This window comes from Alexandromys fortis, unplaced genomic scaffold (genome assembly GCF_014885135.2).
Source record: "Alexandromys fortis isolate MF-2015 unplaced genomic scaffold, M_Fortis_MF-2015_v1.1 scaffold_158, whole genome shotgun sequence".
Taxonomy (NCBI): domain Eukaryota; kingdom Metazoa; phylum Chordata; class Mammalia; order Rodentia; family Cricetidae; genus Alexandromys; species Alexandromys fortis.
Genome location: NW_026068039.1, coordinates 3,083,364 through 3,146,788, shown reverse-complemented (window position 1 = coordinate 3,146,788; position 63,425 = coordinate 3,083,364). Strand labels below are relative to the sequence as shown.

The 63,425-nt window shown below is 44.4% G+C and overlaps 1 protein-coding gene and 1 long non-coding RNA gene across 4 annotated transcripts; one reads left to right on the top strand and one right to left on the bottom strand.

Annotated features, from left to right (window-relative positions):
- Positions 1–3,028: 3,028 nt before the first annotated feature.
- On the top strand, positions 3,029–53,509 carry Rab7a (RAB7A, member RAS oncogene family). Of its 2 annotated transcripts, none has more exons than XM_050165438.1 (6): positions 3,029–3,177; positions 35,752–35,812; positions 37,341–37,467; positions 46,811–47,029; positions 47,697–47,825; positions 52,120–53,509. In XM_050165438.1, the coding sequence occupies exons 2-6, from the start codon at positions 35,760–35,762 to the stop codon at positions 52,213–52,215; spliced, it is 624 nt and encodes a 207-aa protein (XP_050021395.1). In that variant the 5' UTR covers positions 3,029–3,177; positions 35,752–35,759; the 3' UTR covers positions 52,216–53,509. The 2 variants fall into 2 exon arrangements, with proteins under 2 accessions (XP_050021395.1, XP_050021396.1); XM_050165439.1 differs by lacking the exon at positions 3,029–3,177 and adding an exon at positions 3,982–4,001.
- LOC126515621 (uncharacterized) lies at positions 50,604–62,231 on the bottom strand. 2 transcript variants are annotated; one of them, XR_007595885.1, is made up of 3 exons: positions 61,623–62,231; positions 55,556–55,776; positions 50,604–51,861 (listed from the first exon to the last, which is right to left on the bottom strand). It is a non-coding gene; the product is annotated as an uncharacterized lncRNA (long non-coding RNA). The 2 variants fall into 2 exon arrangements; XR_007595886.1 differs by lacking the exon at positions 61,623–62,231 and adding an exon at positions 60,924–61,157.
- Between the last annotated feature and the right edge of the window lie 1,194 nt (positions 62,232–63,425).

Sequence of the window (63,425 nt, the reverse complement as noted above, 5' to 3'; positions counted from 1 at the left end):
AAAAAAAAAAAAAAAAAAAAAAGTCATGTTCTTTTGTTCTTGTTCTTTTTTATAGTTCCAAAGTATTCAGTTGAATGGCCAAGTAACACTTAACTGTTGAGATCTAAGCAAAAATTTTACCATGTGTTTTTAATTAAACACTGTCTATTATATCAAGTGGTGAGGATCTTAGCAGAAAGGTCTTTTTAATTTATTTATTTGGCTTTTCAGGCTGGAGAGTTGGCTCAGCCATTAAAGGCTAGGTTCACAACCAAAAATATAAGAAATGTCTTGTTTTTCCCTATTCCTTAGGATCTACAGATGTCTAGCATGTTCTCAGTCAACAGTTTTTTAAAAAAATGTATTTATTTACTTATTATGTATACAATATTCTGTCTGTATGTCTGAAGGCCAGAAGAGGGCACCAGACCTCATTACAGATGGTTGTGAGCCACCATGTGGTTGCCGGGAATTGAACTCAGGACCTTTGGAAGAGCAGGCAATGTTCTTAACCACTGAGCCATCTCTCCAGCCCCTCAGTCAAGAGTTTGTTGAAATGACACACTTCTATTTATTTTCTATGAGTGATTTTATTGTATGCTCAAATCCTTATTTTCATCAGAGGCACCCCAAGCCTAACTATCCTATCTCTGCCTCAGACCAAACCACCTGCCACTTCCACATCTCATGGCGATGTTCCATCTCAGTGTTTCTATATCTAAACTGTCTCTAATAGTCTATTACTACTTCTGGGCTTCAGTCTCTGTTCCTTTCCGACCCCTCCAGCTCCTTCAGTGGCACTGCAGTGTCCTTAGTCTGGTTTTCCCACTTAACCTTATCCTGTTCAGCTATTGGCCAGTCAGCTTCTTTATTAAACCCATCACCGCGTAATTTACACAGTGTACAGAAGGATTATTCCATAGCATTCTTCCCTCTTTTCCTTTGTTGCAGAGCTGTGGACCTAGGGCTTAGCACACACAAGACGAGTGCACTACCACTGAACCACATTCCATAGCAAACTTCCTTGAAGAGGTCCGTGCATGGATCAATAGTCTCTACTTCTCTCCCTACCCAAACTCCTCACCTGTCTCATTGGGTTTCTGTGTCTTCAGACATCAAGCCACTAGAGATTTTATCTTATTATTTTTACCTATACAGAGTCTCATTAAGGAATTTTGAGTGGCCTGGTATTGAATATCAAGGCTGACCTTAAACTCAGAGAATCACCTGCTCTGCCTCCAAATGTTGGATTTGAAGGAGTGTGCCATGACACCCAGCTTTTTGTTTTTAGACAGGCTCTCAACACAGGCCTTGAACTTAAGGTAATATTCCTGCTTCATCCTCCCAAGGGCTGGATTACAGATTAGAGCCACTGTATCCTATGGAAGTAAGTGCAGGATGCATGTGTGCTGCTAGGGATGGAAACCAGGTGCTCAGCAAGTCCAGGTACGCTGATTCTATCACTGAGCCACATTCAACCTTTATTAGAGAACTTCTCCTCCTCCACCTTTTGGGTTTTCAAGACAGGATTTCTCTATCTAGTTCCAGGCTGCTCTGGAATTTACTCTAGACCAGGTTGGCCTCCAACTCAGAGATCTGCCTGCCTCTGCCTCCTGAGTGCTGGGATTAAAGGTGAGCACCACCACCACCCAGTTTAGAGAATGTGTAAGTTTCTGTGATACTGTCATTCCCTAACAACTGAGAGGTATGGTCCCACCTCTACCTGCTCTAGGACTTTTTAGACAACTCTTCCATTCCAGTACGGTCCTGTCCTGTTTGTCTACTGGTACCCAACCAGGCAGCCATTTGATATGGCTTGGGTATGGCTTGAGTGAATCTCCCTAGAATTCATGTGTTGGGCGCTCTCTCCTCAGCCTGAGATGTTGGGGAATGACAGAACCTTTGAGAGGTTGTCTTAGCACAAAGGGATTCCTTGATAACGGTACTGGAGAATGAGTTTGTAGTCCTTAGAAATCGAATTATTATACAAGGTACTAGAAAATAGAGTGGCTGTAGGGCCCAGGTCTACCCTTGTTCTTGGGGTTCATCTTGAGAACAGTTTCTGGTCAGCCAGCTAAAACATTCTGTTTGTTCCTGAGCTCCCTCTGCCCCACCTGGTGATTAGCTGCAGGGCATTGTTTACTCCATCTTTGGTGTGGTAATTTCCCACTTGCTTGGATGGAAGGTATATAAGGATTTCTCCAAGGCTAAATAAACGCTTTTGGCTGATCTCCTTTCGAAAGACCCAGGTCTCTTTGTGTGTTCTTTCAATCTCTAGGCCCTTGCCCGACTTGTGTACGGTACAGTGGCCTGCAAACTGTACCAAGGGAGTAACACAGAATCGGGTGTTACAAGTGGCAGAGCCTAGAGTTGTTTGGTTTTGTTTTTTTGCGACAGGTAACCCAGAATCCTGAAGGCTTGAGGCTAATCGGAGTTCAGGTCTTTAATTGAATTCCAGGGGTGGGGGGGTTGACGACCACTGGTCCTTTGGGTTTTTGGGAGGGGATTTGGTACTATCGAGAGATCTGTCTGGTCTGTCTTTATTGGACCTCTTTTATGATTTTAGGCCTAGTCTTTTCATTCTCTTGCTTCTACCTCCCTGGGGTGAATTCCATGCCTGTGTCGCCACAATCACCCTTCTGTGTGTCTCTTTTCAGTTCAGCAACCCCTTAGCTCCTTTTCCATTTTCCTGGATCATCTATCTTGCCCAGGTATCTAATGACATCTAGTTCACCCCTGGGTCTCCATCACTGGGGACACTGTAGTCAATCCTTTCCATCCACCTTAGAGGTTGTACCCGGGTGTAATAAGGGGTCGACTGCTTTATCAGTTCTCTGCCCAATATGGCGAGCTCCAGCTTCCGCACCACCCTCAAAGATGGCAGCCCCCATCTGGAGACCGCCATATTTACCCTACGAGACGCCCGGCCAGGGCCTGACGCGACCGGAACGTGACGCAAAGTGGAGTCAGGGCTCCTCCCCCCAAACCCCTGGCGTCGAGTGTCTCGTGACAGGCACTTCCGCTCGGGGCGGCGGCGGTGGCGGAAGTGGGAGCAAGGCCGGAGCTTTGGCCATAAAGCCCGAGGCGGCGGCGTTGGCTACGGTGTTTGGGGCTGGGCAGCTCCGAGGAGCCTGCTGGAGCCGGAGTCGGACTCTCTGTCGCGGCCTGCGTTGTGTCTCTTCCTCGGCGGACCCCGCGGTGAGTGGCGGGCCCGGGCCGCCCTTCCCCCGCCGCGGCCCCGGCCTCCGGGCCTGGCGTCCTAGGCGAGAGCCGGGCCGGGCCAGGCGGGGCGGCGCCCGGCGGGCGGAGGTCGGAGGGCACGGGGTGACCCGGCGGGCGGCGGGTACGGGGACCCTTGGGCTCCGCTCGTCTTCGGCGGCAGCGCTGCTGGCTGGGAAGAGGTACCGGCCGGCCACCGAGGCAGCGCTGCCAGGCGCGTCACATGCCCCGGCCCGCCGCGGACACCGGGAGACAGGAGCTTTCAGGGTCCTGCACGGTAGATCCTATTTCGAAGTCCCAGGGGGCAGGACCTCCTGAGTGTCTCTGAGATGGCCTGGTGCCCTCCTGGCTGGTAATCGTGCGAATGTGGAGAGTAACGTTGGGAAGATTTCGGATTTCTCTTTTGCCTGGGCTGCGTGGCAAGACCGCACAGGTTGCTCTATTCTCCCAACAGCCCTCCGAAGCACCGAGGCAGTGTCCACTTACAGAGAAATCAAAGAACAGAGAGGTTAAGTCACTCATCCAAGGTCACACCGCTGATAAGTTACACAGAGAGCGACCGAGGCGTCGACACTCGGGCTACTTAGCAATCTACTGGCCTCTGGCCTCTTCTGCTTTAGGTGCTTCCAGAGCTTGCCACCTGTTATCTGTCCATCAGCACCCTCCTCCACCTCCTGTCTAGTGATGTCATTTGAGAGCTTCTTGGTCCTACCTTAAAGCCGGGTTGCATTGGCAGTTGTAACTTACAAGGCGTATCCCGGCAGTGTAGTGTCACCGAATCAGAAGATTTGAGTTCTGGTAAGGTATGTATTGGATTTGAATAGTTTTCGCAGTCAGGTCTGGCATGCCTGTCGAGTGCACCTTCCGTTCTATAAGAGTTGATGGGTGCCTCGCTTGTTGAAAATACTCTTTGCCTTCCCACAGAACAGACTCTTGTCTCTTCCTTGTGACATCAGCTGATGACCCGCATGATTGGGTCAGTAAAACCTCCTGTTAGTATGTTTTTCTTCGAGCTTGGGAGGGTTGGTTCAGAATTGAGTTCAAGAGCTGGCGAGTGAGTTCCAGCTACTTCTGAAGCTGGCCAAGCTAAAGTTTGGTATTCTAGAGTGCCTGGCTTTTACCATTGTTCCCCAGCTTGGTCCACATAAGGAGTGGGAGAGCAGTGGCTGCCACCTTCATTTAGGAAATGTTTTCTTCCATCGTGTATGTGTCAGGCGTTACTGGGTCCTGACTCAGGGAGACAGGCATGGGTCCTGGCCTCCAGGAATGGTGAAACGGTGAGCCTCACAATTCAGGTGTTGGGATGACTGGGTTGTTAGAAAGAATGTGAGGCTTTTGCAGAAATTGGTTGGTTTTTTTAGGTGAATCAGACATCCAAAAGTGTTGTGTTCTAGCTAAGAGCTTGAAATATTTGCCAACTTTGTGTGGTGTGTGCATGTGTGAGGTTGACACTGGGTGTCTTACTTAAATGTCCGACTTTTTTTGAGCAGTGTTTATTTACTAACCTGAAGCTCATCCACTGCTAAGTAGGGTAGGCTTGGCGAACTCAGCCCCCCCTCCCCCCGGGGTTACAGGTGCCTCTGCACCTAGCTTTTTCTTTTTCTTGATTGGAATGTGAGTCCAGGAGATCTGAACTCAAGTCCTTATGCTTGAAAGCGCCTGAGCCATTTTTAGTCCCCATCTTTGTGAGCTTTAGGAACAGTGTTTGTTTGGTTTGCTTCTGAAAGAGGGGATCAAATTACAGCTTATGACTGATCACATCTTATGAAGAGTAACCATCAACACTAAACTTGATTCCTTTTTTGTTGTAAGTGATATTTTTGTCCTCCCTCCCGGGGAAATGATGCCACTTGGTACAGTACACTGTAGTGTGTGAGCAGAGGCACATTTGATATGCTGGGTTTTCCTTGTCAGCTGACAAAAAGCCTAATGTAGCTCCTGCCAGACTTCGTGATGCAGTCTGGATTTAGACAAAGAAACAAACAAACCAGTGCCCTCTGTTTCCTGCAGCTTTCTGGTTCCTTCCTTTAAGGCCTCCATGAGTAAACACAGGAGGGTGGGGCTGAGACACCTCTGAAAATAGTCTTATTAGTGTAGTCTTCCAGGTGATTGTTGGCAGCCCCGTGAGTGACTTTCTTGGTTTTCTTTTTTTGGTGCCGATTGTACCTTACAGTCAGAGGTCCTAGCCCTGTAAGAGGACAGCCCTTGTAGGAAATGGTCTGTGAATCGGTTTCTGGCTCCACCACCAAGTGAGGCAGGAAAGTTTGGTCCTTGGATTTGCTGTTACTCCATCTTCAAAGAGATCTTGCACTAGTAATCCTTTAACCTTACATTTGCCGTCAAGCTTGCTGTGAAAATTTGGTGCAAACTCAGACCCTGAGGTCCACTAGGCATCTTCTGCGTTCAGCCTCCCTGGGTCTGATATGAATCTTTCATTTTTTTTTTTTCTATGATATCCATCCAAGTCAGCAGATATGGCCGAGATACTTGATAGTTTCCCCGGGGAAGTAACAAGGAGGTGGCCTCCTAATCTGGGCTTACCAGCAGCGCCTTTGGGAGCTAGGTCCTCTTTGGAAGGGTCCTGAAGCTCTGCTGTGTTTTGGCTTCTGCTTTCTGCACCACTGGGGTTGCTCTCATTGTGTTCTGGTTCTGTTCTCACTGTGTTCCCAAACCCTTAACCTGTGCTGACCTGTGCTCTTGCTCTGTGGTCTGGGTGCTGTACTACCTGCAGTTTCTGCAGAGACATTTGCAGAGTTCTCTTGAATTACTTGTCCTCACATCTTTCACCTTTTAGACGGCATTAAAGACTGGAGAGCACTTGTATTTATGTTTTAAAGTGCAAATAAAAAACAAAACCAGAGCCAGACTTGAAACTGTGTCTATGAGCAGTGATCTGCAGAGCTGCTGTGATGGGTAGGATTGAAACAGGCTTTAGAAGGCTCCCTGACCAGCTCCACTTTTAATGTTGCACTCTGATTCCAAAACCAAATTTAAGAGGAGCTACTTGCAAAATGTCCCTGTTGGGAAGGAAGAGAACTTGGGATTTGGCTCCAGTGGTGAAGTGACATGCAGTATTGGCTTTGTTCATCTGCTTTAAGATGCAGTAATTAATGCACAGGGTGGGAGTCCAGCCAGAGCTCTGTTTTGGTGATGTCATCACTGCTTTGGAGATGTTTGATTCTGTTGTCCACTTCCTGGTCTCCTAGGATTGCCTGTGTTGGCACAAAGCAGATCTGAGGCAGCCTGAGGACCTGAGCAGTCTGTAGGGATTGCACAGCCAGGTTCTGCTTCTCACTCAACCTTGATTATGATGCTGCCAGGCAGAGTGAAGGAGGTTCTTGACGCTCCCTAGGCGTTAAGTGAAGGAAGCTCACTTGACTTCAGGAGCCCTATAACAGTTACTGCACATGAGTGAAGTGCACTATATACATGTATGAAAATGACATAAAAATACATGATAATAATTATTAAAATGGTTAACACTATGTGTTCGAGTCTGTGTATCAGTGTAATTTTTAAAAGGTTGACTTCAATTTCGTAAACTTTAGTTTGAGTTGAGCACACAATGACAAAGCTACTATGAATTCAAAGCTACTTAAAAAAATAGTGGACTGGTGCTCATACACACACAAGCCAGGTACATCTTTTGAATAGGAACTTCTGTAGTCCAAGTTAGCCTTAAATCCTTAAATTGCTAAAGGTGACTAAACTGATCCTTTTTTCTCTTTCTAAGTGCTGCAACTGTAGACTTCCATCACTGTGTCTCTTAGATATAATGATTGGTCAGCCGGCCAACAATTCTCCATGCGCTTACCAGATCTGGGGACCTTGAAGTAGCTCTAAATCATCTTTGCAGTTCCTTGTAGAACTGTTTCTGGGGTGTGGTGGCATACACCTTTTGGGAGGCAGACAGGTGAAACTTTGAGTTTGAGGCCAGCCTGGTCTACATAGTGAGTTATAGATCAGCCAAGGCAACACAGTGAGGGCACCCCCTGTTTTCTTTTTAAAGCAGCCTGGGTGTGTTGGCACACACCTTTAATCACAGTAGGTGAATCTCTGAGTGAGGTCAGTCTGGTCTACATAGTTCCAGGACAATCAAAGTTACATAGACCCTGTCTGGAGGAAAAGTGCTTTAGCCTGTGTTATTTTCTCACTCACTGCTGGAAGAACATTGTTGACTTGTAGAAACCCTCCTACCCAGCATCTTCTGTAAATACCGTCTAATATTTTTGTGTTACTTATCGGTTCCAGGGAATGTAATTTTATGCTCACAGCCTGGTGTTTCTTGTTGAGATGGTCGTGAGTGGTTGGGTGGCCCAGCTAGAGTGGAATGCCATCCTGCCTTCTCCATCACACGTGTTCCCTGAAGACCTTAGTAGTTGACCTCTTATGCAGATGTGCCTTTCTTCTACTAATTTACTTAAAGCCACATCTTTTTTGCTAATTATTAAACTACTCAGATATTTTTTTAAGGTAGGAACTAGAAAGAAGAAACGTTTGTAATTTTCTACCTACTAGTTTCTTTCTGCAAATATATACTTTAATTTTATTTATTTATTTAATTCCAGACAGGGTTTCTCTGTGTAGCCCTGACTGTTCTGGAACTCATCCAAAGCCAGGCTGGCCTTAAACTCAGAGATCTACCTGCCTCTGCCTCTCAAGTGCTGGAATTAAAGGTGTGCACTACCATGTGTGGCCCACTTTTTAAATAGGCAAATATCTATATGGAAATAAACGTAGATGAGCAGTTTAAAGACTTTTCACAAACTTTAAAGATTGCTTGTGCCTCTTTCAAGCCATTATCTCCTTTCTGTTCTTAACTCCGCTGAGGGTTTTCTTTCTTTTTTCATCTTGTAAAGCTATTTATTGAACATCTCCTCCAGCCCCAGTCCTATCCCACTCCCACGCTCAGAACATGAAGCCAGCTGCAGCTGATTTTTAACACAGTGACTAATTTTGCTTGGTTTGGATTCTTTTGTGTAAATGGAATTATCCACTGTGCAGTCTTTCCTCTTTATCTGGTTTCCTTGACTTTTCTGAAACCTTGAGTAATGTGTAGTTTTAATTCCATTTTCATTGCACAGTAATAGTCTATTATGTGATTAAAATGTTTAAATTGAGTAGAGTTGGTGGTGTAGTGTGCACCTCCATTTACTCTGGAGGCTGATACAGAGCAATCTCTTGAGCCCAGGAGTTTAAGTTCAGCCTGGATAACGCAAGAACACCTCTATTCAAAATGTAAATGAATAAATAAAAGTAGAAAGGCTGAGTTTTAGGCAATGTGTCTGCTGGTATGCCGTGAATCCAGTAGTTTAAATAGCAGCGGTGTATTCCCTTATGGCTCTGGAGGTTATGCACGGCTCTGGAGGTTATGCACCTGAGCTGCAGACGGGCAGAAGGGGCTTCTGAAGCCTCTTCCCCGCCCTTTACATCATTGTCCTCTTTTGTGTGGTGTCCTGACCTCCTCCTTAGTCAAGCTGAATAAGGGCCAACTCTAATGATCTCTTTAACCTGTAACCCCTTTAAAGTCCCTACCCTGCAGTAAGTCCCATTTTGAATTGGAGCTGGGCTTGCAGTGCATGAATGGGTATGGAGGGTTGGGGCAGGTCACAGTTTAGCTGTTTCACTGTAATAGACAAGGGCCCTTGCTCACAGAATCTGACCCTTTGTGGGCCCCCCTTTCCCCTTTTTCTTAATGTAGGGAGACCTGGAGTGGGCAAGAGAGATAGTTCTAGTTTGAGACTGCTAACAGCGTTCCTTACCTGTTAGAGGTGAAGGCTGAGGAATGCTTGATTAGCGTGTGTAGGGACCTAGGCTTGATCCCATAGCACCTCAGAAAGAAAATAAGTAATGAAATGATGAATGTTCTGAGGTTAGAAAACCTGAATGACTTCAGTGTGGTGAGTGGAGAGAAGCCTTCCATGGCTACTCATGTGATCTCTTTGCTTTTATGATCTTTGATCTTGACCCAGCTATCTCTGAGCTTGGCCCAAAGAGTATAGCTCATCATAGCAGAGGGTGCTGGCATCACTCAGGCTGCCAGTTTCTTTAGCTGAATGATCTTGAGCTTTGAACATCATATCTTAGTTTGAAATATTATGTCTTTGCTTCTTCCCAAATCTTAGCCCCCTTTAAAGCTTTTTAATTCTGCACCTAGAACTCTTCAGAGTAATTTACTTTTGGTAGTATGTGAGTAGTTTCTGGACTGGTAGTTAATTTGCTAGATTTTTATTGTCTTCTATAAGAAAAGGCTGCCAGCAGCTGTGAGTAATGTAAAATTAGGAGCCCTGTAGATTCAGGTGTAATTGTTGAACCAGGAAGGTGAGAGTCCTAGAAATAGCTTAAAGAAAATGTTAAAGTCACGTGGGAGACCGGGGAACCAAAAAAAAAAAAAAAAAGAAAGAAAATGTTAAAGTTCTTTGACTAACGTAGGGAGAGAGGACCTCAGTGAATTTTTGGATAGTTTTGGCATGGAAGTGTAACTTAGTGGGAAGGCCGGTATTGTGGCTAAGAGGTGCCACTGATGTTAATGTTATTATGTAGACATTCTCTGTTGAAGCTCATGACTGTATTGAAGAGTCCGGATAGCTGGGCTGTTAGAACTCATGCTTTTAATCCCAGCACTTCGAAGCAGAGTCAGCCAGATCTCTGAGTTTGAGGCTGGCCTGAACTTGTAAAGCAAGTTTCAGGACAGCTGGGACTGTTAGAGAAGCCTTGTCTTGGAAAAAAAGAAGCAGCTGGATATGCCCTAGTTCTGGGAGAGAAATGCCTTTCTTGTGATAACTTATTATCACAGTCGAACCAGGGGCCTCATAGGAGCTAGGCAAGTACTCTACCACTGACCTGTAATCCCACCTCAGATGCCTTTCGCAGTAGGTTGAAAACGGGAAGAATAGAGGTGGAAGAAGAGTCTTAATTTGATTTTCCTCTTCAACCAGCCAGCTGTTTGAGTTCCTTTTAGGAACTTAGGGCTGAGCTGTCATTGTTTGCAGAGTCTATGATACCTGAAACTGTTGAAAACAGTTCTTATAGGACTGCCTGTGTTAGTAGCTATCTGCTTTATAGCCTGCCTGTCTAGCCAAAAAACCACTATCACCCTTGGCACTTATTTAGTTCTAGGTTTAAAATTTTAACTTCGGACAGCTTTGGAGATACAGCTATATATATGGTAGAGACCAGCAAATGCAAGCTGCAAGCGCCTCCCTTCCCTGCTCACCCCCACCCACCAAAAAAGTAAACACGATAAAGCTAGAAGAAGGGCAAACCCTCTTAGCAAGAAATACATTCCAAGGAACTTGCCTTTTTTTTTTTTTAAATTCCCCCAGTGGTTTTTTGAGGCAGGGTTTCTCTGTAGCTTTGGAGCCTGTCCTGGAACTCACTCTGTAGACTAGGCTGGCCTCGAATTTACAGAGATCCACCTGCCTCTGCATCCTGAATGCTGGGATTAAAAGTGTGTGCCACCACTGCCCAGCTCAAGGAACTTGCTTTTTGAAAGTTGCCTTTGTTTGTTCTTCCCTGTAGGAATATGATACCTGGAACAGAGTGTGAATGGTCTGTACATTGCATCATTTAAGCTTCACAAATTAAATTTCTTGACATGTCACTTTTCTTCTTCCAATGAGATCTTCAGTATTGTGAAACTACTACGTAGAGGGTCTGGGTCTAGCACCAAGTAGAAGGCACTGTGACCCTAATGTGAGAACAGCATCTTCAGTGAAGATCTGCCTTCCTTAATTTCGTGGTTTGTGTTTTACCAATTCAAAGTCAGCTCTACAAGCCAGGTGTGTGGTGGTACACACCTTTAGTCCCAGCACTCAGGAGGCAGAAGCAGGTGATCTGTGTGAGATTGAGGCCAGCCTGGTCTGCAGAGTGAGTTCCAAGATAGCCAGGGCTACACAGAGAAGCCCTGTCTCAAAAAATAAAACCAGTTGGTTATACTTGCTGTTCTGTTTCTATGATGTGTAAATTCCTAGGTAGTGACTTTTGAAGCATTATCAGACATAACAGGTGAGGCTGTGCTTTGTAACAGCCTCTGAATGTACAGTAAATAGCACATGGTTCTTAGCTTGCTGCTAGGATTTTATTTTGTTTTGAGAGGAGCCTCACCCAGAATGGCCTTGTACTTGAGATAATAGGTCAGCTTCCCTTCCCCTTTTGTTCTTAGGTAGAACCCAGGGCCTTGTGCATACTCCGCAAGTGTTCTACACTGAACTAAATGCCAGCCTTGCATCCTCCTTACTCCTGAAGGAGTATTTATGATAGGACAAAGGAAGAACAAACTGCTAAAGGCTCTTGGACCTAGAGGGAATTGTTTCAGGCCAAAAATGACTCATCACTTATGCTTATGGCTCATTGGCTAGGAAGTCACAACATAGAAGGCATCCTGGAAGCACTAGTATCTGTTGAAGTGACTGAGAGAAACAAGTCTTTTTAGAGATTTCTGCTCCAGGCTGGTGGTTAACTTAAAAGCTGAGAGGAGCTTAGTTCTGTAGTATATATTTGGGTATTATTTGAACCTGGGTCTCCCTCTGTGTTCCAGGCTTGGCAGTCCTCATAATTCAGCCTCCTCGTTGCTGGGATTGTAGGTGCCACCAGGCCTGGTTTGGTTTAGCTCTGTTTATGAAGTGACCCTGCCACTTTGATTCAAGACTCGCCTTCCAAACTAAATTTATTCTAGTGATAAGTGTAACAGTCTTCAAATATTCCTCAGGTCTTTTTCCTTCCTTGTCTATAGAACCCTCCTTTTCCATTGCCTGTGGTTTAAGACCTTCACGTTTTGGTAGTGTTGGCCTTCCTGGCTTTGTCCCCCTGGCCGGTAAGGCAGTCCCAATGCTACCTTTCCTCTGTAGCGATATGACATCTAGTCTGCCATCCTACCTTGATCTTCCTGAGTTCTGGGATGACAGGTGTGTTTCACCAGGACTGCCTCCAACTCTGTTTTTGTTTGTTTGCTTGAGGTGGTTTTATCTATTCTTTGAGTGCTGGGTTTAAAGGTGTGGTCTGTCATATCTGGCCATCCCTAACTAGCTTTTGATAAATAATCTACACGTATATTTGATGTGGGATGTCCTTCTGTATATGTGTTGCTTTTATTGGTTGATGAATAAAGCTGATTTGGCCTATAGCAGTGCAGAATATAGCCATGCTGATGAAAGAGATATTTAGAGAGAGTGGGCGGAGTTAGAGTCACCATCTTTCTGAAGGAGAAAGATGCCTGCAGGACCCTTACCACCAGTAAGCCACAGCCTTGTGCCAATACACAGATTAATAGAAATGGGTTATTTTAAGATGTAAGAATTAATTAAGAAGCCTGAGCTAATAGGTCAAACAGTGTCGTAATTAATACAGTTTCTGTGTGATTAATCTGGTCTGAGTAGTCGAGAAATGAACGAGCAGTCTCCACCTACATATATTTGCTATGATTGGTGGTTGAAGAAATACGTGTAAGTGTGTAGAGTGAGTAGATCAGAAGCTGTAGGATTGCAGATGCTTCCCTCAGCAGGACTTCCAAGTGTAATACAAGATTACCTGTTCTTAGCTGGGTTTGGTAGGGCACGCCTTTAATTTCAGCACTTGGGAGGCAAAGGCAGGCAGATCTCTGTGAGTCCGGGGCCAACCTGGTCTAAAGCATCAAAAAATAGCCAAGATTACACAGAGAACCCCCCCCCCCCATTTACCTGTTCTTAAAACCTTCTAGTATTTTCAGTACTTTCTCTGAGTCATAGAACTTTATTGATCTTTTTGATTTTTTTTTTGAGATAGAGTTTCTTGCAACCCAGGTTGTCCTTGAATCTCTTATTAGGATTATAGGAGTATATAATATACAACTGGGTTTCCTTCCTGTTAACCATTTTCAAACGACTGGCCTGAAGCTTTACCTTACTTCTTTGTGAGAGGAAAGCATAACCTTATGACCTGATAGTCGCCCTTTCAAATTGTTTATAAATTACAAAAGCAGTATAGAAGTCTTTTTCAGAGATAAGATCTCATTGTGCAGACTAGGCTGATCTTAAATTGTAATTCCAACTCTGCTACCCAAGTGCTAGGGTTACAGGCCTGCACCACTCTGCCTTGCTAGTATAAAAGTCCATTTGGACAATGTGAGGATTATTCAGAAATCCTTTTTAAAAGATTTGTTTATTATATATACAGTGTTCTGTCTGCATGTATGTCTGCAGGCCAGATCAGAAGAGAGTACTAGATTGGTTGTGAGCCACTATATGGTTGCTGGGAATTGAACTCAGGATCTCTGGAAGAACAGCCAGTGCTCCTAACCACTGAACCATCTCTCCAGCCCCCTCAGAACTGTTTTAAAGCAGAATCACATAGTACATACTCTGTAGCTTTGTAAAAATTCACCATGCATAGAAATCCTTCCTTGTAAAGTATGCTGGCTTTTGTTTTTGATGTGCTGGGAGCAAACCCAGGATCTCATGCATGCTAGAGGTAGGTGGTGAATCTCTGAACCACATCCCTCATCTATGACATGCTGTTTCTAATGACTCTGATAAGTAAGTGCACTTGCCATCCTCGAAAGAACATTTTAGTTCTAACCCTACAAGGAAAGAATTCAGGGGGCTAGAGAGATGGTAACGGGATTAAAGACCACTCGGTGCTCTTCTAGAGGTCCCATGTTTAATTTCCAGCACCCATATAACTAGTAACTCTAGTTCCAGGAATCTGATGCCCTCTTCTGACCTCTTCAGGTACCAGGTATGCATATGGTGCACAGACATCCATATGTACAAAACACCCATATACATAAATAAATTAAAAGAATTCAGTGTTTATCTTTTGCCACTTATCCAATCATTTCCTTAAGATATAGCGTTTACACAATCTTAAAATTGTTTTCATTGCCAAGAGGCCTCAGGAAGGTTTGTACTTAACAGTTATAGTTTGGAAATTGTGCTCATATAGGTGTCAGTTGTCAGTTTCCTTAATTTTGTCCACTTAACAAATGAGAAAAATGTTAAATACTTTAAGCTTTGAATTTTGTTAGATTCAGTGTAGTAGTTTGATTGTTCCCCAAAGTCTCAGGCATTGAATGGGTGATCCCAGTTGGTGCTGTTGGAGGAGGCCTAAGAGGTGTGGCTTTGCTGGAGGAAGTACTGTCTCTAGGTTCTGGCTTTGAAAAGCTAAAGCCATTTTAAGTTCATTCTCTTTCCTGCTTGTGAGATCTGTTTGCTGACATGACACCAAGCTTCCCTGCCTTGATGGTGATGGGCTTTTATCCTTCTGGAACTATACCCTTCCTTGTGTTGGTCGCCATGGTTCATGACATTTTATCATAGCAGTCAGAAAGTAACTGTTAGTTTTAAAAATACATTCATTAGTTATTTGTGTTCTGTGAATTTGCTTGTGTGCCAAAATTCAAGTGAGTCCCTCCTTTCCTCCATCTATAAATGGCTCAGATAACAGTTTTTGATTCTTTTTCTTGGTGAAATTTGGTGGATGGTGTGTTTTTGTAGAAACAAACCTTTTTGTGTCAGATCTGCCTCCTGGATTTTATGTCATACTTAGCCCTTTTTTTTTTTTTCTTGGTTTTTCGAGACAGGGTTTCTCTGTGGCTTTGGAGCCTGTCCTGGAACTTGCTCTTGTAGACCAGGCTGGTCTCAAACTCACAGAGATCCGCCTGCCTCTGCCTCCCAAGTGCTGGGATTAAAGGCCTGTGCCACTACCGCCCAGCTTTAGCCCTTTTCTATACAGGACAAAAACAGCTGTTCATCTAGCCCTTGGTCCGTGTGTGACTTTTGAGGGGGGGGGATCTTTCTCCAGATGCCTGTTTAGTGCTTAGTTGTAATGTCTGTTCCTCATTCACAAGATAGTACTTTATCACGTGAATTCCCACCTACGTGAATTTCTCCCCTTCCTCCTCCCCTTCAACTCCCCTCCCCTCCTATCCCATCCCACATTTTCCTCTCTGTCTTTGGGGCAGTTCCTGCTGGGTTTTGTAAGCCAGACAATTTTCTGTCCCTCTAAGAACTCCATTAAAGTTGCTTCAAATATTTCTCCTTTGATCAGTTTGACTAGCAGAATCACTCATGTAGATATTGAGAGGAATCTTTTCCTAAGGTGCCTTCAAAGAGTGAAGAAGCTAAATACTTTCCCTGTTAATGTATCTGGGACAAGTGCTGTATAGTTATCTATTTTTACAGATGCACAATGGTAGAAGATCTGTTTTCTTTTTTTATTATTTCTTTTATTATTCCTGTAGGGAGTTGTTAATAGTGGATTTTCTGTTTTACTAATTTAAAAAGCTTGATTTTTATATGTATGGATAGTTTATTTGTATGTCTTTGCAGCACTTCTGTGCCTGGTTCCTCGAGGAATCTTGAAGGTGTCTGATCCACTAGAATTGGGTTTGCAGATGGTTGTGGGTGCTGGGATTCAAACTCAGGTCCCACTTCAGCTGGGATTCTCTTAGGAAATAATGTTGCGCCAACTGTACTGGTCCATGCCTTTAATCCTGGCACTCCAGAGGGCAGGACTGCAGGGGCAAAACAAACAACAAAAACAAAACCAAAAAACAAAAAGAGAGAGAGAGAGAGAGAGAGAAGAAGGAAGAAAGGAAGGAAAGCAAGAAAGCAAGCAAGCAAGTAGTGTTGTAGCAGACTTTGACCTCTAGCCCCCAAATCATAACATCTGTCAAACAGATGGCAGGATCCTGGTGACCATGATGTGGAGCGTGGAGCATTCCTTGTTCCCACATGGTCATTCATCATGGGGCTGTCCCTCTTTGAGGTTATTTCTGCTAAGTGCAGAAATCAAAGAATTTGTAAGGGAGTACTGTGAACAATTACATACCTGTTAATTAGATAACCTAGATGACTGGACAGATCCCTAGCAGTACCAAACCTAAGGTTGAATTACAAAGAGATAAGAAATCTGAGTAGGCTCGTAACCAGTAAAGAAATTGAATCGTTTGTCTCTAGACTGTTTACAGAAAAAGCCCTGGGTCTGGTAACTTGATTGGTGAATTCTACTGAAGTAAAGAACTTAGACCAGCTCTTCTAACAGCCATGGTGTCTTCACAGCAATAGAGCAGTGACTGAGACACTATGTGGCTACCACTTTTACTTCATTTAGCTGTCTCCCTGACACTTCAGTTTTTTTCATCAATAGGTTGTGGTTTTGTTTAACCTCTTTGAATCAATTTAATTCTTTTCCATACTTTTATAAATAACTTGTTTTATTAACTTCCTGTGATTTTAGTTTGTAGATTTAGTTTCTACAGTTTTGTTGAGTTACTTTATCAGATCTAAGCTTTCTTGTTATTGAAGTCCTTAGATTCCAGCCTGGCACACAAATAAGTTAATAAGTTAATAATTCCATGACCACAACAACTTTTTTTACTCTTTTTGTTTTGTTTTGTTCTTTTATTTCGAGACAGGGTTTCTCTGTAGCTTTGGAGCCTGTCCTGGAACTAGCTCTTGTAGAACAGACTGGCCTTGAACTTTTGAAGGTCCTCCTGCCTCTGCCTCCCTAGTGCTGGGATTAAAGGTGTATGCTACCACCACCTGGCACCACAGCGGAAGCATTTAATTGGGAGCTTATTTACAATTTCAGTGGCTTAGTCCATTATCAATGCAGGGATCATGGTAGTTAGGCATGGTGGTGGAGTAGTTGAGAGCTACATGCTGATCCACAGGTAGAGGGGTGGGGGTGGTGGTAAGGCAGGCAGACAGAGAGATCAAAACCCTAAGATGGACTAGTCCTAGGTGCTTTGAAACCGCAAAGCCCACCCCTAATGACACATTTCCTCCACCTAGGCCGCACCTTCTGGGAACATTTTAATTCTATCAAAGAGTTTCATTCCCTGCATTCAACTATATGAGCCCATGATGGTGGGGTCTTTCTTATTTAAACCACAAGTCTGATGACCCAACTCAATCATTAAAAAATCAGATGCAGTGGTTTGCATCTATAATCTATCACTTACTAGGGTGAGAAGGGAAACAAATTTGCTCAGAAGCTTGTGGGATAGCTAGTCTGCATTATGTAGTGTGGTGCAACACACAACATATTTTTTTTTCTTCAAGACAGGGTTTCTCTGTGGCTTTGGAGCCTGTCCTGGAACTAGCTCTGTAGACCAGGCTGGTCTCGAACTCACAGAGATCCTCCTGCCTCTGCCTCCCGAGTGCTGGGATTAAAGGCCTGCACCACCATCACCCGGCCACACAACATATTTTTAAAGATTTTTATTTATTGTGTATGAGTGTTTGATATATATATATATACACACACACACACACACATACATTGATTGATTGATTTGATTGTGCCATGTGTGTGCCTTGTGCCTGAGAAAGGCATTGGATCACCCAGAACTGCCCTCTACAAAAGCCACAAGTGCTGTTAACCTCTGAGCCATAGATCTAGCCCCTCTTAAGAAAAAAGAAAGAAATTGAAGAGGGCTGTGATGAAACGGCTGAGAAGCAGCACTTAAAGGAAAGAGTGTTTATTTTGGTCTGACTTTGAGAATATCCAGCCTGTCCTAGTGGGAGTATGGCAGCAGGAGTGTGAAATAGTGCTCACACTGGTGGTCAACTTCTGTTGTAGTTATTCAGACCCTGACTCCAGCCTGTGGGCTCTCATGAAGCTGTGTCTTCCCTGTTCAGTTAAAAAGTAACAAACGCTAGTCAAAACACAAGCCTGACCAAGGAAATCTAATTTTTAATCTCGCACTGTTTCATTTTTTGATACAGTGTCTCAGTGTTAGCCCTGGATAGTTTGGAACTTGCTAATAGACTGGACTGGCCTTGCACTAACAAAGATTTGACTCCCCCTGCCTTCTGGTGCTCTGTTGGTTTGTTGTTGTTTTGTTTCCAACAATCTGACAGTGTAGCCCTACTCACTATGTAGACCAAGCTGGCTTGGATCTCAGAGACCTATCTGCCTCTGCTGCCAGGAGCTCAAATTAAAGACATGTACCACTATACCCAGCTCTGGTTATTCTAGATTTTATTTTTTTTTTGTTTGTTTGTTTTTTAAGACAGGGTTTTTCTGTGTATCTCTGTCTGTCCTGGAACTCACTCTGTAGACCAGGTTATCTATAAATCTTAATCAAATTGATAAGCTTAACTGTGCAGCTTGACTATAACTCACATTGATAAGATTAACTACTGCAGCTGGAATGTAACTCACTGGAGAGGATATGTGACCCATCCTTAGCATTGCAAAGAGGGAAGGAAGGCTAAATGAATGAAAAGAAAGATAGCTTGTGTTCATTGATTAGAAAATTTACTGTTTTAGGGAATCACAGAGCATCCCCAAATTTAAATACCTACCTTTGTATTTTGACATACACCTCTAACTTCTACATTAAACAGGCCAAGAGAGGAGGGGTATCTAGAATTCAAAGCCATCTTGACGTTACAACATAGTACGATTCTGTTTCAAAAAGAAAAAAAAAAATGGTGGGCTGTGGTGGTACAGGCAGATCACTGATTTCTAGTTCCAGAACAGCCAGGACTACAACAAGAAACCCTGTCTTAACAAACAAACAAAGGGAAAGAAAATAACCAACCCAATTTTATGTGGGAATTCATGTAATTCTGAATACCCACATTGTCTTAACTACCCAGAACTTGGTTGTTGGGATGGGGGGGGATCGTAATCCCTAATTTCAGATTTTACATCAGAGCAAGTCAGGCATCACAGAAAACCATAGCTGAAATCCCACCACTCTAGAGACTGAAACAGGCAGATGACAAATTCCAGACCAGCTCTACTTCCCCTAAACACAGTGAAACTTCCTCTAAACAAAGCTGCTCCAATCACACAGCAGCTTGGTACTGGCACAAGTCCAGATTCTGACTTGAGGTCATTTTTCCCTCCTTAGATAGTAACAACATAGTAACAAGCATAACTGACTTTTTCCCCAATTTTTATTATGATACAGTATACATGTGGTATAAAACTTGCCATTTTATCTTTCTTCTTTTTTGTGCTATTGAAGGCACATTTTTGGCAGGTGTGTGTGCGCGCTCAGTTGGGGATGTGCTGAAGGCCAGAGGCTTATATTGGGTGTCTTCTATTACTCTCCACCTCGTATATTGAGAGGCTATTACTCTCCACCTCGTATATTGAGAGGCTACGTCTCAGTATATAAACATAGAGCTTGCTGGTTCAGCTAGTCCAGATTGCTAGCTTGCTCCAGGGATCTCTTGTTTCTGTTCCTGCCTGCTGGAATTACTACTGGCAGACCACCCTGCCCAGATGTTATTTATGTGAGTACTGGGACCCAAACTTCAGTCCTCATGCTTGCTTGGCAAGCGCTTACCTACTTAGTCAACTCCCTATCTGAGAATACCTTCATTTTTATTTATTTTTGAGTTAGCTTTGGCTAACTTTGAACTTAAGCTCTTCCTGCCTCAGGTTCCCTGCCTTGACCTACGTGACTTTGGGGTTGATGTGACAGGATGAGGGAATGAAGAAAGGACAGATACACAAAGGCTGGGATCAGGTGGGGTTGAACCATGCACTCTGATGGAGCCATACCAAAAACAGTCCGGAAAACTCAGTATTTAGTCTTTTGAATGAGGACACAGGTTTTGCTAATTTTGATAGGTGGCCCCTATAGGGGTGCAATTTTAGACTGTAAAACATGTGGAGGTGTGCCGGGCTTTTTCTTTTTTTGCGGGGGCCACCAACCAGCTCCCAAATTATGACACATGGACTTATTAGTTATGAATGCTTGGCCTTAGCTTAGGCTCGTTTCTGGCTACCTCTTTTAACTTAAATTAAGCTTCTTTGTATCTACCTTTTGTATATCTTACTTTCTGTATATCTTACTTTCACTGCTTCTCATGTCTGTTTGGCTGGTGGCTGCCTGGCATCTCCCTCCCTTCTCCCCTCCTCCCCCCTCCCTCTCCCTTCTAGATTTCTCTTATTTATTCTTGCTCCCTGTTAGCACCGCCTATCCTTTCTTTGCCTACCTATTGGTCTTTCAGCTCTTTATTAGACCAATCAGGTGCCTTAGGCAGGTTAGGTGAAACAAATGGAACACATCTTTACATAATTAAACAAATGCAGCAGAACAAAAGTAACACACCTTTACATAGTTAAATTAATACTGTGTAGCATAAACAAATATAGCCTGTTGTTATCTAGTTAAAATAATATTCCACAACAGAGAGGAGGAAACTTTGCTCTATCCTTTTTACACATACTGTCAACATTCACACATGGCCCAGGGGAAGATGTTGCTATTTTCATGATTCTGAGGCAGTGTGGTCTTTGATATGGCTATGCTTACGTCAATAGTACATTTATTCAGGACTTCATCCACTCCTTACAAAGGGCATCCTTTGATCCCCACAGTTCTCCCCTAAGTACCACATAAACTGGGCATGGTGGTGCATATATCTGTAATCCCAGCACTGTGGAGGTTGAGACAGAAGGATCAGAAATTTAGCGTTAAAAGTGACTGCCTTCCAAATTCAACCTATTGAGATATACTTAGCTTGATTTCCACATCTTGGGTATTGCTGGAATAACAAGACATACAGATGCCACTACCTGCTAGCTATTTTATATCTTCTTTTTAAGAATGTTCATTAATAGTATTAGTTGTATTAATAAATTTAGTGGGATTTTTATTTTTAGTTATTCAAGACAGGGTTTCTCTGTGTAGTCCTGGCTCTCCTGGAACTCAGATCCATCTGCCTCTGCTTCCCAAGTGCTGAATTTAAAGGCATGCACCACCACTTCCCTGGTTAGTGGGATATTTTTGGTGTGATAAGATGTACTGATGAGTACATCTCTTTTCCACTCTCCACCCACATTTTTCCAGCTCCTAGTGATCATCATTCTACTTTGTAAATAATTTAATCTCTCGTATACATGGTATATACGTTTGTCTGTGTCTAACTTACTGCACTTAATGTGCTGCCCTACAGTTCTACTCACTTTGCAGCAAATGACAGCGTTCGTCCTTCTTTATGGTTAAATCATACTCTGATGTATATGTATTATTTCTCCTCCTTTTCCTTTTTCTGGATTAAAAAAAAATCACTGTTTGCATGGCATGCTCACTGTTGGAGATCAAAGGACTTCTTGTGGAGCCTGTTCTTTCTACCTTTTATGGGTTTAAGAGTTGAACTTAGGTCATCAGGCTTGCTCTGCAATTTCTTTTACACACTGAGCCATCTCACAGGCTCCTCTTCTGCTGTGTTTGCTTTGTGGGGTCTTTTGGTTTGTTTGTTTTAATTTTTCAGTCAGTCTCATGTCAAACTCACTGTGTAGCTGAGGATGACCTTAAGCTTAAGACCTTAAGTGTCTAAATCCCAGGTGCTGGGATTACAGGTGTTCTGTACCTCCCTCCCCCTCCCCGAGCTTTTTTTTTTTTTTTTTTTTTTTTTTTTTTTTTTTTTGGTTTGGTTTTTCAAGGCAGGATTTCATTGTAGCTTTGGAGCCTGTCCTGGAAGTAGCTTTATAGACCAGGCTGGCTTTAAACTCTCAGACATCCACCTGCCTCTGCCTCCCCAGTGTTGCTATTAAAGGTGTGTGCCACCACCGCCTGGCTTTTATCTGTTGGTTTTAACACTGGCTGATTTCATGTCCTAGCTTTAGTGCCATAGTGAATGTGGGTGTGCTGATATGACATGTATCTTCTTTTGAGAAAAGTTTCTTAGATTCTTTGCTCACTTTTACTGTAGCGCCTGTACTACAGGATGGTATGGGACGGTATGCAAGCCGGGAACTAGGCTGGAGATTTAAAAACATACACACACGGAGACATGTGGACACAGGTCATTCTTGAAACAAGAATGCCAACTTTATTGTGCTCCAGGGAAGCTTATATAGGGATCCTTAACTGATAACCACACCCCAGTTCTTGGGATTTCCAGCTCTAAAACCCATCAGAATTCACTCCTGATAGAACTCATGAGGTTCTCATGCTCAGAGCCACTGTAGGCACAGGAAAATATGTTGTTTTGCTCAGAGCAGCTGCAAGCTTTTACAGGAAATTCGGGGTCTAGGGGTTCACAGCCCCCAACATTTCACAAAAATGTATTTTTATTATTTCTAAGTATGTGCGTGCGCACACACACATGTATAGGTGAGTGCAGGTACTTGCAGAGGCAAAAGGTATCAGATCCCACTGGATGGTGATTACAGGTCATCGTGGACTACCTGATGTGAGTGCTGGGAATTGAACCTGGGTCCTGGAAGAGAAGTGCTCTTAACTGGGGAGCCATCTTTCCAGCCTATCTTTACCTACTTTTGATTGGATTGTTCTCATCCTATGAGTTGTTGCTAATATGTTTTGCCTCTTAATTCCTTATTGAGGTATGTGGTTTGCATATCTATATTTTCTCATTCTGTAGGTTGTTTCTTTTTTCTGTTAATAGTTTCCAATCCTGAATTTTGTACTTGATATTAACTCTTTGTGAGCAATGTGATGGCCTTTAAAAAATGGCATAAAATCCTTTGAGAGGCCTTTTTCTTATCTGTCCAGACTGTGTAGACTTTCACACCCAAACAGGGCGAAACTGCCCGTGCAGGTTGTAAAGATGCATTGAAGCTTTAGTCTGGCACGTAGTACTGCCCAGGTGATTGTCCCTCTGGTGCTGTGGTTGCTTTTCCCCTTTACTCTGGTGTTATGATGGTTAGACTCCTTAGCTGAAGCTTAGTCCCAGTGGATTCCAGAGACTTTCGCAAAGGGTTTGGGCGCCTATGGTCTGCTGAGACAATGGTCACAGATATTTTGAAATGTACAGTGTACCATTCTCATGAAGCATTCACATATCAGATTTTACCCAGTGCTTGCCCTTGAAAAAACAAGATTTACACTGTTCCTTCAGGAGCAGGAGAGATGGGTTAGATACTGGGTAATGAAACAAGAAGTGATTACATGTTGAGATTTGAGATGGTGGCAGACTATTAATCCTAGTAAAATACCCTCAAATGTTTAGATCCACACTGTGCAGTAGAAGTTTCTGTCATGGTGGAAGTGTTCGTATCTGCCTTTAATTCCTGGTGATTATTGAGCACTTAAAATGGGGCTAATGTTGCTGGAGAGTGTTTGATTTATTGAATTGATTTCCTTAAGTATAGCCAGCTGTGGCTAGTAATGACTATAGATGTAGATTCAGATCTTAACCAGCATTTCTCAAGCTTTTTCCATTACTGTTTTCCCCTCCTACTTGTGCCTCTAGACATTTCCCTACAGTGTCTCCCCAGGTCTAGCACTCTGCCACCCAGCAACATTCCTCAGCAACCAGTGAAGGTGTTAATTCCATAGATATACTAATGTGTGTGCTGTGCCTATTAGATTTAAGGCCTCTGATCATTGGTTAGCATCTTTTTGGGGAATGCATGGTCAAGACTAATGGAAGGTGACAGTATTATGAAGCTAACTAATTATCATAGTAGTTGTTTCTGTGACAGTTAAGGCTAATCATATTTGTGACTTGTATAGTTGAGGACTTGAAAGCTGAGGAAGGTTTTGGAGGAGCTATAAAGTTCTCATTCATCCTTTGTCTTTAGGGAATATTCTTATACTATCAATCTGTATTTGTTTGTTTGATTTTTGAGGAAAGGTCTCATTATGTAGGCCTGGCAGGCTTGAAACTCTGTATGCTGACTAGACTGTCCTCAAACTCAAAGAGATCCACCAGCTTCTGCCTCCATAGTGCTGGGATTAAAGACATGTGCCACTACGTTGTAATAGTGGATAGTACTTGCATATATAACTCTGAAGAGACATACTATTCTTATCTGATCAAAGGTAGGCACCTTGGACACTAGGAGTCTAGACTACCTTTCATGAAGAGTTGGAAGTACCAAGAGTGTTCCAGTTGGTTCTGGAGAGACTGTCTCTCAAAGGATGTCTTATGGTAAAGGATGATCCTAGTACCAAGTACTTCTCACAGAAGAAGTAGAAGAATAATAGGTGGTTTCATTAGAAACTGCACAGGAGATGGTGAGATATTGTGGATCTTAACTGGTAAAGAATGTAAATAAAATGTGTGTGTGTGGGTGGGAGTGGGGACATGTGAGGACACACAGGAGCCAGAGAAGGTCATTAGATGTCCTGCTCTGTCACTCTCTACCTTCCATGACACAGGGTCTCTCACTCCTGAGCTAGGCTAATGTACCCCACAGCACTGAGGTTATAGCATGTGATTTTTATGTGGGTGTTGGGATGAGGTTCTCATGCTTGCACAAGTGCTCTTCCCATCTAACCATTCCTCCAGTCACGATAGAATGATGTCTAAGACTCCTTTATGGCTAAGTTTAAGGTACTTTGGTTTTTGTTTTATAATTGGCCTGTTCTCTTATGAAATTGTTTAGATTTCCTGATCCAGTAAGGAGCTGTTCAGTAACCCCTGAATTGGTCATTGAGGTTTCTAATTTGACTTTTGCAGAAGCCACAGAGCTTGGTGCTGTGCTTACCATCTGGTAGGAAACTCAGATGGCCCCTTTTGATGCCTGACAGGACAGGATGTACAGATTGGTCTAAACTGAACTAGATGTTTACTACTACTACTAGATTATGATCAGTGACTACTTCTCCAGAGTTTATAACTAGGGCTTGGGATTGGGCATCTGGAAGTTTAATTAATTGGGACTAGAGGAAGTTAGTCAGAGGGTAGGATATTTTAGCCTGGAGTGAGTAGGATCATGAGAATTCAGATTGGTCTGTGGGAGCAAGTCACTTGGAGACAAGGGTCCATGATTTCAGTGCTGCTTTCTTTTTCTCTTGTTGGTGTTAGCCATTTAGGTTCATAAAGATCTCTAGCTTCTTTGATAGACAAGAACCATGTGCTGAACATGAGTTTCCACTGAAGTGTTAGTTAAAAGCATATTGAAACATTGGGGGGAAGTACACAGGTGAATGAATGTATACTACATTTTAGAATAAAGATGCTGGTCAGAAGACACATGTAGTGAATGCACACATGGATAGAACAAAGTTGGTGTGGGATGTAGAGATGGAGTAATAACACTTGCTGATTAATAAATGCTTTTTGTCCAAATTACTAAAGCTCTCTTGTGATAAGGCCATTCATGAGATATAGTTCTATTTTTTGTTTTGTTTTGTTTTTTGGTCCCCCCCCCCCCCCCACAGGGTTTCTCTGTGTAGCTCTGGCTGTCCTGGAACTCGCTCTGTAGACCAGGCTGGCTTCAAATTTACAGAGATCTACCTCACTCTGCCTCCTGAATGCTGGGATCAAAGGCATGTGTCACCACCGCATGGCTGAGATGTATTTCTTTTATTTATTTATTGATTGATTGATTGATTGATTATGTATACAATATTCTGTCTGTATGCCTGAAGGCCAGAAGAGGGTGCCAGACCTCTTTACAGATGGTTGTGAGCCACCATGTGGTTGCTGGGAATTGAACTCAGGACCTTTGGAAGAGCAGGCAATGCTCTTAACCACTGAGCCATCTCTCCAGCCCCTGAGATGTATTTCTTATGTCAGTTGACATACTGTCATTTTTTTTCTGTATTATTTTACTTAGGATTTTTGTTTTTCAGATGAAAATAAAGACACGTTTAAGTTCATGCAGTGGAATGTGTTGAAGTGGGTAGGATTTAAACGGGTTTTTCCTCAAGGCTGAAATTGAAATGGCCTTGCCTTGGTACTGCCTCACCCTGCTTCTGTCTGTCTGTCCTCCCTTCCTCTCTCCTTCCTTCCATAAATGTTATTTGTATGTATCTGCACACAGGGCAGGGGTGTGTCCATGCATATGCTTGCCATGGTATGCATGTAGAAGTCAGGGGAACTATGTGGAATAGATTCTCTTTCCATCTGTTTGACTTGTACAGTAAATACTTTATCTGCTCAGTGTAGCAGAACTTTTTCGTAAGAACCACCAGCCCACAAATAGTGACATGGAGACTTAATAATTTTGAGAGCTTGGCTTTAGCATAGGTTTTTTTTTGTTTGTTTGTTTGTTTTTTCTGATTAGCGCTTACAACTTTATTAACCTGTTTCTATTAATCTATGTTCTATCACGTGGCTCAGTTACCTTTCCTCTGTCCCATATGTCCAACTTGGTTTGTGTCCCCTTGGCATCTCCTGTGTGCCTTGATTCATCCTCCTCTTCCTCTTTCTCCCCTGAAATCCCGCCCATCCTCCCTGCCTAGGTATTGGCCATTCAGCTTTTTATTAAACCAATCAGAAAGTACCTTTAGGCAGAGACACAGCTTTACAGCATACACAAATAATTCTACAATTTTTAAGTGTTTTCACAGCTCCTAGCCATGGTTCTTTCTCCAGTGATCAATCTAAACATTTAGCCGTCTCCTGAGAGTTTGGGAGTCTCTGCTTTTTGTCTGTGGTGTGTGATATGATCTCAAGTTCTTTAAGAAGTTTCTCTGAGCAGAGCAGTCTAAGAAGACTGTAAAGTCTCCTATCACTTGGCAGGTGGAGTCAAAAAAGGAATTCCAGACCTCCAACCTCAATTCCTTAAAGAGTTTAAGGTCAGCTTGGGATACACAAATATCCCCAATCAAAAATAAAAATACAGTCATAAAGTAGAACTGTAATATAGAACTAGCCTGGTATAGGGCACTTTCATGCCCATGACAAATGACTGTTTGGGTGCCAGAGGATGATTCTTGTAGAGAGATATCACTGAAGAGTGGGAACTCAAACTATGCTGTCTGAGGTCTCATACTGGCTTCATAGTCTGTAGCTGTGACCATTTAATCTTACTGTTCTCTGTAGGCCTTAAGTTCTAAGCAGCAAATTGCCACTTATGCAATAGCTGAGAGAATCTGTACCTTGTGTAGGTCAGAGCAGTTCTCCCTGATTGAGTGGGCTGATTCCACACGGCTTGGGAAGCTGCTTTCTGCCTTCCTGCTCCCTTTCTATTACCTTACAAGCAGTAATGCCACAGGTCACACAGGCCACACAGCCATACAGGCTCCTTATGGCAACACAAAGGGATAGTGTTTAAGGGCACCAAGGCTGGCTTGTGGAAATTAACAACAAAAGCCTTCTAACAGTTAGCTCCCTATCTAGTAAATGCACACCAGCTTGCCTCTGCTGTCTACCATGGCAATAAGATAGAGAACCATGGACAGAATTTATTGAAGTTTGATAGGGAGGGGAGTTGCCAGATAGGTTTTAGATCTGTAATCTTCCTAGATTTTTGCTTTCTTACTCAGTCAACCCTTTAAGGATCACAGGCCACCAAATAAAAAGTAGTATTTCCAGCTGAGGGATTTAGTCACCAATGGAGCAGTTGCTTAGCATGTGGGAGATCCTGTTAGCATATTTATAGCACTAGCAATAAATCTGGCTCTACTTTCTAAGGGTGAGCACAGGGAACACTTATTATCTTGTTGCTTCAGTTTTTTTTTTCTTGTCCAGACTTAGCCAGCCTTTTCTCATGATGACTAATAGGCCTAAAATCTTCCTTTGAATAAGAGTAAACAGCATCACAGACCCTAGTAGAGTTGGAAACACTCAGGGCAGCCACCTAAGAATGGGTGTCTAAAGAAAGTTCTGGGCAGGACTGTACACTCCCCACAGTATTTACCAAACTTTCTTCTCCCAGTATTGCTGGACGTGGAAAGTTAGCATGAAAAAAAGAATTACTTTAGGATAGTGTGTAACACCCCCCCCCCCCCGCAGGACAAGTGGTCATAATAATAATAAACATAATAAAGGGTGGAATGGCCTGGTGTCCAGAGCATCACTGCTCTCAGGAGAGCAAGCCTGCTGTAGGGCACATAGTGAGTAAGGGCTAGGGAGTTGTGTTGAGCTTACTTGACAGTAGGTCCTGGGGGTTGAGAATGAGGCTTAGTTGAGAAGGTAGTTGTAAGGTTTAACTATTTCTCTCAACTCTATATGTTTGGTTTCCTTTGCCATGGTTAGCTACTACCTTCGATGAACCTTCTCTGCCTCCCAGCTGTCTCCTTTAACCTCTTGAACATCAGCTCTCAGGATCTGGCCCTTGCTTGTTTTCCAGACTCCTGTTCCTTTTTTTCTTTTTCTTTTTCCTTTACATTTTCTGTCCTGTTTTCTGGATTAGTAACAAGTAAGATGTCTTACCCCTTATCCACGGGCCCCCATCCCCCGTAAACTAAGAGGTGAGAGGATAGCCTGGGCTGTTGATCATAGTCTCTGTTTGCATAGGTCAAGGTAGCCTGCCTAATAGCGTTCAGAGACTCCTGTCTCTGCCTCCTATCTCACCCTGGGACAGTGGGTCAGTCACAGATGTGTACTAGCTACCACATTTAGCTTTATGGGGCTTCTGAGGTTTTGTGCTCAGGTCCCCATAGCCACACAGCATTTACCCTCTGAGCCTCTCGAACTCCTTTCTGACAGTGCCAAGGAAGGAATACATCTTTCCAAGAAATGCATATTCATTATTGAGTTTGTCTCTCTCTGCTGGCATGTCCCTGCCTTTACCATGTTCTGCTTGTACGGCCTGGTGTCGCAATGGTATCATTTGACTTCCCAGATAACAAGCCTCTAGAAAGGTAGCTCTTTCCATCAGTTTTCTTTTATATAGCATTGTGTGTTTGAGGAATGCTGGTGTTTGCAGCTTAGCGTGAGGGGGTAAAATCCCAATAGAAACCAGCATTCCTTCGGGTGAAATTTAAATCCCAAATAATCACATTATCCTTCTTTGGAGATAGGTTCTCCAAAGCACCCTTGACCTCACCATGTACCCAGACTAGCTTCAAACTCATGATCATTCTGTTTTGCCTTCTTGTGTGTTTTTAACAAGTCACCTTGCTAGCAGAGCCCTACACTTCTTGTGCTCTTTCTGTCAATCAGGGTTACTGCCCAGATCTCTTGTTCCTCGATGCTGTTTCCTCCAAGCCTCACCTTCATTCTAATGCCATCAGCTCTTGTGTTGATAGCCACATCAGGCCTTCATGAGCTTCTCTAGACTGTGGTTTCAGGACTTTCTCATGGCCTGCAAGGCCCCATATGATGTGGTGAGTGGACTGTCTGATTCTTATTTCTTTCTCTGATGAGACCTATGAACATGCTGTTCTCTCTGCCTGAAAGACTCATTGCTATCTTTCTACTTTAGACCCACGCTCAGCTGGATCTTCTACAGGAATCTGTTCCCCGTTCTTGAAGCTGTCATAATTGCCTTCAGCATAGCTTGATTTTAGTATTTACCACATGAACACACAGTTAGCATACAGGGTAACAGGTTTCATTATGACACTGATTTGTTTGGTGTCTCACATACACAGTATTTTATGTCTTTGATTGATATGATTTTTGCCTGTATTCTAGTGCTGCATTTTTGATTGATATTCGTTTGGCGAATGTAGTAAGATCATTTTAGTGCTGATTGATGGTCTTGGGGCTGCAGTGTTCTGTCAGTAGCATAAATTCAGAAATCATGTATTAGAGCTTCTATATGGTGCACATATACACATGCAGGCAAAAACAATCACACACATAAAAAATCCACAAGAGAGAGAACAGAACTAAAAATCTTAAGACACGAGGCTGAAGAGATGGCTCAGAAATTAAGAGTACTTGGTGCTCTTGGAGAGGACTCAGGTTTGATTCCCAGCTCTAACATGGTAGCTTGCAAGTGTCTATAACTTCAGTTCCAGGAGATCCAACAGCTTCTTACCTCTGCAGACATTTGGCACACATTTGGTACACAGACATTCATGTGATCAAAACATTTGTATATATGAATATATCCAAGGAAAAAAGCAAGACATTTGAGGGACTCTTTATTTTCATCCTAGATGTTTTGTCTATCATTTCCTGCTAGACCTATTTGAGTTTCTTTTGAGGATTTTTTTTTTTTCCGAGACAGGGTTTCTCTGTAGCTTTTGGTTCCTGTCCTGGAACTAGCTCTTGTAGACCAGGCTGGCCTCGAACTCACAGGGATCCACCTGCCTCTGCCTCTGCCTCCCGAGTGCCCTTTTGAGGATTTCTAATAGCATTTTCCTTTTGAATTTCTTCGGAGATGGTAGTTCTAAATTAAACTACAGATCAGCAACTACTTACCAAGAGGATTGACATAAAATTCTTGGAACATGAAAGTTAGGCATGACCATTATGCTATGTATTTCAAGTCTTAGTACATTTTAGCATCTCAAAAGCAAATGAAAACCATACAAAATCATGTAGGTGGAGACAATAGACTGTGATTTGGTAACTATTCCCATCAAAAGTGGCAACATGGCTGTCTTTCAGACGCACTCTTGTTTTGTGCTGTTCAAACTCCCTTCTCAAGTTAGCAGAATGGCTTGGATCATATGTGGAACCCCAGTTGCTCAGGTAGTGCAGGAAGAGCAATGGCCACTGGAAGGATGGAGGTTGAATGCTAGCTTGGACTTTGTAGACATCTCATGATTGTCAGTGAAGATACGAAGATACATTTTGACCTTAAGGAAAATTACAGACAGGCCCTTGTGCCCTGGGAGGCAGGAGACTAGATTTGGAGTTCAGTAGCTAAATTGCCAGTGGCACTGCTGTACCGTCAGAGAGGTACACAGACTCAGTGTGACCAGTTACTGAATTCTGCCTTCCAGGCTGTCCTCGCAAAATGACTTCGTTATTTTACAACAGTGAGCTGGCCAGAGCACCCACTCATACCCTTCTTTCTCGTCTGACTGGTGAGATTTTATTCTTGCACTCTGAGAACCAGCTATCAATCTCTCTCAACTTTTCTGGGTGCTCCAGAAAGTATAGCTGAGCCATTACTTCTTTCCTTCTCCCTCCACTGTGCTAGCAGACACCAGCCGTTTGTTCTGTCTAACCTGGGAATTTTCCAGCACTTCCAGATGGTTTTTTATTCTGTTAGTTTTAACCAGTGAGACATTTTTGCTATTTGTAGTTCTGGTCAGTTTCAGCCCCTTAGCTTCCTGTTGTTTAAGGTAATGTTACTGTATTTCTGGGCTCTCTTTATTTCATTTCTATTTATTGTCTGGAGTGTATGTTTGGGGCTAGGAGGCATTCATGTGACTAGAGGTACTTGTGGAGGTCATTGGACAGCTTGGGGGGCAGGGTCAGTTCACTTCACCTTGTGGGTCTCGAGCATTGAGTTCAGGTGGTCACACTTGACAGCAAGAGCTTTTACCCACTGAGCTGGCTTGCCAGCCTATTCTGCCATCCTGACCCCTTTCCTCCTCCTCTGTGTACAGTTTTCCTGTGTGCAGGTTTATTTTATAGAACTTTTTGAAAAGTACATTCAGGAAAGTAAACAAAAGTTAATGTGGTCTCATCTGCCCTAAAGAGGTGATGTTTGATCTGGAAGGGTGATCGTAAGTCCAAATAATCACCTATTCGGGACCCTTTCTTCATACATGATCTACTTAACAGGCGGATCCAGTGAGTTTAGCCTGGTCTATATAGGGAATTCCAGGACAGCTATGGCTGCTATACAGAGAAATCCTGCCTGGGAAAAAAAAAGTTTGTAAAAACAATTGCAAAATTAAAGTGTGTGTCCTTCAACTTGTGGGTAGACTTCTTTCCCTACTTCATGGCAGATCCACAAATGTAGATCTGCAGCTCTCTCAGACAGAACTCCACATTTGGTGAAGACTGCAGTAGAGTGGGCATGTCTTTTGCAAACTGAACAGCTTCTTGGTCTCCTTACTTCTGTGTATCACACCACATTCTCTTCTTTGCCTCCTCTTCCCCCATCCAGCAAGCACGAGGAAGTGGCCTTACCTGGATTTTCTTAACTATTATTCAAAGTGGCCATTCTTCTCCCTACCCTCAAAGGACCAGATAACTCAGTCCCCAAGTTGTTCTAACCATCATACTTCCCACACCAGGGAATAAACACAAATTCTTTTTTTATTTTAAAAATTATGTATGTATTTTATATATGAGTGTTCTGTCTGCAAGTATGCCTGCACACCAGATGAGGATGTACTGTTTAGGTTACCCTTTATCTACTTGTTTGTTTGTTTTTTGAGGATTGAGACAGGGTCACACTATGTAGCCCTGGCTGTCCATGAACTCATTATGTAGACCAGGCTGATCTCAAACTCACAGAGATGTGCCCACCTTTGCCTCCCCAGTGCTGGGATTAAAGGCATGTGCCACTATGCCCTGCTCTACTTAGCTTCTTAATGGTGTTCTGTCCGGGGAACCTGGGCCCAGTTGCTTCTGCTACTGCACAACTTTATCAGTGCTTTACCATGGATGCCATTAGCTGATGCTGCCGTTAAAGTCTTTCATCTTAAGCTTCTCAGAATTAAAAGCCCAAATTCTTTTTTTTTTTTTTTTTTTTTTTTTTTTTTTTTTTTTGGTTTTTCAAGACAAGGTTTCTCTGTAGCTTTGGTGCCTGTCCCAGAACTAGCTCTTGTAGACCAGGTTGGCCTCGAACTCCCAGAGATCAGCCTGCCTCTGCCTCCTGAGTGCTGGGATTAAAAGCGTGCGCCACCACCGCCCGGTCCAAATTCATATTTATATTTTATTTTCTCTTTACCCTGTTTGTTCACAAACTGATCCTAGAGACTGCCTAATTTTTTTTTTTATCAAAATTGTAAGTTTTCACTTAGACATCTTTTTAGATAGTATATACTCAATGCTTTGCTGGGAGCCAGTAAAGGCTGGTTTCACCTGTGCCCCCTGAGCTTTGGTAAAAGCAAAATATACCTTGGTTAGTAAGTTATGTGGGATGTTGAAGCTCGCTATGGGCCCTCTGGGCACAGCATCTTGTGCTGTATGTGTCCTTCATGGGGAGCCTGAGCAGCTGGAAGGGAACGTTTTCCTTTAAAGAATAAGTGTGCTCTGCCAAAGGTGACACTGATGTCTTTTGATCCTAAACCGTATGCTGAATGGACTCTCGCAAGAACTCCCATTGTTGATGCCCACTGCTGCCTACTGACCACGTGTAGAAGCTGTGTGAGTCTGAGTGGAAGATCTCCATCCCTGAATTCTCCTCTAGCTCTTACGACCTCCCAAAGAAATTTATCCCACAGACAGAAAGAATTCAGAAATATTTTCTCTCCTCTCCTTCATTTCCCTTCTCCCTCTCTTTTTGGTGTATGGACTAAACAGGTCCTTTTTACCACAAAACAACATCCTTAGCCCCAGAGACATTCCTTACAACATTCATCCTTCCACATTTTTCATGTATTAACAGCATAGGAGAATCAAAATAAGTCAATTGTATGCTGCTTGTTGTGGTGGTAACTTGATGGCCTTGGGGCAGCAGCCCTGTGTGGTTCCCAGATGAAGAAAGTGACTCACTTTACTGTTGCAGAGTAAGCATGTTAGGTGCTCTGTGGCACTGCCTGTGGGCAGACACAGTGGGAAGGAAACAGATGGCTCAGTATGCATGAGCAGAACCTGAGTGTATTCTTCCTTTCCGATACTCAGAGATGCTACTAAGAAATCAAGCTATGACCAGGACATGTCGCACATGCCTTTAATTTCAACAATCAGGTGGCAGAGGCGGGTCATGGGTCTCTCATGAGTTCGAGGTCAGCTTGGTCTACATAGTGAGTTCCAGGACAGCCAGAGCTACATACATGGTAAGACCCTTTCTAAACCGCCCCCGCCCTGAAAAAAGAAAGGAAAGGAAATCTTTGCAAAACCTTTCCTTTTATCTCTTAACTCTGTCCCTTGGATTTGTAACCTGTCCAATGGCATAAATGTAATCTCCATCTCAAAAAGTGATTCTAGACCTTAGGTGAGACTGAACCCTTGCTTAGTCAAGACAGCCCTTGGGAGGTGGGGGGAAGTTAGGCTCCATATATAATGCATGGTTTAGGGTATGAGAAAAATGTAGGTGTGGCAGGAAGCTAAAGGAAAGTCTCTGAGGATTCAGCTCTCTTACACAGCCTGTACTCAGCACTGGCTGCTGTTTTTCTGACCAGTGCAACTAGTGAGAGTAGCCAGACCTTCTCTGTGGTTGATCTATTTGCTTGTTTTTTTGAGACAGCATTTGTGTGTAGCCTTGGCTTCCCAAGAACTCACTCTGTAGACCAGGGTGGTCTCCACCTCATGGGGTTGCGCCTGCCTCTTCTTTCCTAGTGCTGGAAGTAAAGGTGTGTGCCACCACCACCTGATCTTGATTGCCAGTTTCATTTGATTGAGAGACACTTAGGAGATGTATAAAGCTCGTTTTGGGGGTGTCTGTGGTGGCATTATTGCATTGATTTTATTGTGTGTATATGTGTGTGCATGTCTCAGCATCCATGTAGAGGTCATAGGACAACTTTCAGGAGTTGGTTCTCTCTTTCCAATCTGTCATACTGGGGATTGAACTCTGGTTATTAGGCTGGGAGGCACTGACCCCAGAGACAATTAAGTCAGGAGACATTCTTTGAATGTGGGTGGTACTATCCCATATGTTGTTATGTGGTGGGGGAAGTGGCTGATGAAATAAGGAGCAAGGAGGAAGCCTAGTGGTACAGAGTTTCTTGGACCCCCCCCCCCCATCATGACATAGAGACTAGACTTAGTTCTAGCTATCTTTTTTTTTTTTTAATTTAAAGTAACCGGTTTCTATTAATCGATATTTACCTCATCTGCATACTGTCCATCTTGCTTTTCTACTTCCTCTGATTCTGGCTGGACACCCCCTCGGCCCCCCCCCCCGCGAGTCCCACCTTTCCGTCCTCTGCCTAGCTAGTGGCCATTCAGCTTTTTATTAGCTCAGACACAGTAAAACAGCAGCACATCTTTACAGTCAAGCATTCTATCTACAATGGTGGTGTGTCTTTGGTTACAATTCCTGTGATGAAATGGCATGACTGAAAGCACCTTGGGGAAGAAAGGGTTTATTTGGCCTACATATCCCAAGTCACAATTCATCGAGGGACGCCAATGTAGGAATGGAAACCAGATAGAACTTGGAGGCAGGAGCAGACACAAAAGCCATAGAAGATTGCTATTTACTGGATTGCTCCTCGCAGCCTACTCAGTTTGCTTTCTTATAGAGCTCAGGATCACCAGCCCCAGGGTTGGTGCCACACACAATGGGCGGGATCTCCCACATCAATCACTAATGAAGAAAATGACCTGCAGACCTGCCTGATCCTATGGAGGCATTTTCTCAATTGAGATTCCCTCCTTTCTGACTCCAGCTTGTGTCAGGTTGACATAAAACTAGCACCCATGATGCTTAAATAAAGTGGTTCCTAGCCAGCTGTGGTGGTGCAGGCTTTTAATTCCAGCACCTAGGAGGCAGAGGCAGACAGATCTCTGAGTTGGAGGCCAGCCTGATCTACGGAGCGAGTTCCAAGAAAGCCAGAGAAACCCTGTCTTGAAAAGCCAGAAAGGAAAAATAAATAAGTAAAGTGATTCCTTTGCTGAGAAAGTAGTGCTTAAGTAATGAGGCCTATCTTTACTGTGGACTCGTGATGACTCTGTTTGGACCATTAATCCCAACTGATGACACCAGGAATGGATCCAGCATTTGAGAAAGAAGGCAACATCTTCATCCTTGCAGCTCCTCCCTTGTTGTCTAGACTAGCTCAAGGGTTCACATTTCTGCTAAGGATGCTGTTCTCTTCATCAGAACCCCAGGGTAATCTGAGTGAAGCCTGGGGCTCTGTTCCTGATTGGGTAGAGTGGCAGCACAGGAGACAAGGTCTTTTTCCTCAGCTCACCTCTGCTTTTCTTCTTCCTACAGCTTAAAGGATGACCTCTAGGAAGAAAGTGTTGCTGAAGGTCATCATCCTGGGAGATTCTGGGTAAGTATTTCTCATGAATTTGAGCTCACAGACGGATTTGAAGCCTCATCTTCACTGATCCCATCTCTCACAGCTCCACATTCTGCTCTGGGCCTGTCTTCTAGCCTTACTTTTGGGATATAGTAGAAATTTGAATGTTCCTTTGGTGTATATTTTTGTTCCTTGGTTTTTTTGCATGGGTTTGTGTGCGTGCCCCTGTATGGATGTGTTTTCCTTGGAATATTCCAGGGTGTTGAACATGTTAGGCATGCACTCTACCACAGCTGCATCACTGTCTCTTTTAACATGTTTGGATTTGGGATTTTTTTTGGGGGGTAGTGAGGAGGGGGTAGGTCTGAATCCAGTAAATGATTGTCATTTTTATGGATCCTCTGCTATACCATGTGGCCAAACTAGAAAGTGCTAGCTAGTCTCATGATCAAGGTACTGTCAGTACCTTGCCTATGCAGATGTGGGTCTGCTTGCATGTACATTGCCTTTCCCTTCTGTGCCTGACCCAGGCTTGTATGTGGAAGAGCCAGGACCAGAAGAAGACTGGATTTTGTTTCTAGATTGTCCACTCACCAACTAATGAACTCTTCAATGGCCAATAAGATTACTTGTTGGAATACAAAAGAGTTCCACAATCATCTAGTAGGCTTTTCTTTTCTTCTTTTCGGGGGGTGTTGAAACAGATTCTCATCCTGTAGCTCTGACTATTCTGGAACTCATTGTATAGACCAGGCTGACCCCAGACTCACAGAAGAGCCACCTGCCTCTGCCTCCCAGTTGGCTTTTTTCAGACTTGGTTTCTTATGTGACTCATGACAGCCTTGCTTCACTGAGGGTTTGTGTATAAATAGTAAGTTGGCGCAGTGCACATGCCTGTCATCCCAGCTACCTGGAAGGCTGACATGGGAAGGTCACTTAAGCCTGAAGCAAGCCTGAGCAGCACAGACTCTGTCTCTGAAAAAAGAAGGCAATATGAACATATAAAAAACAGGTGTGCCCCTCTATTCCAAATTTCCTTCCTTTCCGTAAGAAAACCAGCCCCTCCCCCAGCATTATCTACAAACCTTCTAGTATGTGATGGTAGGGTGATTGTTGTCCTACCCTTGGTTGAGAGGGAGATACCTGTTCTCAATGATGACAGGTGGGTTACTTTGATAAAATGTTTTGTTGTTGTTATTGTTTTCATTTTTCAAGATGTTTTGTTTTTTAAATTGCTGTAGTACTGTGGAGGTTAAAACCAGGGCCTGTGTGTGTCATGCAAGCACTTACCAGCTGAACTATCTCTCTAGCCCAACAGGTTGCTTGTTTTTTTTTTAATTTATTTATTATGTATATAGTGTTCTGGGTACCAGATCGCATTATAGATGAGTGTGAGCCTTCATGTGGTTGCTGGGAATTGAACTCAGGACCTCCAGAACAGCAATCAGTTCTCAATCTCTGAGCCATCTCTCCAGCCCAACAGGTGGTTTTTTAAATTGTGAGCATGTTAGTTTCAGTCCCTTATTTGTCTGAAACTTGTGGTTTTCTCCAATTTCAGTGTTGGAAAGACATCGCTCATGAACCAGTATGTAAATAAGAAGTTCAGTAACCAGTACAAAGCCACAATAGGAGCAGACTTTCTGACCAAGGAGGTGATGGTGGATGACAGACTTGTCACCATGCAGGTAAGCCACTCCAGAGCTGCTAGCCTGTTAGCTTACTGAATCTTTTAAGAAATGTATTCCTTATATGTGGGTGTCACAGGACAATTTGGGGGAGCTGGTTCTCTTTCTACCTGTATATGTGTTCTAGGGATTGACTGAAAACACTTTATCAGCTGAGCCCTCTTGCAGGCCCAGCTTATTGAATCTAAATTGTTTTTCACATCTACCTCTTGTAGGTGGACTTTTCTTGTCTACCTGTCAGTTCCCAAATAACTGACATGGAGACTCAAAATTTAATGAAAATTATGAATGCTCGGGCTTATTACTAACTAGTTCTTAAAACTTAAATTAACCCATATATATTAACCTACATTCTACCACATGACATTACCTCTTTTACCTCACACCTCTTGTTTCTTCTCTGTCTCACTGGACTCCTGACTCCTCCCTCCTTCTTCCCAGTGTCCTTAGTCTGGTTTTCCCACTTAATCTTATCCTGTCCAGCTGTTGGCCAGTCAGCTTCTTTATTAAACCAATCACAGTGTAATTTACACAGTGTACAGAAAGTTTATTCTACAGCAACCTGTTTTCTTCTCTGTTTCTTAAACCTACCATTATATTCATAGAATTGTTATATAAAACAACCAGTTTAAATTTGATTGGAGGCATGGTAGGACTGGATCAGGGCCTTGTGCATGCTGAGTGCACATGTTCCCCCCACTAAGCTAGACCCTAGCCCCTAAATTTGAATTTTAGATTGCAAGACAACTAAGAATTTTTGTAAAATTTAATTTAGCTAGGTTTGTTGTGTGGTTTTTGTTGTTATTGTTTTCCTAAATTTAACAACCTATAGGTCCTTACTATGTTCCAAAATATCATCTTTCTGGTTTTTTGTTTTGTTTTCTTTTTTTTTTTTTTAAGATTGGGGGCTGTAGGATCTTTCTGTGTAGCCATGATTATCCTGGAACTTAAAGTGCTAGACTAGGCTGGCCTTGAACTCAAAATGATGCACTTGCCTCTGCTGGAATTAAAGACTTGAGCCACCATTCTCCATTCGGCTTATCTCTTGGAATCTTTGTCCAGTATTTCAGGTCAGAAATCTTTGTGTGTTTCCTAACTTCTTATAACAGACATTAAGGTGGTATTTATTTATTTGCTATTCTATTTGTGGCCTTTGGGACTGTAAAAGACGGCTATGTGATTAAGAGCACTGGCTGCTCTTTGCAGAGGACTCAGGTTCAGTTGCCAGCACCACTGTTTCTAACTCCAGTTCTAAGGAATCTGATACCCTCTTCTGCTCTCCAGGCACCAAGCATGCAATTCAGTGCACAAGTGTGGCAAACACACACACATTAATAAGTGCTTTTTCATAAGGTTGAGTTCTGTTAAGCCAGTTTAGTTTTTCCATGTGTCTGCTCAGCTTCATGCTCTAAATACATTAGTGGTTCCAGTGAAACAGACTTTTTGAAAATCTTCATCTTATGGCCATACTTTTTTTGTTGTTGAGCGTTTTGTGTAGTGTATACATGTTCTTGTGCACAAACACGTCTAGAAAAAGAATCTCAATATTTTTGTCTTCTCTTCTGGTCCATGATGCCCACTCAGGTAGTTGGTACAGCAACATCAAACTAAAGAGACAAGAGAAGATTAATTTTTAAAAGATATTTATTTATTTGTTATGTATACAATATTCTATCTGTGTGTATGCCTACAGGCCAGAAGAGGGCACCAGACCTTATTACAGATGGTTGTGAGCCACCATGTGGTTGCTGGGAATTGAACTCAGGACCTTTGGAATACTCTTAACCACTGAGCCATCTCTCCAGCCCGAGAAGATTAATCTTTGAGTTTCACATTAGCTTCTTAGTTTTCCATTAAAGCTGAGGGCTGTTGCCCCTTATTTTTTGGTGTGTGTGAATGCAGGTACATGTATACCAAGGCATGAGTATGTGGGTTAGAAAACAACCTCAGGGGGTTGATCCTTGCCTTTTATCCTCCTACCGTTTTATTTATTTTCTCCTTAGACAAATAGGATCTCACTTTGTCGGTCTCGCTGACCTGGAACTTGCTGTGTTTACCAGGCTGGCCTTTAACTCAGAAATCCTCAGCCTCCTGAGTACTAGGATTAAAGATGTGAACCGCCATTTCGAGCTTCCACTCTGTTTTGAGACAGGGTCTTTGTTTTTGTTTTCCCACTACATGTGCCAGACTAGCTTTCTCTGCGCTGACAGGAATTCCTGCCTCTGTCTTTCATCTCCCTATTATAGCACTGGCATTATAGAGGCTCTCCTTGTAAGTCTGGCTTTTATGTCATGAGTGATGAGGACCAGAATTCCGGTCCTCGTATTTATAACCCTCTGCTTTCTTTAAAATTCTTACTTTTTATGTGCATTGATGTTTTTACCTGCATGTATGTCTGTCTGAGGGTGTTGGATCCTCTGTAATTGGAGTTACAGACAGTTGTGAGCTGCCACATGGGTGCTGGGAATTGAACCCAGGTCCTCTGGAAGAGCAACCAGTGCTCTTAACTGGTGAACCATCTCTCCAGCCTTTTTTTTTTTTTTTAAAAGATAATGTTTCAGGGCTGGAGAGATAGCTCAGTGGTTAAGAGCATTGCCTGCTCTTCCAAAGGTCCTGAGTTCAATTCCCAGCAACCACATGGTGGCTCACAACCATCTGTAATGAGGTCTGGTGCCCTCTTCTGACCTGTAGGCATACACGCAGACAGAATATTGTATACATAATAAATAAATAAATATTAAAAAAGATAATGTTTCATTTAGCCTTTTATGGGGCTTGGGGAACAACAGGGTCTCAAAGTCCAGGTTAGCCTCAAACTCTATAGCAGAGGATGATGGCCTTGGATGTCTGATCTTTCTGCCCCTGCCTCCTGAGTGCTAGGATTATGGACTGCTGCCACACACTTAGCACAAAGTAAGAATAAGAACTCTTTTAGTTTTTCGAGACAGGGTTTCTCTATATATAGCTTTGGAGCCTGTTGTGGAACTAGCTCTTGCAGATCAGTCTGTCCTGGAGAGATACACTTGCCTCTGCCTCCCGAGTGCTGGGATTAAAGGCGCGCATCACCACCGCCTGGCGTAAGAACTCTTAATTGGCTCACATTTCAGGATGGAGGTAATGTAAATCTGCCCTCCCCAGCCCACCCACACTTACTTATACATCTGGAGGTTTCTAAAATATCTGAGTGAAAGTTAAATAAACCAAATTTGAGAAAAGGAAATGACCAGATTATAGGAACAAAGAAGAAAGTGAAACTGTTATACACAGACTCAGGCTTCTGCCATGGGGTGGGTGTAGCTCAACTTTCTTTGGACTGCCAACTCCCAAATAATGACGTGGAGACTTGGTGATTATGAGAACTTGGTCTTAGCTTATGCTTGTTCCCAACTAACTCTAAAAACTTAAATTAACCCATTTATATTAATCTATGGTCTGCCATGTGACTCCATACTGTATATCTGACTTCCTCTGAGTCTCTCTGGGGAATCCCCCTCACCTCAGATTCCTCCCAGACTTCCTACCTTTCTCTCTCTTGGTCCTGCCTATTTTCTCCTGGCTAACTATTGGTGTTTGGCTCGTTATTAACCCAGTCAGAAGATGCCTTAGGTAGGGAGTTTAAACAGAGACACATCTTCGCAGTATAGAAAAAGGATTATCCCACAACAGATAGGATGATTTTGTAAGTTTCGGCTGTGAAAGTATAGAAGATGTAAGTTACTGCCCATGTGGGGAGCTGAAGCTGCAAAACGCACACTCAACAGCACAAGTCCAGGGCCCAGAAAGACTGTGAAAGGAGGGCAGGTAGATGGGCCCAGGGTGTGGCAATGCTTGTGGGACTCCTGAGCTTGAGACATCGCTCCAGTGTTTACCTGTCCACTCATGTGGTGGTTGCTTTTGGTGTGTATTTGGGGAATGGAGAACTTGGAATTGAATCTAGGATTTCTTAAGTGCTGGACAAACACTGCTGTTGGGCTTTGTCTGCAGACCTTTTTAAAGGAGTGTCTTGAGACAGCACACTGACCTTGAACTTGCAGATCTCTGTCTCAGCCTCCCCTGGGTTTGCCTTCCCAAATTTGACTTTGTACGTGTAGAATCTATACTCTTCAAAGAACCTGGAATCTGTCTTGAAGAATTTAACAGAAATGCCTATCATTCTTGACAAACACCAAGATTAGTTTGTGAGACAAAAGTGGAGTGAGAACATACTCTCCTGGCCATATGAGGAAATCATATGCCACAAGTAATCTTCACAATGACTGTCATTTTTTTAAAAAATGGGAATAGAAACCAGAATGGAAAAAAATGAGGATATGGAAAAGTTAGAGCTTCAGAAACTGAAAAAACAACATCAAAATAAATGAAAGACACTGTTAAATTGTAGAAGCACAGTAAGCTACAAGGCTTGGGCAGGGTTTCAAAAAGAACCTGAGACTGGCTAGGTACATGCCTTTGATCCCAGCATTTGAGAGGCAGAGACAGGCAGATCTCTGAGTACTGTGAATTTCTATGAGGCCACCTGGTCTACTTAGTTGAAAACATCCAAAGTTACATAATAAGAGTCTGCCTTTGAAAAACAAACAAACAAAAGGAATCTGAGACTGCCAGAAACCAAATGGCTGCCTAGGAGCTCCCAGAAATAACAGGTGATATGGAGGAAGGGTTGCTAGGCTGGTGCTCCCCACAGCAGCAGAGGTGGGAGGGAATGGGTACTAGCTAAAATGCAAGTGCTGCCCTTGGGTCCTGTGGTCACAGGGTTGAGAATTTAGATCCCAGCCACACTCACTGTGGCAATACATCCCATCAAAGAGGTGCAGCTGGAGACCCGCAGGGCAGAAGGGTCCGGGAAAGGGTGAGATGAGATGGCCGCTTCTGAGTGATGGGGCAGTCTGGAGAGAGCTCCACATATTTCTCAGCTTGTAGTAAAAGATAAATAAGAATGAAGATATCACAAAAAACCCGAATGATGACCTCCCTGGGCTTGGAGAGTGTATTTTACATTTTAAAAAGGAGCCTGGTCTGGTTCCACAGGCCTACAATATCAGCTAGTTCAGGATCATCCAGGACAATTGATTCATATTTACAGATAGTCCAGGCTGCCCTTAAACTCTTGGAATTCTTTTGCCTTTGTTCTCCCAAGGGCTAAGAGTGTAGGCATGAACTACCACAGCTGGTTAATGTGTTAGAACTCCCCACTTTGAGGGTTGAGCAATAGTTAGGGACCAAACCTAAAGCTTCCGATAGGAAGGTGTTCAACTACAAAGTTCTGACTACAGCCCTGGTCACTGATTTTCATTTAAAAGAGGAAAATAATTGTGCATCTGCAGAAGAGACAAATGGCAATACAGATTTGAGGAGAAAAAAATAATAGAACTTCTAAAACTTTGGGAATGTCAGTTCACAGTAGATTGGATACAGCAGAAAGGATCTACAACAAAGAAAACTGGCAGGAAATGGACGAGAAGGCTCTGTAAGGGCACACCTACCCGCTTGTTTTTGTTTAGGGCCTTACACATACCCAGCAAGCATTCTCCCAGAGAGCTTATGTATTTCTAGTACAGACCCACTTTTAATTAGTTTCAGGAAGAATAAGAGAAGAGATTAAAGATGAAATTTGCCAAGAATTTCTCAGAACTGAAGAATTTCTCAGCACCAAATGATGCCCACTTTCAAAAGATTAAGGAGGAGCCAAGGGAAGTGTAGCCACAGAAGCCAGGGAAGGAGCAGCCTTGAGGTTGCCAACTAATCCATGATGGCAGTGCAGCAGCAGCAGGGGGTGCTGTCCAAAGGGCACAGTCAGCATATTCAGCAGGCTGTTCTAGAACTCTTGACACTGAAAGCGTGAGTTCTTCCTGCTTTGGCCTCCACGATTGCCCCACCACAGAGACACATAAATAAGAATAAAACAAAAGCATAGAACTAGAGGAGTAATTTCATGATAGAATGCTTGCTGTGACCCATGAGGCCCTGGGTTTTATCACTGTGGAGCAAAGAAAGCATAGGCAGCTTCCCTTGGTATCTACTCAGAACTGGTCTGAGACACCTTTCTCACCCAGATGCAACTTTTATGCCCAGGGCTTTGGGTTTATATAGTTGAGTGGTCAAGCTCTTGCAGAGCATGCATGTGCTCCTGGATTCAGTCCCCAGCAACAATAGAAAACAGTGTGGTGGTGCTAGCCTGTTATCCAGCACTTGGCATACAGCTACAGGCATGCGGATTCAAGGTCAGTGTGGGCTGGAGAGTACTGGCTCTCTTCCAGAGGACCCAGGTTTGAATCCCAGCATGCATAGTGGTATTCACAACAGCTTGTAACTCTAGTCCCAGGGAATCAGATACTCTTTTCTAGCCTCCTTGGACACCAGGCATGCACATGGTACACAGATAAACACACAGGCAAAACACTCATAGACTAAAATAATAAAAATTTTAATAGAAATAAATGTTATAATTGATTGTCATATCTATATAGAACGTATATAATTTTAATCTTTGGTTTACTTACAGGATCTAATCTCATGTAAGCAGTTACTAGACTGTGTCTAGGAATAATGATACAGAGGGAAATCCACAAATGCCTACTAAAGTTGTGGCCTGGTGTTAATTGGATCTTCAGGTGTGGCCCACATTGGGTCCTACTGTAAGGAAACCAGGATTGGAGTTATGCATTGTAATGTTCAGTGGAAGAATAGTGGTGGCTGTGTTTTATTTACCATTTACATTTCTGATATCAAGGAAGAAGCTAGGTGTCAGGTGTGCATAAACACTCAAACTCAGTAAGCTGAAATTGAAGTCACTGAGGCAGTGGTATTAGCACAGATACACAGAAGGCTCACGGGGCAATAGATAGGCACAGAACTTTGCTGGGAACCTTAGAGAGAGAGCTTCTGCTTGGGTTGGAGTGGAACCTTCAATAGAGTAACTACAGGCTTCAGGGCCCAAGTGAGGTGGAAAAAGCATAAAGTAAAAATGTTTAGAAGGAAAATAGCCTTTGACATTTAAAGTGCAGCAAGAACAAGTTATACAAGGTCACGGTTGTATGAGACCACATTAAATCAAATACCTAAATAGTGTGATTCCCATATAACCAAAGTAATCACTGAACAGGAGAGTATGCTGTGTATGTATGCCTGTGGTTACGTGGGCAGACTACAGCAAATGGCAGGTTCTGGAAGCCTGATTTCAGGGAATTGAAGTGATGTCAAGGTGGAAGTGGGCAGGCATTGTACTTTTTTACAGTGTGGATACCCGCATACCTCCCAGCCTAATGGTTTCTGTGTCTAATGAATGGCTTAAAACTTACCTATGGGCAGGAGAAGAGAAGCATTAAGAGTATCCATTGCCACCCTGCATGTGAGGGTGGATGGCCAGGGAATAAACTGCAGTATAATAACGTCGTGGGATACTGTTAGCTGTTGATTTGGGGTATGAGGAAAGACAAATGAAAGAGATTCACAGCAGAGTACTGTTAGTGTAAGACATTTTTTTTCAAGAGCCATTTGCTTCTGGGGAAAAAGTGTCATTGGGGGCAGTGTGTGTGTGTGTGTGTCTGCACGTGTCTGTACCACATTCCTGCCTGGAGCCCACAAAAGCCGATTTCCTAGAATTGGAATTACAGGTAGTTATGAGTTGCCATGTGGGTGCTGGGAACTGGGTTCTCAGAAGCACAGCCTTAACTGCTGAGCCATCTCTCTGGTTATTATAAGTACTCTTTTAAAAACAAAAAAGAAAGAAATGTAGGGGCTGGAGAAATGGCTCTGGCTCAGTGGTAAGAAGAGGTCCTGAGTTCAATTCCCAGTAACCACATGGTGGCTCACAACTGTCCATAATGAGATCTGGTGCCCTCTTCTGGTGTGCAGGCATACATGCCTGCAGAATACGTATACATAATAAATAAATGTTCTTTGTTTTTTTAATGTAAAATAAGAACAATGGCAATATTAATACTTACCAGGTGGTAGAATGTATACTTAGCATTCATGAAGCTATAAGTTCCATCTCCAGGTTCCTTCTGTAGTACCCGCCCCCAAAATTAGAGCTTTGGATAGTTAAATATATGGGTATACTTTTGGATATAAAAGAGAAAATATTTCATTTGGGAATCTATACAGTAAGCAGTAGAGCTTGCTCAGAGTGTGTGATGCCCTGTATTCTGTTCCCACCACTACCTTCCGAAAGAAATTCAGTTTGAAAATTTAAAAGGACCATTTGACATAGGAGTTTTTTTTTTGTTCTTGTTAATTGACAAATATGAATTATACTTTTGTAAGTTTGAAGCTAAGGTAAATTTAGAAACTTCCCAGGAATAATGCCCCAGTTTTCAGCATGAGTTTTTTTCTTCATTTTTTTTTTTTAAAAACTGCTCTGTCTTTGAATTCCTTATACCATTTGCACCTGTATGACCATATATATGCCGAACCAGTGGGACCTGCTCCTAGCTTCTACTCTGTTGTTCTTATCTCTTCAGATCTTTTTTTAAAGAATTTTTAATTAACTTTGTTTTTGTTTTAAGATTTTTTAAATTGTTTATTTAAAGAAATGACATTGTTAAAAACCCATCAACACAAATATTCATTTTAGTCAGTAATCTTTTATTTCTACTACCCCTAGAAAAGCTTGTGGTAATGAATACCTTGTAATCTCAACAACTAGGAACCTGAGGCAGAAGGATTGCAAGTTCAAGGCCTGCTGTAGCTAGAGTACTCAAATAAAGCACAATAATCAAGCCCTTAGAAAGTTCCCAGAATACATAAGTCTTGAGGCTGTACCTTCATTTTCTTTGTAGCCTGTCCTGGAACTCACTTTGTAGATCAGGCTGGCCTTGAACTTACAGAGATCCACCTGCCACTGCCTCCCCAGTGCTAGGATTAAAGGCATGAGCAACCACCGCCTGGCTTTATATCTTCATTTTCTTTTTAAATTTATTTATTATTTATTGAGAGTTGAGTATAAAGTTTATTCAGTGGGTTATGGAGGGGAAAGGGAAGAGGAGGGGGGAGGGGAAGGAGGGGGGAGAGGATTAGAGGCAGCAGCCACCTTTTCCGAAGAGAGATGGAACCTTAAATTTTATTTTAGATGCATTGATGTTTTGCCTTCATGTATGTCTGATCCTGTGGAAGTGGACTAACAGACAGTTGTGAACTGTCATGTGGGTGCTAGGAATTGAATCTAGGTCCTCTGGAGGAGCAGTAGTGCTCTTAACTGCTGTAGCTTTATTTTCATTTCCTGTATACATACCCAGGAGAAGATAGAGGAGACTCATGTCACTCCCTCCTACACCCCCCCCCCCCACACACACACACACAGTGCCCAGCATCTTCTGGAGACCGGGTCTTTTGTTTCTTGCAGATCTGGGACACAGCTGGTCAAGAACGGTTCCAGTCTCTTGGTGTGGCCTTCTACAGAGGTGCAGATTGCTGTGTTCTGGTGTTTGATGTGACTGCCCCCAACACATTCAAAACCCTTGACAGCTGGAGAGACGAGTTCCTTATTCAGGCCAGCCCCCGGGATCCAGAGAACTTCCCCTTTGTTGTGTTGGGAAACAAGATTGACCTTGAAAACAGACAAGTAAGTGCTACCTCGGACACCTGGCAGGCCCCTCCTCTGGGACCTTGGAGTTTGGAGGGTTCGCTTCCAGGCTGAGAATAATCTAGGAAGGTACTGGTGGGAGTGCTTGTCACCCAGTGCCCAGCTGACCCCAGCCAGCTTTGATGTGAGGCCGACTATTAGAGGAAGGAATGGGAATGGGTTTTCTCGCTTCAGGGTGGAAGAGCGCTATGAGCCGTGCTGCTCATCGGAGTTCTACACAGCATTTCTGTCAGAACATAGTTTTGTTGATTTTAGCTCAGCTTATTTCTAACCATCTCTCTCCCTTTCTAGAGTTTGTCTCTGTTTCTTGGCTTGGACAGGGGAAAGATCTAAGGGGTGAGCACTGCAAAATCTGTGCCACTTGCCACTTGCAGGTGTGGGTAAAGGGGTTTATACCAGATATCAACCGTGGACCCCAGGAGAAATCGCTTTCTACCTCCTGGGATTGGCCGGTGGCACACTGCTAAGGCCCACAAGGTCTGGCTACGGCCAGAAATAGCTCAAGTTTGGATACCTCACATGGGCAGCAGAGTGACCTGACCTGCAGGTCTATAGGCCACACTCATCCTCATTCCCAGATCTGTTCTAGGGAGGACCGAGTCATTGTCCACTGTTCATGTCAGTAGTGTCCTCCTCCCTCCTCTAGGTGGCCACGAAGAGGGCACAGGCTTGGTGCTACAGCAAAAACAACATTCCCTACTTCGAGACCAGTGCCAAGGAGGCTATCAATGTGGAGCAGGCCTTCCAGACAATTGCTCGGAATGCCCTTAAACAGGTGGGTCTCTAGGACTCCCCAGATGCGAGGTGCCCTCTGGTCATGTCTGATATTTTTTCCTGGATGCCTTTCTTCCCAGCTGCAGCTGGGAAAACCTAGGGTGCTTCTCTGGGTGGGAAAGGTCATGACATACTCTGCCCCAGTCCTTAAGAGAGCCACGGCTTTATTAGTCATCTAAAAGACTCGGGGCAGAGCTAGGGTGTGGCTTAGTGATAGAACACTTCCCTAAGATGCAGAGCACTCAAGGACAGCTTGGTCCTTGAATAATGAGTTCCAGACACAGCGAAACCTTGGGGGAACAAAACAAACATCCTGGTGGAGGTATGGGCTTGTTTTTTCCTGAGCAGTTTAGGAGATGAAGCCACATGGGACCTCATGCCAGATCAATACTTCTAGTTAATGAGTTAAAATTGAATCAGATCTCAGCTGCACCTAATTAATTATGTCTGAGCTTCTGCCCCTTCCGTGCAGAACAATGCCAGCCTTGAAGGGTGGTTGTGGTTACCTGCCTCAACTCTCAGACCATGAAATGGCTGTTTCCTGAGAGTAGTTATGGACATATACAAGTAAGAAATACAAGAAAACTGAATCACAAAATCCAGAGCTCCTAGCTACCCTCTTCTTGGAGAGAATAGTATGCGCCATGGCAGTATAGAGGCCAGGCCTGTGACATAGGCCTGTAATTCCACCTATTGCAGGGAAGCTGAGGCAGGACGGCAAATTCAAGGCCAGCGAAGGAAACATAGTCATGCATAGGAGCACTGGAGGTGTAGCCAGTTTAGTGTTGGTTTAGCACACGCAAGACCCAGGGGTTCGTCACAGTGTTGGGGAGAGTTTTTTCAAGAGTGTGGGCTTGGTAGGCCATGGTAAATTAAAGCTGGCTACAAGGCTTCATCATGCACGATCCAGAAAACAATGTGGGTCAGCTGAGGGACACCTGAGGCAGGGTATTAATGCACTGGTTCTTAGCAGGACAGGACTACTGGCTTTGTGGGTGGCAGAGACTTGGAATGAACTGTTTCAGAGGCAGGAGTTCTGGTGTAGAGAGGCTGCACAAAGTGCTTTAAGACAGTGGTGGGCCTGCCCAGGTAGAATCATTCATCCAAACACCAAGAAGCCCCCCCCCCCCCAAGAAACATGCTTTCTTCTGATGTCTCTCTCCCCTCCCCCAGTCTACCCTCCTACCTGGATTTTTCTTAGCATACATGTATCCGTGTGAAAATCCAAGTCTCTCACCTCTGTTCTGTGGCCTGACACCGTCAGGTTCTCTCCAGCCCTGCTGTTCTCTTTCCGGAGATGACCCCTATACTCTGGTAGACTGTTTTGGATGGGGCTGGGAAGCTGTGGGTGGTGCCACAGCTCCAGCTGCTGGATCTGTAAGTTGCCACTTTATAGCACTGACCCTTTGAGCCTCTCCTCCTAGGCTTGACACTCTAGTCTGATGCTTTTCTGTCCACTTAGCAACTAAACATGAATCTATTGACATTTTAATTATCATCTGCTACCCTGTGGCCCGTCAGTCATTGCCCTGCCAGTAGTTTTAAATTCTTTATCATTCTATTTATCGATAAAAGACTCAGAAGTCAAAGGTGAGGGTGAAAACCTGCTGGCTCAGAGAGGTTGTTGCAACTAGCTGATCATGCTTTTTGGTTAGATACACTGCAAGAACTTCATCCTAGAACCAAGAGAGCTCAAACTCTAGTCACTGGCTGTGCTCCCTGATTCAAAGTTTATTGGACAGTCTTAGGCATATCAGTGTTATCAAAATATCACACAACATTCTCGTGAGGCTTGTTGTGCTTTTTAATATTTCATCTTCTCTTTTCCTGGAAAGAGAAGCTACATGTCCTTTTGAATTCTCCAGACCAAGATGCCTTTAATATGATGGGACTTTTTAGTTCCCTAACTCACCAAGGGTCCTTATACCAATGTATGGTTCTTTCAGAGGCAGTTCTTGAAAATGTGCCCAGAGTGAGCGTATGAACTCCTGGTAACTAGACATTGCCTTCACCTACCTTCCAGCTTCCTTTATCACCCTCCCCAATTCTTGTTTTTGATAACCTTTGGCCATAGGAAAAAAGCCACCTTAGCTGGGTGTGGTGGTACCTGCTTGTAGTTTCAGCACTTAGGGAGTTGAGGTAAGAAGAGAGGAGAATGGCAAATTCTAGGACACCTAGGCTACGTGTGGTAGAACATGTTATAATCCCAACACTTGGGAAGTGGAGACAGGAAGGAAGATCAGGAGAGTTTAAGACCAGCCTCAGCAACAAAGCAAATTCAAGGCTACCCTGGAAGACCCTGTGTCTAACAAGAAAAAGTCATCTTTCTGTTCAAATACAGGCTGGTTGTAACCTTTGCCCTTCAGAGAACCCACGTTTCCAGTGGGAGTGGGTGTTGGGGTAGCTGTTGTCCCCTTAAAGTGTGCCCAGTTGTTAAAGCATTCATGTTCGTCTTTCAGAATTCCTAGACTGTCTTGGCCATGTCTGGGTTCTTTTACCTCAGTGGTTCTCAAACCTATTGTTCCTCTTGTTGTGGTGAGCCCCCTGACCATAAAATTATTTCATCGCTACTTTTATGAATTGTAAATATCTGATTTGCGGGTTAACCCATTTACCTGGAGGACCATCTTTATTTCAGTATTTTGAGTGTATAGGTCTGCCTACCTGTAGCTACCTCCCAACTCCCTCTCAGCCAGGTCAAAGCCACTTTCATAAATATCTCTTTTGTTGGAATTGTATATCTGCTTGGGTGGGCCATAACAAAATACCATAGATTGGATAGCTTATACATATATTTTATTAGAGTCTGGGGCCAAGGCTGACACACTGGTTTTAGGATAGGGGACTTTCCTGTCATGCAGATGACTGTCTTCTTGCTTTTCACACAGAGAGCAAATTTGATAAGCCTCCTGGGGTGTCTCAGCGACAACATACATAGTGTAATTTCTGGAGCTGGAGCTCAGTTGGTAGAGTGCTCTCCTGGCATTCATGAGACCCTGGGATCCATCTTCAGTAACCCGGCATGGTATTACATTCCTTGTCCCAGCACCAGGTAGAAGCAGGAGAATAGTAATTCGAAATCCACTACTTAGCAAGTTCAAGGTCAGCCTGGGATACATATGAGACCCTGTCTGAAAAGGAAAATTGGAAGTCCTGTGAGATCAGATGTCAGAGATAACCCTAACCCTATCTAATCTGACTGTTCTAGGCATAGGCACACTAGGGAGTTAGAGCTTCAACATCCAAACTTTGGGTTGACACCCATTCTGTCCAAGACTGTCATTCATAATCTGCTTTTTGTGTTAAAAGTACATATTAGTACTGACAGGAGTGTATGTACATTATTGTTCACCAACTGATGAGTGTCTAAACAAAAGGTGGTTCATCTACTACAGATGTCATTCAGCCATAGGAGCAGTGGAGTAGGCCAAGGGTCTAATGCAGAGGCTGGAATGAAACCTGTATCATATTAAGACCCTGTATCTCAGAAGTCCGTAGCGTTATGGTGTGCACACTTGCCGTCCTTGTAGAAGCAGGAAGATTGCCCACAAATCCAGGACCAGGCTGAGCTACAGAGTAAGACCCTTTGTATAACAAGAGAAATGAGACAGGTCTGGGATGAAATGGGGCTCATTGGCAGAGTGCCTGCTTAGCATTTATGAAGCCCTGGCTTCCACTCATATTCATGGAGGGGGAAGGTGATGAGAAAACAAGATTGGTGGTGGTGGTGGTGGGGAGAATGGCTGCTAAAGCACATGGTTTCTTTTTCGGGTGATGAGTGTTGGGAACTGATGCACTAAGATAAAAAGCTCCTGCTGTATTCAGTATGTATTCCCAGTTATTGCATGTTTTTGTAGCTGCTGTGAATAAAACAAGAATAATACTGTTTAGGAAACTTTCCTTCTTGGGTACCGTGCTGAGGGGCAGCTCCATTCCTCCTTACAAGGATTAGTCCAGGAAGTGACTGAAGCCCATCTTAGCTGCTCATGAAGCACAGGTGATGGCATTCCCCACAGCTCTGCCCCCCAGGCTGCAACCTGTGGAAGAAAAGAAACTACTAGCTCCTGGACAACAGTCCAGAAAATTCAATGGGACGTGATCACGTGGGGAGCATCCTGGGACCGTGGAGCAGTGAGCAGGGCCCTATCTGACAGTTACTGGGTGTGGTCTATAATGCTCATCAGCAGCATGTGTTCTGACTACCTGGTGTAGATGTGGTTCCTGGACTCCTTACCGAGTCTGTCACCCTGCACCAAGCTGAGAATTGTCATCAACCTCTCTCTCTCCCCGACCAGGAAACAGAAGTGGAGTTATACAATGAATTCCCTGAACCCATCAAACTGGATAAGAATGACCGGGCCAAGGCCTCCGCAGAGAGCTGCAGCTGTTGAAGGGGCAGTGAGCACAGAGCACAGAGTCCTTCACAGACCAAGAACACACATAGGCCTTCAATATGCGTCCCTCCTCCTCTAAACAGAACAGAACGTGATCTCTCACATCCAGCTGCCAAAAGAAAACTCCACCAAACACAGCTACCACATACACACACACACACAGTAAGCAAACTCTAGCCTGTGCCTGACGGGCTCTTGGGGCAGTTGTCCACCATGAGCCTTGTGTACGGCAGGCATACGGCGGAGACCCTGGGTGCTCTGGGGTGCAGTGGGCATGGAAAGCTTACTCTTTTTGTCCACTGGAGAGTGAGAGAACTGTTCACAGTTCGTCTGTGTCTAATTATCTGATTTTTTTTTTTAACGGTCTTGTGGTCTTTACCCCTACCCCTCCTTGAAGGTCCTGTGGGAAGGCTGGTGCCCACGTTCCATTCTGAACAGGCTGTTTTGTATGTATCTGTTAATGCTTGTTACTTTTAACTAATCAGATCTTTTTACAGTATCCATTTATTATGTAATGCTTCTTAGAAAAGAATCTTATAGTACATGTTAATATATGCAACCAATTAAAATGTATAAATTAGTGTAAGGAATTCCTGGATTGTGTGTTTAAGTCCTCTAACGCAGGCGTGCAAGGTGGAGGGTTGAACCCTGTCTGGATTACAAGAGTGTTAGAGACTCAAATTTGGAAGTCCAGCTAGTGGCAGTATTCTGTACAGTAGACACAAGAATTATGTACGCCTTTTATCGAAGACTTAAGAGCCAAAAGCTTTTGATCTCTCCAGAGGGAAAACTGAACTAGACAGTTCCCTTCTGTGTCTAAATTTTCCAAAAGGTTGATTTGCATAATACAGTAGTATGTACAATGGGTAAATTGCTGTTATTTTAGAAATTAAATTCTCATTTTCCCCTTCTTAGTTTTTTTTTTCTTCCGTTCAACACTTTACTATGCCCTTTAGATCATTATCCTACTCTAAGGGGAAAAGAGAACCCCACCAAACCTGTCCTAGTGACTCTACCTTTGTTCTAGAAGGCGCTCCTTTCAGGGTGGTACCTGTAGGTTAGCAGACCCCTCCTCCTTTTTCCCCCACCGCACCCAAGTGTGGCCCAGCACTAACCCACCCGTCTCTTGGGTTGAGCCCTGGCAGTTCTGTTCCCTCCCGAGGTCCTGCCCTGCATCATGGCTTGCTTCCCAGAGCACTTCCCCTCCAAAAGTCTACATTCTAGAGTGTAGGCTGAGTTCTTCTGTAAAGAGACGAACGTGATGCCAATAAAATTTAACAGGAACAAAGAATAGTTGCCCTGTCTTTTTTTTTTTTCCTTGCAGACTTCAGCTGTGTGGAGACATTCTCTGTGTTCATTGTACCCTTGTGGGCCCTTGTGGAGCTTAGAGGCAGGGATGCCTTCATGCCTAATCCTAGAATACCTGCCGCCCTAGTGGGGATCTTTTTCTTAACCACAATATTGGGAAAGGTGGGGCATGGAATGGAAAACATGTTTCCTAAGAGCAGCGGCCCTAAACTGCTGGTGACCTCGGGCCATTATACACCTGGAATCTGTGTGTGTGTGAGTGAAGTGTCAGACAGGTGGGCTGAATGACTCTGGGGCCAAATGACAGTTGTCACTTTTCACAGGTCTTCCCTTCTGGCAGCAGGAACCTGTACCTCATCATACACAGGGCACGTGCTGACTGAGAGGCTGCCATTGCAGTGGTTCTTAATGTGTCCATTGAGGTCTTACTAACCATCTCCCAGAATCTCCAAACTCCTCTCACTTTCCTTCTTTCTCGTGCCCCTTGGCACAGACTTCATTGTTAAAAATTACATTTTTCTGGGCATTGTGATATACTTGTAGGCAAATGAGACAAAAGGTTGAGGCAGGAGGATCGCTTGAGCTTAGGCATTTGGTGTCAGCCCTGTGTCTGTCAAATCTTGCCAGAGTTGAACTGATAAAACCATTTCCCCAAGACAGACTTGACAGCATACAAGGGAGGCTAGGGCAGGAGGAAGGGGAGTTCAGGGCCAACCTAGGCTACATAGTGAAACCTGTCTCAAAAAATTCAAATATAAGGCTGGGGGAGGTGGTACATGCTTTTCGTCTCTGGAGGCAGAGGTAGGTAGTGAACTCAGTTCTAGGCCAGCCTGGTCTGTGTAGTGAGTTCCAGGGCTATATAGAGATATCTGTCTCAAAAAAAAAGTCAAATACAATTTCCCCTACATACATCCAGCTTTTCTACCTTCACTTTAAAAACCTGGACCTGGAATACTGCTGGGGGTAAGGGTGTGACTTGGAGGCTCACACTTGCCTGGTGAGACCTTGGATTGCACCCGCAGTCCACAGAAACCCTCACATCACGAGCAGCTATGAGTGGTGTGGCCTCTGCCAGGCAGAACATGCTGAGGCTGGAGGGTTGCTGGGGAGTCTGTTCCTGACCCTTCCTATAGAGGGGGTCCCCTGTGCACCTCACTCCGGCACAACTGCCTTAGTTTACACTACAGGGCAAGCACATGCTTTACACTGCCCAAGCTCCACAACACCACCTGGAGTTTGTGTGCTTCCTAGGGTTTAGATCAGCCCACTTTATCCCCAAAACAACATAGCACAGCCCCATGATAGAAAAGTGGAAATGTGTGTGGCATCACGAGGCCACATAGGCAGAGCTGGCTTTAAATCCTGAGAGGCCGGGTGCTCTAGCTCAGGTCGTGGACAAGATGGCCACATACTTTGGCACCATCAACAAAGCAGAGAAAAGGCATCCAGATTGCAAAGGAAGACGTCAGCATGTCTTCCACAGACAGTACACTCATGTAGAGTACTGTTAGAGCTGATTAAGTCAGCAAGGAACAATCCCAAAAGCAAACCAAGGAAAATACTACATTTATAAAATCCCCAGAAAACAAAGGTTTTCAGTTTTGAGACAGGATCTCGTGTCCTGGGCTCACCTCAGCTTCACTGTAACTATGGATGGAATGGCCTTAACTTCTTCCTCATCCTGCCTGTGCGCATACGCACCTCCTTACACCTCCTTACCGCCGGGTTACAGGTGAGAGCCACTGTGGTTGGTCCATGCTAGGAATCAAACCTGAGGTGAACACTACCAACTGAGCTACACATCTCAGCACCAAAAACTAAAGTATTTGAAAACAACAAGAAGGTAAAAGATTTGCTCATTAGAAACAAGACGTGGCTGAAGCTCAGTGTGGTGACATGACTTTATCCCAGCCTCTGGGAAGCTATTCAGGACCACAGAGAAATACTCAAAAACATTACAAATTTCAGAAATTAAGATAGCCGGGCAGAATAACTTACAACTGTAATTCCCTCTGACACCAGGCCCTACCTTCAGTGCGGTGGTTCTGGAGAGGACCCTGTTGCAGCACTGTGTAGACTGGGGTCACTGGAGGGGCTGGCATTCCTGCCAGACCTGCACTTGTAGGGCAGCCGTTCCCAGGAAAGTCCCACATCGACAGCTGGCCCGAGTGCTAAGCCCAGGATCTGCTTCCAGGCTTTCAGGGCTGTCTGAGCGGATAGACTCACTTCGAGGTCCCCCCCACGCAGCTTCTAGAGAGGCAGAAAGAGAAGAAATTTAGCTGTCGTTTGATTTTTCTAGTTTCCTTCTTTTTTAGGCCGGCCTCTTGGCTGGTGGGTGCCGCAGTGAAGGAGGACTTCAGGCAAGGGCAGAGTGCCCGATTAATGGCAGCATTTCTCTCAGTAAAAAGAAAATTCCAGTTAGACCTGTAAGCATCTCACACGGATCTAAGGCTAAGGTGCAGGGGTGTGTTGCTAGACCCGCAGTTCTCAGCCTGTGGGTAGCGACTACCAGAAAACACATTCCCAATGGCCTTAGGAACCCTCAACCATAAATTTATTTTCATCACTACTTCATAATTATTTTGCTACTGAGTGATGTCTCAGTTCCTAAGACCATCAGAAATAAGTGTTTTCCAATGGGTGCGACCCACAGGTTGGGAACCACTGCCTTAAACTGTTGGAGACAAGCTGACCATCCTACTTCTTGGCTATACTTTCCTGCTGGGTGTTCAAGACCATTGTTTTGGCCATAATTAATTATATTTTTTGTTTGTTTCCTTGTCAAGGCCATTTGAAGATCTGGTCCTCAGGCTCCTCTAGGCTCCTTAGATCCGTTTTTCCATCTATGTGAGAACAAGTCAAAGGCCTTGCTTGAAAGCATGGAGCACATTTTCCCTCTGTTCTGACCCTCCTCTTTGTAGACTGGACACTGGGTAGAGCTCACCACATGGAGTATCCGTGGCTCTGAAGGAATGAGACTCCTACAACTAACATTTAAAGGATGCCTGCCGTACAGTCCCTACAGGTCAAGGTGGGAAGATTCTGCCTTTTCATCCCTCTGAGAATATTAGTGTAGCTCCTAATACAGTTACTGAACACCCAGAAAGTATCTGCCCGGTACTGTAATGACTGTGCACTATTTAGATAAAGCTTGGGCAAAAGCCAAACACTTAAACTTTGATTAGATGTACATTTTTGTTTCTTAAGCTAGTTCTTGTCATTATTATGGAGACCAGGCCAGTAGTAATTCCATCAATTTGAGTTGAGATTCAACATCAGCGAAATGAACTCTGACCTACATGCCATATCTAACTCGCTCAGGCCCTTGTCACTTTGGAAACACATCTAGCTACCCTGCAGAACATAACATCAACACCACCTTAGTAAAAGAAAGTTGAACAAACCGCATACATACCTGGTGCCCCCTTCTGGCATGTGGGGAATGCTATACACATAATAAAATAAATAAAAAAATAAAAAAAAAAAAATAAAAAAAAAAAAACAAACCGCATACATAATAAATGATCATTACCTGTGTACATGCTGTTAAACTATGGGTTGGTAAGTTCCCAGGTAAACCTTCTAGAGCACACAGGGCGCTCTTCATACAGTGCACAGAGCCATGTGCCCTAACTGCTTCTGGTTCTGAAGGAACATTACGTAGTAGAGACAGCTTTGTCATGTGTGAGATGAAGAATGGTCACAGGCCTTTACTCTGGTCATTTTGCTGTCCTTTCTTCCTGTCACAGAGTCGGCCACACTGACTTAGGAAAACGTAGGGGCCTTGGAAGACATTTTTAAACAAAACATGGTTGGGTCCAAATCCCACCTCCAGAGCCAGCTCAGCTTCTCCGTGAGCTCAAACAGCATGCAACAACTTAATGGATACACAAAAAGCATTTGTTCTTCTCTAAGCCTGACCCTCAACACACTGTTGGGTCCAGGGGTATCTGGCTAGATCCAAAGTACCTGTCCTCCTTTTGTGCAGATGCATCTTACCGATTGGGGCACACATTCTAAGACTTCAAACTTTTCCAGTTCAGGAGCATCCGTGGTCAAGAGGACCAAACTGACATTAAGTTTCTGCTTTATCAATGCCTAACCTGAAGCTCTGGCTAGACTTTGAGGGACCAAGTGACTGGAAGTCTGTAGTACTCTGCTGCCTAGACTCTGCTAAGGAGGGCCTGTGGTTATGTGGCTCTGAATACTGCAAGGGAAACATTCCGGGGAGATTGGGGCCATGCCTCCTGACAAGGAACAAAAGAGGGTTGTTTGAGTTCCTGAGGATCTAACTGCTAGGTGTTTGAGGAACAGCTGAATGGACCTTTCTTGGAACCAGATAGTTCTATCCGCAAGGAGATGGAGGAGGAAGAGAAGTCTTGGGCCAGAGTTGCCTCCTCACTTCCATGGTTCCTTTGCCCACCAGGATGAGCATGTCCAATCTGTGAGCAGCTAGTGAGGTCTAGTCTGTCCCAGGGAGGGACCAGATTTAACTAGGATTTGCACACTTTATCCATGGCTCAGTCCCCTACTATTTGCCGTGTCCTCCTTTAATAGACCATAGAACCCGAGAGGAACTGGAGCCCATTTGCCTATGTGATGGGTGCTGTTCCACTCCAGCCTCACGTGATCTCATCATCAGTCACAGAGCTGGAAGCACAGTCAGATGCAGAAAGGAGGTAGACAGGCTCCAGCTCTTTAGCCTGTTGGCACACTATGGGAAGCCCAGGAGCCAGGACTGATCTGCTTATCCTAGGACCCATTCATCGACAGTGAAGAGTCACCTGCAGAAATCCTAGAGAAACAAATAGAACACATGCATACCCTCCTAATTCCAGTAGGGAAGACCCAGGGCACAATTGCAATCCGAGCTCAGTGTCCAGTGTTTAAATCCATTTATAATCTGGGCTCCAGAGGGCCCAACCAGCACTTCGGCTCTGCCTTCTGCAGCACAGTCAGCCTCAGGCTCTACCAGCTTCACTGCACACCTCCCGCTGTCTGTGGGGTCATCCCAGTACTGGCATTTCCCGCAGCTCTCTTGCCACTAAAGTTTGGCTGCCAGCATGAGATACAGCCTTGGTCCCTCTTACCACAGCCCATGTGCTGACCTGGAAGAACTACTTCCCAGAAGATTAACCACCATGACACTGTTATTAATCACAGCCAATTCTTCGCCTCAGCTGACCAGAGACCATGGCTCACATGAACAGCCCTGAGTCACACTTCCCTCTGAACCTTCACGCCCACTAGCCCATTACCAGCCACAGCTGACAGCCCACAGGTTTGCCTCCGACAACATATTCCCATCTAGTCCTCAGATCACAGCTGCTAGAGTACATGTGACCTGCCTTTGAGACGAATGTCATCCAACTGAAATAGGTTCCATGCAGCTCACAGGTCCTTTCAGACTTGGCCAGCAAGGTTTCAGACACATGCAGGGCTTGCCATTTGCTACCTAATCTGCCCAGTGTTCAACAGTTGATGTGGGAGGTCCTTCTGTCTTGGTTAATGAATAAAGAAACTGCCTTGGCCTGTTGATAGGGAGAACTAGGTGGGGGGGGGGAACTAAGCTGAATGCTGGGAGAAAGAAGGGCGGAGTTAGAGAGAAGCCATATAGCCGCCAGAGATGGGATGCTGGAACTTTAGCCACAGACATGTGGCAATACACAGATTAATAGAAATGGGTTAAATTAAGATGTAAGAGTTAGCTAATAAGAAGCTAGAGCTAATGGGCCAAGCAGTGTCTTTAAATAATATAGTTTCTGTGTGATTATTTCGGTTCTGGGCGGCCAGGACAAACAAGTGGCCCCTGCCCTCTCCAACAAACAGTGGCTGTTTATACCCACCTTTCCCTTTGGATCTCACTACATAACCATCAGGACAAGTATTCAAGGTGCCAACAAGTAGCACCTGTCACACAGTGACCTCAGAGGGTGAATCCAGTGGCCCCTGTGACAATGACCTCACATCTCACAGAGAGGGAACTCCTCAGTGGCCTAAACATCTGATTGGTACAGAGATGCAAGCACTCATGGCCACTACCTCCAGAATCCCTGTGACATTGACCATGGCTTCCCATGGTTAAGTGGCATCTACTCCACTTTAGCACTACCTCTCCTGGCCTGGCCATGCCATGGTCACCGTCAGTATCTACATAGGAAGCAGCTGAGCAGTCGTCCCATGGCCAGCCTACCCCAGGTCCTGCACACACCTATTCACAGCCCACCAGAGTACTCACAGCCAGGATCACAGCTCACGAGTGCTCACAGCCAGGATCACAGCTCACAGCCAGACCCACAGCTCACCAGTGTGCTCACAGCCAGGATCACAGCTCACGAGTGCTCACAGCCAGGTCCACAGCTCACCGGGGTGCTCACAGCCAGGATCACAGCTCACCCGAGTGCTCACAGCCAGGCACCAGGCACCCAGCGATCTGGCGAGGACTGAGCTTCCCTGAGATCCTTCCCCAGGTGTACTGAGTGGGGCTCTGCCCTCTCTGCCCCTTCTTCCTTGAGAAAACTCTCCATTCCTTGCTGTCCATTTCTTGAGGTCCAGTTTGCCCAGCCTCTTGGCTTAGGAACGGCAGCCTAAGCACCCAGTCTGGTTCTCAAGGAATCAGTCTCCTTCCAGCCCTAAAAAGGTCAAATCACCCCACCCCATCAGAGCCCGAGCCCCTACTCTCCTCTTCCTGCTGGAGTGGGCGTTCACTATGCTAGCTGTGGTCAGTGTGTTCCCTAGCTCAGAAGGGACCCTTGGAGTACCAGTTGGGTCACAGCCAACTCAGTCCTCCAAGATTTTCAGTCAAGTCAGTTCTTCTGAAATTCTGGTAAACCCCCAAGAAATATAACCAGAGAAACAGCTGTCTACAGAGTTACTGAGTCCCTTCTGGCATAAACAAAATATCGAACTGGGAAAGACCGATGAGACCCGAGAAAAGAAAAGTAACAACTTCATCCACTCAGCATGGGAGAAGCTGGAAGCCGTTTGTTCCACTGACCCTGGCTTAGGTATTTTACAGGCCCCTGGGTCCTCCCCGTTCCCCTGTCCATCCAGTCTAGACACCCTCTGACCCGGGAATAGCAAACCTGCCTTAGCTGCATGCTTCTGCCAGGAGTAGGGGCTACAGCCTGTGGTCCCATTTGCCACCACAGAACTGTCTTCAGTTTTGCTTTATTCTCAGGGTTTTGTTTTGAAACAGGGCCTTAGACTCCTGGGTGATAGGCTGGCCACAGAGCAGCGGAAAGAAAAGATCCTGCTCCTTCAGAGGCTCAGGCTTTCATTTCCAGCATCCACCCGGCTGTTCACAACTCCAGCTCCAGGCAATCTGGCGCCCTCTTCTGGCATTCCCTGCTATCACTACCCCAGTAAGACGGGAAAATAAGGTTAAACACACACACCCGTACTCAAGCAGGTCATGTAGCCTGGCGTCCACACTGGGCTTCACCGTGGTAGGGCCTCTGTCCCCTCCAGCCCCGCCTTCACAGGGTGCTTCATTGACTGGCCTTTCTCCCTGGCCCTGGAGGCTCAGCAGTCCTGAGAGGGATTTGACCAGTGAGTGCTTTGTATTTTGCTTTGCATTTTTTTTGGGTTTGTTTTTGTGGAGTTTTTGTTTTGTTTTGTTGTCTTGATGTTTTATAGGGTTTTGTTTTGTTTCGGTTTTGGTTTGTGTGATTTTCTGGGACAAAATTGATCAGAAACAAACTCCAGATGGGCTGTGAGCACATGGACAAAAAGATCTTAAGGTATGCTTGATGTGGCTGCCTTTGTGTCCCAGGCAAGTATGGGAACCACTGGTCCCAGTGTCCCTAACCCCACAGCCACCAGTGGTCTGAATCCGAGATAATGGGCCAGAGGTGCTGACTGCACAGACCTGGGAGACAGCAATGGGCTCCATCCTGTTGTCACTGGAGAAGCCAGCTCTGCCAGGTGACCGTCTACTTGCAGGTGGGTTAGCCTCACTTTTCTAGACAAAGAGTAAAGAGGAGGTACAGTAACCTGATGTGTGGGAGGGAAGTCCCCAAGACTTGGTTTACCTGGAATATAGCCCAAGGGGAAACCTCTGAGCCCTCTCTGGCTTCTGCTAGGAAACCACTCACCAGATCAAACGAACAGGAGGCAAAGAACACTAGAGCATGGCTGGTCCAGCAACAAGCATTCCAACATCCCCACGCGCTTCCCTTGAGAAGGTCGGTGAGGAGACAGTGGCTTTGTGAACGGGGTCCGCACTGGGGGCCCGCCTCCTTGACTGGTGGGGGGGGGAGTGTGGGTATCCATGGAGACGGGGCGGAGAAGGGGTGGGGCGCTCCCAACGTTTACCCAACGGCCAACCGCTGAACTGCAAGGCAGTCGGGCACTGGGTGCTGCTGCCTCCTGCAGCGGGGCCTGAAAGCTGGGAAAAGCGGCTGCCTCTTCCTAAGATCTGGGCCTCTGCAGGCCAGGACAACCTCAGAAACAAACCCTTTCTTCCTCCCTGCTAGCCTGGGCTGGGCAGCGACCTTGTGGGTTGCCTGCCACAGCTCTGGCAGCACTTAGGGCACCCAGCATCAGGACCCAGGCCCTTCCTAGCTCACTTAAGCAAATGAACATTTGTGAGCATGAGACCCAGTTACATAGGACTCGGTTACACAGAGTGGCCGATAGGACCAGGGGAGACTAGCTAGCACAGGACCTCAAGTGCCCCGAAGGAAAAAAATGCAAAAGGCACAGGAATGGGGCCGGGCAACCCTACTTCAGATGGGGGGTTTGGAGAGGGCCTTTCTGTGGAGGGGTAGGGCATGGGGAAGTATTTGGGGACGTTAGCGGAAACCACGGAAAGGCCCCCAGGTAGAATGGGTGTTCTAGAAAGGCAGGACCCTGACACCTCGCTCCAGAGACATTGGATTTTATCCCCCAGGGGAGGACCAATGGCAGCGGCTAAAAAAAAAAAAAATAATAAAAGAAAAAAAAGGCAGCAGTAGACCCAGCTGGATGGGGCAAGGGCAGGCACTCCTCAGATCAATGCAGCTGTGGACCAAGATACTTCCAGAAGGCTGAGTCTTTCCCCCATCTTCCCCCCCCCCCCCCAGGGCAGGAGCTGTCTTATGAGACAGGGTCTCTTTACATAGCCCTGGCTGTCCTGGAACTCACTATGTAGACCAGGCTGGCCTAAAACATAGAGATCCTCCTGCCTCTGCCCTCCCCATTCTTCGGTGCAACGCCTATAAAGTCGTGTCTGGCTCTCAAAAGTCTGATTCTTGAGGTTTTGTCATTGAGGCCTATAAAAGTGCCCAAGGCCTTTGTCCATGGGACTTGTCCTGACCCAGGCCACCCAGGAATGAAAGAACCCAGTCACTGGCTTTCTCTGCTGTGCTGACCCTCGACTTCAGGGAGAGCATGGGGATGATGACACTAAAAAGCAACAAAACCAAAACCACCTTTTTATTTGAGGCTAGGGGTGAGGAGGCAGGACTGATGTGTGTGTGTATGTGTGTGTGTGTGTTTGTGCAACAGTAAAAAGCCTGTTCTTGTACTGCCTAAAAGTTTAGGGACTCGCTACTCGCTGTACCATTTACCCCAGACAAGAACTCTGGCTCTTGCTTTCAGATGAATAGTTAAGGTAACTCTGAAAACTTTCCAGAAAGAGGAGAGCTCCTGCCTCTGGGCTGTGTCATGCTGTGCTCAGTGGTCACCCACAGCCTGCTCAGCCCTGCTGGTGGGTGCCCTCTACATGAGGGATACATTTCCTTTCCTGAACTTTAGAGGAAAATTCGCCTAAATCTCCTCTGAAAACTTCTAAGGGAAAAAAACAGTCCATTGATTTTGGTAAACTTGTTTTTTTCTTTTTCTTTCTTTTTTTTTTTTTTTTTGGTGGCAGGATAGAACCTAGGCCCTTGATGACTAGGAAAGTACTCACTACTGAG

Bases quoted from the DNA above. Each gene is read 5' to 3' on its own strand.
- Rab7a (XM_050165438.1), top strand. From the start codon at position 35,760: ATGACCTCTAGGAAGAAAGTGTTGCTGAAGGTCATCATCCTGGGAGAT. The intron at 35,813-37,340 runs GTAAGTATTTCT...CTCCAATTTCAG, and splicing joins ATCATCCTGGGAGATTCTGG to TGTTGGAAAGACATCGCTCA. The intron at 47,826-52,119 runs GTGGGTCTCTAG...CTCCCCGACCAG, and splicing joins CTCGGAATGCCCTTAAACAG to GAAACAGAAGTGGAGTTATA.